General features: G+C 37.3%; 6 protein-coding genes and 1 long non-coding RNA gene across 10 annotated transcripts; 5 read left to right on the top strand and 2 right to left on the bottom strand.

The window, feature by feature from the left end:
* Positions 1-26111: 26111 nt before the first annotated feature.
* On the top strand, positions 26112-35686 carry LOC137726233 (pentatricopeptide repeat-containing protein At1g77360, mitochondrial). The gene is made up of 4 exons (XM_068465125.2): positions 26112-26159; positions 26241-26493; positions 27644-29249; positions 35295-35686. Exon 3 carries the CDS (start codon positions 27677-27679, stop codon positions 29120-29122), a length of 1446 nt encoding a protein of 481 aa, XP_068321226.2. The 5' UTR covers positions 26112-26159; positions 26241-26493; positions 27644-27676; the 3' UTR covers positions 29123-29249; positions 35295-35686.
* Positions 35687-37645: 1959 nt separating this feature from the next.
* Positions 37646-40566, top strand: LOC137726791 (uncharacterized). The gene is made up of 7 exons (XM_068465751.2): positions 37646-38368; positions 38900-38979; positions 39217-39315; positions 39409-39507; positions 39591-39689; positions 39795-39893; positions 40003-40566. The coding sequence occupies exons 1-7, from the start codon at positions 37954-37956 to the stop codon at positions 40105-40107; spliced, it is 996 nt and encodes a 331-aa protein (XP_068321852.2). The 5' UTR covers positions 37646-37953; the 3' UTR covers positions 40108-40566.
* Positions 40567-42199: 1633 nt separating this feature from the next.
* LOC137726427 (uncharacterized) lies at positions 42200-49187 on the top strand. 4 transcript variants are annotated; one of them, XR_015963159.1, is made up of 14 exons: positions 42200-42422; positions 42536-42601; positions 43015-43080; positions 43168-43243; positions 43846-43923; positions 44963-45054; positions 45808-45881; positions 46606-46693; positions 46800-46957; positions 47191-47233; positions 47504-47569; positions 48045-48122; positions 48459-48604; positions 48846-49187. XR_015963159.1 is itself a non-coding variant. In XM_068465355.2 (13 exons), the coding sequence occupies exons 1-13, from the start codon at positions 42324-42326 to the stop codon at positions 48537-48539; spliced, it is 1065 nt and encodes a 354-aa protein (XP_068321456.2). In that variant the 5' UTR covers positions 42200-42323; the 3' UTR covers positions 48540-48812. The 4 variants fall into 4 exon arrangements, 1 of the variants encoding a protein (XP_068321456.2); XR_015963158.1 differs by having other exon boundaries at positions 48459-48739; XR_015963160.1 differs by lacking the exon at positions 48846-49187 and having other exon boundaries at positions 47504-47555; positions 48459-48812.
* A 12161-nt stretch (positions 49188-61348) lies between these two features.
* On the top strand, positions 61349-63063 carry LOC137725678 (protein BYPASS1-LIKE). Its single transcript, XM_068464448.2, has one exon. It carries the CDS (start codon positions 61573-61575, stop codon positions 62764-62766), a length of 1194 nt encoding a protein of 397 aa, XP_068320549.2. The 5' UTR covers positions 61349-61572; the 3' UTR covers positions 62767-63063.
* Positions 63064-63656: 593 nt separating this feature from the next.
* Positions 63657-64690, top strand: LOC148697180 (uncharacterized). The gene is made up of 2 exons (XR_015963157.1): positions 63657-63848; positions 64032-64690. It is a non-coding gene; the product is annotated as an uncharacterized LOC148697180 (long non-coding RNA).
* Positions 64691-65572: 882 nt separating this feature from the next.
* LOC137724255 (uncharacterized) lies at positions 65573-67240 on the bottom strand. The gene is made up of 2 exons (XM_068463032.2): positions 66972-67240; positions 65573-66876 (listed from the first exon to the last, which is right to left on the bottom strand). The coding sequence occupies exons 1-2, from the start codon at positions 67117-67119 to the stop codon at positions 65687-65689; spliced, it is 1338 nt and encodes a 445-aa protein (XP_068319133.2). The 5' UTR covers positions 67120-67240; the 3' UTR covers positions 65573-65686.
* A 1514-nt stretch (positions 67241-68754) lies between these two features.
* On the bottom strand, positions 68755-70604 carry LOC137725090 (uncharacterized). Its single transcript, XM_088693311.1, has 4 exons — positions 70382-70604; positions 70177-70292; positions 69560-69970; positions 68755-68991 (listed from the first exon to the last, which is right to left on the bottom strand). The coding sequence occupies exons 1-4, from the start codon at positions 70563-70565 to the stop codon at positions 68923-68925; spliced, it is 780 nt and encodes a 259-aa protein (XP_088549437.1). The 5' UTR covers positions 70566-70604; the 3' UTR covers positions 68755-68922.
* Between the last annotated feature and the right edge of the window lie 439 nt (positions 70605-71043).

Here is a 71043-nt window from a genome sequence, read left to right as displayed (position 1 = left end):
ATCCTGTAAGCCTTATATGTATATTCTCATCTCTACGTAGCACGAGGCCTTTTGGGAGCTCACTGGTTTCGGGTTCCATTGGAACTCCGAAGTTAAGCGAGTTCACACGAGAGCAATCCCATGATGGGTGACCCATTGAGAAGTTCTCATATGAGTTCCCAGAAACAAAACCATGAGGGCATGGTCGAGACCCAAAGGGAACAATATAGTGTTACGGTAAAGTTGAGCCCGGAATGTGGCCGGGTTGGGATGTGACATTTTAGGTCTTCCTAATCAAAAATTATGCATGCATGCTTAGATTTGTGGAAAATTAAATTTCTAGGACTTGTGTTTTGGTTGATTAGATAGAGATACACTTCTTTATGAAAGATTTTCGTGATATGAAAATTAGTATTCTAAAACTTAGATGAAATCTAGATTATGGACTTTTTCAATGATTGAATTTGAAAATTCATTTGCTTAATGATAGGGTCAGTTTATTGATTTTGTTCTGCAATCCATGTATTTGGAGACAAACTGATTTATTCTTCAACCTAAAAAAGTTGCAAAAGGAAATAAATAAATAAATAAAAGAACCAAACCGAAACCTAACCGGAAAAAACCAAAACTAAAGTTGAACTGAACTGAAAAAAATTGAAAGGAAACTGAACCGAAGAGTAATTTCGGTTTGGTTTCCGATTTCGGCCAAAAACCGAACCAAACAGAACCAAACCCATCCCTACCCAAATCTACCTACTTCGCATTTTTAGTACAATTTATAACCCTTTAGAATGAAATATAGTTCTATAAAATTACAAGAAATCAATATTAAAAACTAGAAATGAAATGATTATCAACGAATATCAATTTAGTTATTAGATTAAACTTTTTGATACTATCAAATTATTTTAGGGTTAAGTCCTTAGGTTTTTCCCCATTCACTAATTTAGTCTATGTAATCATTTTTTTTTTTTTTTGAAAAGACTATGCAATCATATTTTAACAAATTCATCTTTAATTTTCTTTGTTACCATTAATGGTTTTTAGCCGTACATTATGGACATATTTTTGTTTAGGACCAAAGTGATTAATGACTCTTTTGAAAATGTATTTAAAATGATTGAAAGTGTTTATAGAGAAATTGTTTTTTTATTTCAAAAACATTTGAAGTGCCTCTTGCATCACTAAACCGTAATACTAAGTGGCTATAAATGACGTATATTAGCAAGAAGATAAGCATATATATAACGGGTTAATTACACTAACACCTCTTGAAGTTTATCGAGTTTTCACAAAACCCCCGCATATTTGAAGCATTACACTAACACCCCCTCACGTTTTAATTCCCTTTCACATAACCCCTTCAGTCAAAATTTTGCTAATAAATGGACAACTTTACCCTTGTAGCTAATTAATTAAATAATAAAAAAATATATTAGAAAAAATAAATTAAAAATAAATTAAAATGAAATAAAACAAATGCAAACCTTTATCAAGTTACTGTTAGTAAAAACATCAGACTGGCATTGCGAGAGTCTTCATCAAGTTAAGAATAGAAAATGCCTCACAGTCAAATTGTTTAGACAAAGATGAAAATTTTCTTAATTTTTCTTCAGATTAAGGACAAAAACCTCAAGAGCATAAAGACACTGCTTCTTCTCAATGGCGTCGGACAAGGCCTCGGCGACAGTGTTGACCTAGGCCTTGGCATTGTTCTTCTGATCCACCTTATTCTTCACATTTTTCAAAGAGGAACGAGTGGAGATCAAGTGGAAATAGCGAAGGTTTTTCTGTAAGTCATCAGAATTGATGTATCTGAGACGCCTGGGAACTCACCTCTCTCCCAGTGGAGTTTTTGTTGAGAGGAAGAAGATGCAGGATGAGAAAGGAAGAAAATGAGAGAAAGATTGAAGAAGTCATGGATGGCTTTGGCCTGTAAAATTGTTAAAGCAATGACGGGGTAGTGAGTAGTGAGGGTGGGGCAAGGGAGAGGAAAAGGGTGAAGGTGGCAATGGTGGGACAACGAGAAAGGAAAACGTCGGGGAGTGGAATTGGGGAAGGGGTTTAGGTTTACTCTTTTTTTTTTTTTCCTTTTCTATTTTTAAGTTTTTAAATTATTCTTTTAATGTTTAATTAAATTTTTCAATGTTTAATTCATTTTTAATGTTTTTTTACTAACATATTTCTATTTAATTAATTAGTTATAAGGGTAAAGTTGTCAATTTATTAGTAGAACTTTGACTGAAGGGGTTATTTGAAAGTGAATTAAAATGTGACGAGGTGTTAGTGTAATGTCTCAAATGTGAGGGGGTTTTGTGAAAACTCGATAAACCTCAGGGGGTGTTAATGTAATTAACCCACATATAACCTGAAAAGCTATTTTACTTAATTACATACAGAACTATATTTTTCCTTCTTTAGATCATTACATATATACCCCTATTTCCATTTTAGCATAAAACCAATGAAAAAGTACTGATACATGAATTAAAAACGATAACCAGAAAAAATAAAAAATAACGATAACAACAAACAGCACTAGAAAACTGGGGAAGTACAATTTATTTCTGATTTTTTTTTTTTAAATTGAGAAAGATTATGCAAGATTAACTCTTCGACAATGGTTGTGTACGAAGCACCTACACTCCCCCGAAATGGTGAGAACCATCACACCCAGAAATCTCCCGCCAGTCACTTCTCTTCAAGTTTAGTTTTTTCTTCCTCAAGGTCAGTGATCTCTTCCATGTTCTGAACACTGGTGAGCAATTCTTCCGTCACTTGACCGGAATGCCACGTTGTCGGCTTGTTGTCGTGCAGACCACGGAAAATGACGACAGCATTGACACCGGACAAGGTGGTCAGCTCTCTCACTTTCTTCAGTAACCTTCTTTTCCTCTTTTGGATAGTCCTGTCATTTTCTACCCATGCTACTTTCACTTTCTGCCTAAACATTGTTATTTTCTGGTTCAAGAATTGAGCTGCCTATATACACTTGTTTTTATAGGCTTAAGTGTTAACCCAAGTCAATCTGCCGTTTCATCCACTCCATGATTTGATGCTCCACATGCAGTGCAGAATCCTAGTCGGCAAGCATGGGTGTATGTACCTGCCATCATTACAACTATAGTCATCATTGCCATAAAGGAAAGACAGCAAGGAGGACATATGATTGCTGACTCATGGACAGCAGGGAAGACATTTTATTATTGTTGTGTTGTTGCATCCGATTGCTGCATGTGTGCTGTTGCTGTGCTATTGCACCTGGACAGCAGGGAATGTTGCTGTGCTGTTGCACCTGTGTAAAGTGTTGTTGCACCTGTGTAAAGCTTTCTTTTATTGTGTATAAGTATGTCTTCCCATAAGACTTTTAGTAAGATGAAAATGTATTACAATTCAAATCAGAAAATACAATATGGTATCTAGAGCCTTTTTTGTCTAACGACAAAGATCCTAACCTGTTATTCTGTCCATCATCGCTTCCATGGCTGGAAACAATGTCCCTGCTATCAACCCTAACCCCCAAACCACCACCTTTCAACCTTTTTCCGTTATCGTCAATATCAAACTTGATAGAACCAACTACCCACTGTGGTTGGCTCAAATTCTCCTTATTTTAAAAAGCCGGGACTTGATGGGGTATGTTGATGGCACCTTGGTGTGTCCCCCAAAACATGTTGTTGGTTTGACAACCGTGAATCCTGCGTACACAACGTGGGTGCAACAGGATCAAATGATCCTTAGCTGGATTAATGGATCTCTGACTGCGTCTATCTTGTTTGTGGTGGCAAGCAAAAGAACTGCTCGAGCTACTTGGGAAGCTCTGGAGCAAAGGTATGCATCCACGTCTCAGAATCGTATTTTGTTTCTAAGGAATGAATTGTTGCAGACCAAAAAAGGTGATCTCTCTATGGCGGATTACCTTGATCGCATGAATGCGATTGCTGACAATCTTGCTCTTGCTGGGCAACCTGTGAGTGATGATGAACTGGTCCAGATTGTGTTGAATAATCTTGGACCAGCGTATGAGATGACTGTGAGCGCATCACAAGCTCGTGACAACCCTATCACTTATCCTGCCCTTGAATCCTTGCTGCTGACAACAGAAAGGAGAATGGTGGAACACAATGTTCCGTTGGTTGAAGGAGCCACTGTTAATGCCTTCGTGGCTTCTCAAGGACGTGGGGGTGGTCGTTCTCGTGGTGGTGGACGCGGGAACTACTCACATCGTGGTGGTGCTCAACGAGGTCCCAATCCTCGCCATTACAATGCTTCGCAGAATAATCAAGGTACTGGCGAAAGGTTTGTTTCTTGTGGTGATAGAATTGTGTGTCAGATATGTGGTAAACCAGGTCATCCTGCGTTGGATTGCTACCAGCGCATGAACACTGCCTTTGAAGGACGAATTCCGGCCAAACGACTCTCGGCCATGACTTCTTCACCAATTACTCTTAATAAACAGCAGAATGGTTCTTGGCTCCTAGACACAGGAGCCAATGCACACATTACTCCTGACATTCAGAATCTGGCTAATCCCAAAGAGTATCACGGGAATGAAGGAGTAGGAGGTGTAGGTAATCACACGGGCATCTCAATTGCACATTATGGTTCCAGTAAACTTCAAACTAAATCTTGCTCATTTGTTTTACGTGACATTCTTCATTGCCCAACTGCCTCCACTAATATCCTTTCTGCTAATCAGTTTACCCTAGATAATGATTGTTACTTACTTATTTTTCCCCATGTTTTCCTTGTAAAGGACCTCAAGACACGGAAGACGCTTTTCCGAGGGAGATGTGAGAATGGGTTGTACCCATTTCCAAATGGCAGTGGCTGTCTCAAGCATTCTGTTACTGCATGTGTGGGAGTTCGAGTGTCGGTTCAAAAGTGGCATGCACGTCTTGGCCATCCTGCAAAACCAATAATCAAGTTTTTAATTTCAAATAAATTGGTACCAATTCATGGTACCTCTGATGTACGCTTTTGTGAGTCATGTCCTCTAGGTAAAAGTACTAAATTACCTTTCAAATTGTCCGAGTCTAGGTCTCAATTTCCTTTGCAACTTATTCATTCAGATGTGTGGTGTTCTCCAATTCCTTCTAACGAAGGTTTTCGTTATTATTTGTTGTTTGTGGATGATTATTCGCGATATTCATGGATTTTTCCCATGAAACAAAAATCTGAAGTTTTTGCGATATTTGTGAAGTTTAAAGCCAAAGTTGAAAATACGTTTAACCAATCCATAAAAACTCTTCAATGTGATGAAGGTGGTGAATATAAGAATCATTCTTTTCAAAGGTTTCTTGATATTCATGGTATTTCTCAACGTTTTTCTTGCCCTAAACATCCTGAACAAAATGGTTTAGCTGAACGAAAACATCGACATATTGTCGAAACTGCCATGGTTATGCTTGCTCAGTCTTTCATGTCAACTACGTTTTGGTTTGATGCATGCTCAACTGCCACATATCTAATAAACCGATTACCTACTCGTGTATTATTTGATACATCTCCGTTTGAGAAATTATTTCAAAGAAAACCCAATTATGAGTTTTTGAAGGTTTTTGGTTGCCGTTGCTTTCCATGGCTAACACCATACACGCAAAACAAGTTACAACCAAAATCAAAGTCCTGTGTTTTTCTTGGATATTCTTTGAACCATCAAGGATACAGATGCTTGGACATGACCACAAGACGAGTTTATTTGTCTCGCCATGTTCTATTCGACGAGGACTCATTCCCTTTTAAAGGACTCACATCTCCTTCTGATAGTGTCGACGAACAAGGTAACAATTTTTCCCCCATATCTTACCTAACTTTCCATTACCCACTACTCCACCATCCATGGTTGAACCTGTATCCCAGCTCAACCCACCTTTAGACCCTAACCTATCTATAGGACCCTCACTATCATCAAATGAGCAAGTTTTAGTAACTGAACATCGTGTGCAACCCACTGTCCCTAGTGATACTGGACATTCTATGACTACACGGTCTAAATTAGGGGTTCTCAAACCAAATCCAAAATATGCTATGCATGTTGCACTTGATAACTCTCTTGTTGAGCCTACCTGTTTCAGTCAGGCAGTCAAACATCAGGCGTGGAGAGAAGCTATGGCGCAGGAGTTTAATGCACTACAAAGAAATGGAACTTGGAGCTTAGTTCCGTACAATTCTACAATGAATGTGCTACCCAACAAATGGGTGTTTAAAATTAAACGTCACGCTGATGGCACTCTTGAGCGTCATAAAGCTCGATTAGTTGCCAATGGTTTTCATCAGAAAGCTGGTGTGGATTACACCGAAACTTTCAGCCCTGTGGTAAAGCATAGCACCATTCGACTCGTGTTGAGTCTTGCTGTGTCAAAGAAGTGGCCTGTACGCCAACTTGATGTGCAGAATGCGTTTTTGCATGGATACTTAAATGAACATGTTTACATGAGACAACCATCAGGCTTCATTGACAATCAGTTTCCTCATCATGTATGTAAGCTACATCGATCTCTTTATGGTCTCAAACAAGCGCCTAGGGCTTGGTTTCAACGGTTCTCTGATTTCTTGTTTCAACTAGGGTTTGAGGAATCTACGTGTGATTACAGCCTTTTTGTGTTTGACAGGCAGGGTGTATATATTATTCTGTTAATTTATGTCGACGACATTCTTATAACAGGGAACAATCCACGCCAGGTGGCTCATTTGATTCAGAAACTTGGTAGTTTGTTTCTAATGAAAGATTTGGGACCGCTCAGTTATTTCTTAGGCATTGAAGTGAAGTATTGATAGGAGCATATTCATGCAACTTAACTAGCTTGTTCTCGTGCATTTATGTTGTGTTTACTTAGCTATTTTAGTGTTTAAGGCCACTTTTGTGTATTTTCAGATTATAAGGCCAAAGTGTGCAAGAAGATGCAAATTGGAGTATTTTGGAGCGAAAGAGGAATGAATGAGTTGAAGACTTGAAGAAACGACGAATTCCTACTCCAACGATGAATTCTTACCAAAACGAGGAATCCTACTCAAACAAGGTTTCCTACTTGAAGTAGGAAAGTTAACCCTAAGTTTCCCATTTTGGTAACCTTTCCTAAACTTAAACGTCCGTATTTTCTAGCCACTTTGACGGCCTTGTATGCATTTTAGGACACAAAACCATGGCCCTAGCCCACTTTAAAGCCCAAGCCGTGCCCTTGCACTTTCTTTTCCTTCCCTTGCCGTGCAAGGGGGGGTATTTAAGTCCATTGTCATTCACTTAAACCCTATTTCCCTCTCCTAACCTAACCCTAGCCGCACCTTGCCCTTTTATTTCTAAATTAAACCTATTTCTCTCCCAAATTCAATCCTAGCCGCACCTTTATATTTCTTATTTAATTTCCTAATTTTTGTAAGCCTTTGATTTAATAAGCTAGGGTTTTATTTTTCTAAACCATATATAATTCCTAAGCTAGTCGTCACACCCTAATAACCCTATTTACCATGCAGCCACCATCGCATTTTATTTTTATCTAAGCCGTGCCCCCCATTTGATGATTAACCTAAGAAACCAAAAAGAAAATCTAAAGCCGCAGCCACCATATAGGATTAGGCTTCTTTGCCATGCATTTTGGCACACCATTCACCCTAATATTCTATACCATATTCCTTATTCTAATCAGCCATGATCCCATTCATTTTAACCAAGCCGCAAATCTGCCATTCACTTTTTCTCTCCATCACAGCCGCAACCAATTCACCCTAATTATCAAAAAAAAAACCTAATTGAATCCGCAACCACCCTAACACACCATTCTTCCATCCCGCAGCCACCATCACAGATTCTCTTCCATTTTTTCCTTCCATAATCCGTGCATATTCCTTCCATCCAAGCCAATCTCCCAGTTTTCTTCTCTGCCGTGGCCACCTAATCTAATAATTCCATTCCAGCCGTGCAGCCCACCATTCCAGTCCAGCAGCCTTCCTCCACCTTCCAGCCACCATACCAACCTTCCTCCATCACTCCACAATCTTGCCGCACATCTTTACCACCCTAAACCCATTCCCAAACTAAAACAACATCCAGAAATTCCCAAAAACCTCACTGCCGCAGCAAGGAGAAGAGGAAAGAGGAGCTTCGACGCGCAGAAATTCAAGTGGATTCGTTGGGCGTTCTAGGTGTAATCAATCCTTTGTTCATTATGTTTAAATTAAATTTTATTTTTCTTGTTGTGAACATGAGAGGCTAAATCCCTATTTAGTTAGGGGGTGATTCGAAACCATGTTTATGCTTGCAATATGATTTGATTACTTTTGGTTGGAATTTCATGTATTGTGGATTCAATTTGTTTAACTGCTTGATTGATAACTTATTTGTGTATGTTTATTGAGAGTGCACGCTTAATTTTCATGCATGAATATGACGCTAGAATATAAGTGAATTTCACCTAATAGTTATGAACTTATATTCACAAGTAGTGGAGGTTGCTTATAAACAATCGCGTTAAATAAATTCTTGGCATAAGTTTCATGCAATCATAGTAACGAATGCCTCGTCAACACTTATAGTTTTCATGATGCTTAATGATTCTTGCTTGTATCTCTATTATGCAATTCATGTAGGGAACTTGTGGGGAATGCTTTGGGTTGTCGCATGCAATCATCCAATTCATTAACTTAAGGAAAACTTGACGGTTAATTTAAGCGGACCTAATTAACCCGGGGTGTTGAGTTTCATAATTCATCGAAAGACCAACCGAAAATCATCTTGTATGCAAGTGTGACATGTGTGGAGAAGAACCTTCTAGCTAGCATTCCATCCATATTTTCGTCACATTCATTTTTACATTCTGCCTTTAAATTACAATCTGTGCATTTAGTTTAATTTCGTCAAAACCTCAATCCCCCTTTACTTTAGTGTCTAATTTAGTTAGAAAGTGTCTTAGTTTGTGTTTATAAGTGTTTTGTATTCTTTGAGTCTTTTGATTTGTTTTAGTGTTTTATTGTTTAGTTTTGCATTCTTTGAGTCTAGTTTAGTGTTTCTAACGTTTGTTTTACGTTTTTGAGTCAGTTTCCAAGTGATTTAGTAATCCCTCCTAATCCCCGGTCTAGAACGATCCCTACTTGCATCTTTACTACAATTGTCACAAGAGGGTTTTAATTTGTGTGCTTAATTAGTTCGCATCAAATTTTTGGCGCCGTTGCCGGGGATTAGCAACTTTGCTAATCCCTTGGGTTGTTATTTTTTTTGTTTAATTTAGTTTTTGTTAAAGATTCTGACCTTGTTTTGTTTTCCTTGTTTTAGGTACTAGTGTATGACTCGGAGTTCTCAACCGATTCGTGAGCATATTTCGGACTTTGACAACGATTTTGAGAGGACTTTGAGACGGACGAGGAAGCAACACGAACCAAATCCACCAAGCCCGGAATCTGACCTCGAGGAACAAGTCCTAGAGGAGGAGGAGGAACCCACGGCAGGGATTTTTGAGGAACCACAAGTCATGGCCGTGGACACCCGGACACTCAAGCAGCTTGCGGCTTCGGGGTTGGGTAATGCAGCACCTTTGTGTATCCAATATCCCCCACCTGCCGAAGGGAAGACAGAGGAGTTCGAGTTGAAGTCAAGCTTGCTTCACCATATTCCGAAATACCATGGGTTGGCCATGGAGGATCCGAACAAGCACCTGAAGGAATTTGAGGTGGTGTGTTCAAGCATGACTCCCGTCAACGTCGACGGAAGCATTTTGAAGATGAAGGCTTTTCCATTCTCTTTAATGGACAAAGCCAAGGATTGGTTGTATGATTTAGCTCCCGGAACCGTCACATCATGGGAGAGCATGAAGAGGGCATTTCTGGAGAAGTTTTTCCCAACTTCTCGAATCATCCTTTTGCGTAAAAGGATAAGTGGCATTCAGCAAGAAGATGGTGAGTCTTTTCCTACGTATTACGAACGTTTTAAATCTCTTGTTGCTTTTTGTCCACAGCATCAGATGAAGGAGGAATTACTTCTGCAATACTTCTATGAGGGGCTCCTACCAATCGAACGTCAAATGCTCGATGCCTCGGCGGGTGGAGCATTGGTGGACAAGACGCCCATGGATGCCAAGGTCTTGATCGCTAACCGAGCGTTGAACGCTCAACAATACGAAGGAGTAGGCCAAAGAGGACCCCTACGGCAGCAAGTGCATGAGGTAAGTTCCACACCCGATATTCATTCACAGTTAGTTAATCTTACTTCCATTGTGTCTCAGATGGCCGAAGGAATGAGGGTGCAAGGACCGATTGTATGCGGGGTGTGTTCAATCCAAGGACATGCTTCTGAGAAGTGCCCACAACTCATAGGAAATGGTGGATGGGAAAGCGCCAATGCAATTGGATTTCAGGGCCAAAACCAACCAAGGAATGATCCGTACTCGAACACTTATAATCCAGGTTGGAGAGACCACCCGAACTTCAAATGGAGGGAGCCCCAACAACCACCACAACAAGGAGGCTTTAGGCAACAACCCCCGGGCTTCTTCACCAAGCCATTCGCACCCACACAAGCACCTCCACAATCTGCCCAAACAAGTTCAGGTAACACCTTAGATAATGATACACTTCTTAAGTTACTAACTAATTTGTCTCAGGGGCAAGAAAACCAAGCCAAAGCCATGCAAAACCAAGATAAGATGGTGGATCAATTGGAGAAGCAAATTGGGCAGATTGCGGAGTTTGTAGGGCAATTCCGAGACCAAGGCAAGCTCCCGAGCTCAACCATTCCAAACCCGAAGGGAGGCTTTGAAACCGCCAACGTAATTACCTTGAGAAGTGGCAAGGAAGTTGGAACCACCCCACAACCACCAAAATCAAGCGAAGAAGAGGATGAAAAGCTGCAACATGAAGAGGAGGAGGCAAGCAAGCCCACGGCAAGGGTACAAACACCCTTGCCGCAACTACCTAGGGACATTAATGCACCCAACTCATCCCATTCGGCCACCAAAGGTAAGTTGGGTTCAAAATTGATTAATTATAACTTTGTTCCACCCGATGTTCCTTTTCCTAGCAGGTTTATGCAAACAAAGAAGGAGGAGCAGGAAAAAGACATTCTGGAGACGTTTCGGAAAGTCCAAGTAAACATTCCTTTACTTGATGCCATTAAGCAAGTCCCGAGGTATGCAAAGTTTTTAAAAGAGTTATGCACAACTAGGAAAAGAATTGCAAACAAAGAAGTTGTGAAAGTAAGTGAAAATGTATCCGCGGTTTTGCAACGAAAATTACCTCCAAAATGTAAGGATCCAGGGAGCTTTACTATCCCATGCATAATTGGAAAAATTAAATTTGAACAATGCATGTTAGATTTAGGTGCGTCTATTAATATCATGCCATATTCCATTTATGCATCTATGAACCTTAGTGAGTTGAAACAAGATGGCATTGTAATTCAATTGGCCGATCGTTCTAATGTTTATCCCAAGGGAGTCCTTGAGGATGTTTTAGTGCAGGTTAATCATCTCATCTTTCCTGCAGATTTCTATGTCTTAGAAATGGAGGATTCGAGCGATGCTCCATCATTGCCACTCTTGCTAGGCCGTCCGTTCATGAAAACGGCCCAAACAAAGATTGATGTGGCCAAAGGAGCACTAACAATGGAGTTTGGTGGTGATGTAATTAAATTTAATGTTTATGACTCTATTAAGAATCCTAACGATAGCCGTTCTTGTTTTGTCGTAGATGTGCATAAGGACAAAGGGCCGAAAGGATCCACACTTACCACGAAGGATGTATCAAGCACCACCATTGGAGAAGAACTTGGAGTGATTGGTCTACAACCACCCAATATGGCCGAAACTTCAAATGGGGACATTGTTGATAGGGCTGCCGATTTTGAGCCTTCAATACAATATGTTTGTAAGTCACCAAGCCCAATTCCAATTCCCATTTCAACTAATAGGTTGTTACCTTCTTTGGTGCAGGTACCCAATCAATTTCTAGGTGGTGGGAGCATTTATATGGATTTTAGGAACCCAACCACCAAAATCAGGGAGGATCACTATCCCCTCCCATTCATCGAGCCATACTACGAGAAATTCATGGAGCATGTTGTGGAGGAGATCCCATGGCATGCCGTGGGTCCTAAGTGAGAAAAGAAGGACTCGTCTGGCTGGAAGACGTTAAAGCAAGCGCTACTTGGGAGGCAACCCATGCAATCAACAAAGGAAAAACTTGGGAATCGCTCCACACTCAGATTTGCGTCCCTAAACCCTTTCCTTTGTTGCTTACTTTATGTTATGTGTAATGGGTTTAATTGTGTCTAAAACATTGAGGACAATGTTTAGTTTAAGTGTGGGGGGGGGGTAACATTCTGTTTTGAGATATTTTTGCATGAAATTCGTAGGGTATTACCACCTAACATGTCTAAACTTGTTTCCCACTGTTTTTAAGTGTTTTTAAGCTATTTTAGAGTGTTTTAGAGTGTGTTGACTTAAAAATCCGAAAATACCATAAAAATTTGAAAAATTGTTTTGAAAAACCCAAAAAGAGTTGTGTTTGTATGTTTGTTTGTGTCGTAGGGTAGCTTCCAACACAATGATGAGGATTTGGTTTTTAATTGCATGATGGTTAAAGAAAGTTACAAACATGGATGGACGTTTGATATAATCTTTGGTTTATGCTTGTTTGTAGTTATAGTTTACGAATTCATATGTAATCACAAAAGAAAAAAATTAGTTTTTGTAACATGCTTGAAGGAAGGAACTTAACAAACGCTACATCCCTGTGAGACTTGAGCCTAAACGTTATTTGGAGAGTTAAAATCTATGCATTATTGTTTTCTAAAATCGTTGCATGATCTCATTATTCTTTGCTTGGTTACTACTTAGAAGGCGTTTCATCACTTAGTTCCAAATGCTAGAACTCATGCCCATTTCATTCAAAGCATGTCATTGATTTGCATAACACATATTCAAGATGAAGTTGTGTAGTGACCACCATCAAAGCCAAACAGCCATGTGCCCTTCACTCATTTTGTGTTTAAGTTTAACCCCATTGAGCCGTGTTAGCCCATGTTCTTTGTTAACCCACATTATCTTCACCTAGCCTAGAATAGGACCATCCGTACCCTTGTTCTTGAAGCATAGTAAGCATGAATGAATTCCCTTTGATTAATGTGTTGCAGAAAATAAGTGTGGGGGAAGGATTATTGATATGAGTTTATGTGCCATAGGCATGGTTAAAAAAAAAACAAAAAAAAAAAAAAAAAAAAGAAAAGAAGAAAGAAAGAAAAGAAAAGAAAAGAACAAAAGTGAAAAAAGAGTTGAAAATAGTTGAAAAGTATTGTTTGTTGAAGTAAGGGCCCAAAACAATGAATTAGGCCCTAAGAGTTGTTTGAATCTTCCCTATTTGTCTAAAAGTTGATTTCTGCATTCTAAAGGAATTCTAGGACTTAATTTCAATACTTTGCTTGCTATTGCGTAAAGAACTTTTGTTTATCCCTATCTTTCCTTGTTAGCCAACACCCCAAGCCCCGTTACAACCCTTGACTTCTATCTTGAGTGTTGTGCATTTCAATTGTGGAGTTTGAATTTGGTATGAGCATATGGTGTCACTGGTTCTCGCATCTAAGTAGTAGCATTCCATTCATGAGATCATATCTAAACACGTTTAATTACTCCAGAAATTGCGTTCTTTGTTATAACATATGTGAGTACTAGTTTTTCATGTTTACATCAATCTTCTCACATATAACTAGTGTAGGGTGTGTAGTCAGAAAATCTAAGTGAAAATTGAGTGCATAACTAGTGAGGAATTGAGGGAGTTCTCTAAGGCATGTTACTACATTCAAAATGTGTTTTAATTGATTAAATGCGAACTAGTGAATGGTGACTATGATTAAGTATATGCTTGAGGGGAGGGAAGACTAAAAGCTATGTGAGTAATGATCTTTGACATGTCATGTTTTATTGGAAATCCCTGAGGCAAACGTTGGAAGGTTTAGGTTATGTTTTGTTTGTTTTGTTTCGTTTTGTTTAGTTAGTTTTGTTTTGCTCGAGGACTAGCAAAAGTTAAGTGTGGGGGAATTTGATAGGAGCATATTCATGCGACTTAACTAGCTTGTTCTCGTGCATTTATGTTGTGTTTACTTAGCTATTTTAGTGTTTAAGGCCACTTTTGTGTATTTTCAGATTATAAGGCCAAAGTGTGCAAGAAGATGCAAATTAGAGTATTTTGGAGCGAAAGAGGAATGAATGAGTTGAAGACTTGAAGAAACGACGAATTCCTACTCCAACGATGAATTCTTACCAAAACGAGGAATCCTACTCAAACAAGGTTTCCTACTTGAAGTAGGAAAGTTAACCCTAAGTTTCCCATTTTGGTAACCTTTCCTAAACTTAAACGTCCGTATTTTCTAGCCACTTTGACGGCCTTGTATGCATTTTAGGACACAAAACCATGGCCCTAGCCCACTTTAAAGCCCAAGCCGTGCCCTTGCACTTTCTTTTCCTTCCCTTGCCGTGCAAGGGGGGGTATTTAAGTCCATTGTCATTCACTTAAACCCTATTTCCCTCTCCTAACCTAACCCTAGCCGCACCTTGCCCTTTTATTTCTGAATTAAACCTATTTCTCTCCCAAATTCAATCCTAGCCGCACCTTTATATTTCTTATTTAATTTCCTAATTTTTGTAAGCCTTTGATTTAATAAGCTAGGGTTTTATTTTTCTAAACCATATATAATTCCTAAGCTAGTCGTCACACCCTAATAACCCTATTTACCATGCAGCCACCATCGCATTTTATTTTTATCTAAGCCGTGCCCCCCATTTGATGATTAACCTAAGAAACCAAAAAGAAAATCTAAAGCCGCAGCCACCATATAGGATTAGGCTTCTTTGCCATGCATTTTGGCACACCATTCACCCTAATATTCTATACCATATTCCTTATTCTAATCAGCCATGATCCCATTCATTTTAACCAAGCCGCAAATCTGCCATTCACTTTTTCTCTCCATCACAGCCGCAACCAATTCACCCTAATTATCAAAAAAAAAACCTAATTGAATCCGCAACCACCCTAACACACCATTCTTCCATCCCGCAGCCACCATCACAGATTCTCTTCCATTTTTTCCTTCCATAATCCGTGCATATTCCTTCCATCCAAGCCAATCTCCCAGTTTTCTTCTCTGCCGTGGCCACCTAATCTAATAATTCCATTCCAGCCGTGCAGCCCACCATTCCAGTCCAGCAGCCTTCCTCCACCTTCCAGCCACCATACCAACCTTCCTCCATCACTCCACAATCTTGCCGCACATCTTTACCACCCTAAACCCATTCCCAAACTAAAACAACATCCAGAAATTCCCAAAAACCTCACTGCCGCAGCAAGGAGAAGAGGAAAGAGGAGCTTCGACGCGCAGAAATTCAAGTGGATTCGTTGGGCGTTCTAGGTGTAATCAATCCTTTGTTCATTATGTTTAAATTAAATTTTATTTTTCTTGTTGTGAACATGAGAGGCTAAATCCCTATTTAGTTAGGGGGTGATTCGAAACCATGTTTATGCTTGCAATATGATTTGATTACTTTTGGTTGGAATTTCATGTATTGTGGATTCAATTTGTTTAACTACTTGATTGATAACTTATTTGTGTATGTTTATTGAGAGTGCACGCTTAATTTTCATGCATGAATATGACGCTAGAATATAAGTGAATTTCACCTAATAGTTATGAACTTATATTCACAAGTAGTGGAGGTTGCTTATAAACAATCGCGTTAAATAAATTCTTGGCATAAGTTTCATGCAATCATAGTAACGAATGCCTCGTCAACACTTATAGTTTTCATGATGCTTAATGATTCTTGCTTGTATCTCTATTATGCAATTCATGTAGGGAACTTGTGGGGAATGCTTTGGGTTGTCGCATGCAATCATCCAATTCATTAACTTAAGGAAAACTTGACGGTTAATTTAAGCGGACCTAATTAACCCGGGGTGTTGAGTTTCATAATTCATCGAAAGACCAACCGAAAATCATCTTGTATGCAAGTGTGACATGTGTGGAGAAGAACCTTCTAGCTAGCATTCCATCCATATTTTCGTCACATTCATTTTTACATTCTGCCTTTAAATTACAATCTGTGCATTTAGTTTAATTTCGTCAAAACCTCAATCCCCCTTTACTTTAGTGTCTAATTTAGTTAGAAAGTGTCTTAGTTTGTGTTTATAAGTGTTTTGTATTCTTTGAGTCTTTTGATTTGTTTTAGTGTTTTATTGTTTAGTTTTGCATTCTTTGAGTCTAGTTTAGTGTTTCTAACGTTTGTTTTACGTTTTTGAGTCAGTTTCCAAGTGATTTAGTAATCCCTCCTAATCCCCGGTCTAGAACGATCCCTACTTGCATCTTTACTACAATTGTCACAAGAGGGTTTTAATTTGTGTGCTTAATTAGTTCGCATCAAGTATAATGGTGATGCCATGCATCTTTGTCAGTCTAAATATGCACTGGATCTCCTCACTCGCACAAAATTCACAGATGCCAAACCTATTTCTACTCCTGTGTCGTCTGGTCAGAAACTGAGTGCTCATATTGGCGATCCTTACGTCAAACCAGAGATGTATCGCAGTGTTGTGGGGGCGCTCCAGTACCTCACCATCACACGACCTGATCTGTCCTACGCTGTGAATCAAGTGTGCCAGTTTATGCATTCCCCGAAAAACACACACTGGATGGCAGTCAAGAGAATTCTTCGGTATCTAAAGGCTACATATAATCATGGCTTACTGTATCAACCAGGAATTGCTACGTTGACAGCTTATTCGGATGCAGATTACGCTGGGAACCCTGATACTCGTCATTCTACGGGTGGTTTTTGTGTTTATTTGGGTTCTAATCTTGTCTCTTGGAGTTCAAAGAAGCAGAAGACCGTTTCACGTTCGAGTGCAGAAGCGGAGTATCGCCAGTTAGCTTATACTGCTGCAGAATTATCATGGTTAAGGTCTCTCTACAAAGATCTTCATTTAAATTTGGTTCCACCAACCATTTGGTGTGACAACATTTCCTCAATTGCCCTGGCGTCCAATCCAGTCTTCCACTCGCGCACTAAGCATCTGGAGGTCAACTACCATTATGTTTGTGAAAAGGTGGTTCGAAAACATCTCGTAGTAAGTTATGTGTGTTCTCAAGACCAGCTTGCTGACATTTTTACTAAAGGCCTCTCTTCTTCACGATTTATGTTTCTTGTCTCCAAGCTTCCAGTTGTTCCCCCACCTGTTCGCTTGCGGGGGGCTGTTAACCCAAGTCAATCTGCCGTTTCATCCACTCCATGATTTGATGCTCCACATGCAGTGCAGAATCCTAGTCGGCAAGCATGGGTGTATGTACCTGCCATCATTACAACTATAGTCATCCTTGCCATAAAGGAAAGACAGCAAGGAGGACATGTGATTACTGACTCATGGACAGCAGGGAGGACATTTTATTATTGCTGTGTTGTTGCATCCGATTGCTGCATGTGTGCTGTTGCTGTGCTGTTGCACCTGGACAGCAGGGAATGTTGTTGTGCTGTTGCACCTGTGTAAAGTGTTGTTGCACCTGTGTAAAGCTTTCTTTTATTGTGTATAAGTATGCCTTCCCATAAGACTTTTAGTAAGATGAAAATGTATTACAATTCAAATCAGAAAATACAATATTAAGCTCTATGTACTCTAAATTGTACCACTCAAGGTAATATATATAGCACAACAGAGATAAGACTCTTTCACAAATTTGGAAATTAAATCAACGCATTCAAGGGACATACCAATTTTTGTTTTAAATTTGTTTTTTCTTCGATGAACGGGGGAAGGGGATTCAAACTTAGACCTGTTCCAAATACTACAAACAACTTTGTTCATTAAAATTGCTTGATTTATTTCGGTTTCAATCAACCGTGGGATGGGAGCCTCGGACCTCTTCCCTTAATGGAAAGAAAAATACGAACAACTTTCCAACTTGGACGGTAACTTTTTTGTTATATTCCCGTTTAAAAAAAAAAAAAAACAGTTGAACTTAGACCTATTTTAACATTGTACAGATAAATACTACTAGCTTCTCGTAGCTTGCAGAATTTTATTACTTAGAAAGCATAATGTTTATACCTCATTTCATGGAATTTACACGTTGATATCAATTTTATAAAATGTGGGATAAATTTATGCCACATCAACACGCAATGTCTAATAAGATTATGAAATTGACGGAGAGAATAAAATGGTATAATTCTAAAATCATATGGTGTAAAATGCAAAAGTTGAAACCTCGTGGCGGATTTTGCTAATGATTCCCAAACCTTGTGGTGTAAAATGCATTTAACTCTAAAAACTAACTGCATGTGGAGCAAAAAATAAATCAGAAAATCATGGAGTTGACATGTAGACTTTTATTTGTAATTGACGAGAATGCCCTTATTCATTTGGTGAGGCCCGTGTTCGCTCCACACCAATTCAACCATCAAGAAGACCTAAGTTTTAATGACTACAACTTTTTCAAGCTCCACTGCTCATGACAAGGAGATAATACAAGGGAATTAAAGGTATACTTAATAACTAATTCCTATCTTTAATCTTTCCTCAGTGTAGATTTATTGTTTTAACTAAGGAAGCCTAATCATATCATACCAAAGATAATCTTAGGATATTATTAATTAAATTTAATAATATCTACAAGGATTATCCTCAATACTATCATGGCATAAGTACAATTTAATCGATCTAATAACACACCTTGATCAACAAGATGTCATTTAATCGATCTAATAACACACCTTGATCAACAAGATGTCATCACATGTTATGAAAACCCTACACATGTGACCATCCATGCTCCTATAAATACTCAATCCACACACTTCTCAAGTACGTTGAAGTACAACTCAACCCTAATCTCACTCTCTTTTAAGATAAATTGACTTAGCAAATGTTCATTGGTCAAACCCCTTCTCTCAGGTTGCATGGTTCTAGCGTCAACCAAATGTGTTTAATTTGTTTTGTAATAAGAATTTTGTCAAAGACATAATTTTTGCTACCACAAATTTGGTGCTTTCATTGAGAGGTTGATTTAATTCTCAAAGAAGCTCTCACAATTCTTTTCTAAATTTCTACCTTTATAGAGTTTTTCTAGCGCACCCAATCTTCAAATCCTTTAAAAAATTTATTCGTGCGCTCTAGACAAAGGAAGAATTGTTGGAAATTCTGAAATCATGACAAACAGTACTCCCTATGTACCAGGACATGAACTAAAGAACATAGCCAACGAAGCGGCCCCAACCCCAGCCCCGTTTCACCATCTACACGATAGGACATGAAGGATGGGTAGTTACCACCTCCGCTAGCCACATTCAATGTCGTTGCAGTAACAACAACAGGTTCTACAACAGCTGCCTTAGGCTCGCATGCCTAGGTTGAGCAAGCTAGACCATGAGAACAGCATCAACAAGAGCTGCATCCCAGGACCAGGACCTTCCCACACTGGTCCAACCTAGAGAGCCCATGCCTCCTAAGCCCAAACCACGCGAGCTAGTCGGCTGATGAGTAGATTTTATATTATATATTTAACCCTATTCTTAGTATATTTTGGTTAATATTTTGGAAGAATTTTGATACTTTGAATTGTATTTCCAATATAGAACTTTTGAATTCCTCTGGAGCAAAATGTGGTCAAATGGACGAATTTTGGAGTAATTCCAGTTGGAAGACATTCGTGGGTCACTTGGCTTGATTGTATATATCAGATTTTTCCACCAAGAGATTATTTTCTGGCAATAAAATAAAGGAGCGATGTGCAGTGCTGAAATAGTGACGTTTTGAGCTTGAATTGCGTTTTTGGAGCCCAAGATGACTTCAAATAGGTTCATGGCCTTCTGAAGATGTGTTCAGAATGTCCTGATCTTCAAAACAAGCTATTATGGGCCGGATTTGAAGGATATCTGAGACTAAAACGTGGCTGTACAGTTACCTGACAGATTCTCCTATAGGACTTTATTTTCTAAACTATTTTATTATTATTTAGTTTCCTAATTGGAAGAAGAGACCTATGTTTTAGAGGTTGTACGAGCATCTATACAACAACATTCTTATATTCTTGCAAGTATTTTGAATGTTTTTATTCCTACTTTTGTAGGTAGTAAAAATCATATCTTAGGCCTCGTAGTTAAGCCCGCGGCCAAGACTTGACCCGCGCCCTCGCACCGATATCCGACTCGGCCAAGTCTCCAAACTGATCTTAGACGTATTCAGCCAAACCGACTGTTGATCCCCATACCAAATATGATGATGTGATGGGTGATATAAAGAAATTTTGCACTATCTTTACTCCTCTACTTAAACAGACTCACAAGTTGTTGGTAAGGAATTTTGTTTGGAAGCTTTAATGCTCAAGCTTGAGGTTTTCCCTATTAGGATGCCGTGTCGGCATCATATTAATAGTATATGTTGTATAAATAGGCAGGCAGCTTAGAGAGAAAAAGAGTAGTTGATGTTGTAATAGTCGTAATAGTCTTCTCTGTAATACAAGTTCATGTACAATTGAGAAAGAAGTGGAGTTGGATTCTAACATTCCTCAACTGTTGTGCTTGACCTACTCCATTGCATTGCGTAGTAATATAAGCACCACACAGATAAGACTGACAAACTTAAAGATTAAGGCTTGCATAAAGCAATCTAAAGACAGAAATTTATATGCAATTGTTAGAAAATATGTATTGAAAGATTATGGGATGTAAGACGTATATGCAGTATACGTAAAACAGTGAAGAGAAAAAGAAAAAAAATCGTCAAACAAGTTGGAGATCTTCAAATCATTGTACATGATGATCGTTATGAAAGTATGACCTTTCGTTGTATTTCATGGTAGCGTAAATGAAAGATTGCCACATTTTTAAGCACTAATGATTGACAAAAGATATCTAATTGTGAGACTTCATATATATATATATATATATATATATATATATATATTGATGAAGATAAAAGTAAAAATAGAATGGATATTTTTGGATTTTGATTCATGCCTTTTGGATTGAATGATTTGATTCAAACAAAGGAGGTGTCTCAACATCTTTTTTGGCGTCCTTGAAAATTTGACACTTCACTCCATAAGAGGTACGTGTAGAATTGTCCATGAATTGTTAATTGACTTGGCATGCATATACATAGGCCACGAGAATCATGCATTATAATCTAGGATTATAAAGTTATAATTTATGCATTAATCTAGAACAAGTCTGATTCTAGGATACATGCATGTTTTTTGTGAAATATATGTCGATCAGTTATACATATATGCAGTTTAATTTAAAAAACGAATTATCGGTGTTTCCAATTCCTTCTTCTGGAAAGAGAGACATCGCTATTAAAATGTGGATAAGAACCTATGGTTTTCTAAATTAGTTTACTATCCGTATGATCTATAAATGAGAAGTTCCTATAAATATTTATATGTCAGACATATTTGCGTTGATGAAGGACCTTAGAAACTGCTCAGGGTTCTTGATGGGTTTGCAAGTTGCTTGCCAAGGTCAAAACCTGGGAATTGCTTAGGTGTTTTGGACAAGAATTCCATGCCAAACAATTACCAATAGTAGTTGGTAAAATGAAGAGACATGAACAAATTAAAGCAACTACAATATTGTTTGAAGCGGTGTTTTGATTTAGTGTTCCATTTGCACAAAATGGATATAATTAATGTTGTCATCTAAATGATGCTATTACAAGAAGATAATATTGTCTATTAGAGATTTGTGTTACACTAAAAAGAAACAATTTCAGGCTGTTAATTGGTACTAGCAAAGAAGGCAATTGATTACTATTATGACAAGCATCATACAGAATCTTGCGCGCAGTGATCGTGTTAGCCATGGATGAAGCCAATTGCCAATTCATTTGAAAAGAATAAGACACTGAGAGTGTGGGGGTCTTCTACATGTCTTTTGTACATTTGCAGAAGACGCGACGTTGCTTATTTGGTAAGCAAGGACTACCAATGAGTTTGTTATATCATGGTTGTTCATGGTAAGAACGCGTTTGTGATAACAATACACAATATCATGGAGCTTGAACTCATTATGGATGAGTTACTTTCGTCTTAATAAAATGACAATTGAATTAATAAATAGAAGAGGCTAAGGTCCAAAGAAGTGCTTTAACAACCTTAAAGCAATCACAATTATGAGAGAATTGTGGGGTTGTTTAAATATCATTAAGATATAATGGTATTTACTTAATAAGAAAGAATAAAAGAATTTGCCACCTAAACGTGATAATATACAATTTTAAGGTGCTGAAAGCTTTAGAGATCTTTCTTTAAATACCTTAAATATGGAGGAAGTCTACTTCCTAGTGTTAGTAAATTACTTTCAAAAGTCCCAACATGTATATACTTTTGAGGACTTGAAATTGAGAAACAACTTCTCTCATATGAAATATAATTTCATTAGATAGATTGTGCACGCCATTAAGAAAAATGGAGTTTTAACGAAAATCTTTTGATACTATTCACTTTTAACGAAAATGACATTTTTACTCTAAAAAGTCACTCTTGGTACTATTCACTTACAACACATTTTTGTCATTTTGATTAAAACTCAAAGTTTTCAAACCCTTTTCATTAGTTTTCCTTTAAAAGTCAACCTAGTAGTGGATCCAATTATTAAAGGTTAGATTAGAGAGTAAATTGATCATCGAGGGGAATGAGGCTAAAGCCAACATAACTAATGAATCAGCTGAGCGGAAACCTAACTTAGTTGATTGGAGATCTCATGGTCTGAGTTCAATAGGCAAACTGGTTGGGCATGATTCAAAAAAGTTAACACACTATATACCTCATTCCTATGATGGAAGAAGTGTGTTGTCTGCAGAAGTTTAAAGGTTTTAAACTTATACTTAATGACAGTGATATCTTATAAATAAGAGGAATATAGCAAACTATTCTTAATCAGTGATCACCTATGTGAGAGTAGAAGTAGGTCGCTTCTATGAGAATGAGATGGCTAAATTCTCTAAAGCTCTCAAGAATCCAAGATTTGTTCAAGACCAAAATGAACACAACCGTATGAACCGTAATATATTAGGATTAGTGATATGTGTTGCTTATTGTCTTGATTTACTGCTATGGTGAAAAATTCAAGATTTTCCACATCCACTGCGTCACCAAGTACATCCACTGCGTCACCAAGTAAACCCGATAAGAATTCACTAGGGTAGGTTCAAGTTCAAAAGACACCTCTTCCGATGCATCTCTTGTCCGCCTGTACTCTCAAATTCTTCCTGATTTTCATTCATGTGGGGGGTTATTGGAAATTATATATTATAATATAAAATATTGTAATATATAATTTTAATAATTGAATGAAAAATAGTGTTAACCATATTTCTTAGAAAGGTTATGTTATTTAGGTGCATTCCCTTAGCAAATGATGTATACTTATAGATGAAAAATTACATCTATTTAACAAGAAGTACTTGGGTGCTATATAAACTCATGAAACCATCATCATTAAGATAGAAAATTAGAGTTAATTTTTACTCTTGAGAAATAGGGTTTCCTCACTTTGTTTCTCTCATGTTTTGAGTGTCAAATTCTAAGTCGTGTCTTGAGACTACGGAATATATAAAGTTCGTTAGAGTTTGAAGATTGAAGTGCTTTGACTTCAGATTATAAATTGTTGAATCCTGGGAAATGGACACCTATCGAACTACAAGCACAAGAGTAGGGGCAAAATTCTATCTTTAGGACATTGCATTTATGCAAGCCTCAATCTCCAAGTTTGTCAGTTTTTTTCTAACTTTATCTCCAGTTGTTTATATTAATCATGTAGACTATTTATGTTGTGATTTTCTTTATGATTATTATCATTAGAATTCTTGTGTTATTTTCATATTTTCTAATAATGCTCCAACAATGGAGAGACTTGTGATTCAGTTGCATTGCTTGCCATTTCCCTCCCATGAATCTCCCTTTGACCTAATCCTTCGACTTGAAGCATGAAAACATCAGTAGGCTGACAATTGTAGAGAATATGATCGAATGCTAATGTTGAATTGTTGTTTTTGTTTCATTTTTTCAGGCCTCATACGACAACCGAACTATAGAAGAGAATCTCGATGATGTTGGATTTACATCTTGCTCCCTCTGTTTTTTCGTTTTCTTCCTCTCCCAAGCTTGTTATTCTTTGATCATTTTTGTTCCAGTTTATCTGAGGAATAGACACCAAGAATTTAAGTTAGAGATCAATAATGAGAAAATGGTGGAGACACAAAATTCTAAGTGATATTGCAACTTCTTATTTGACGTGAATAAAATAAGATTCAGAATGTGCCCAAATATGAATAAATGAAAAACTATTATATCATTATCAAAAAAAAAAAAAAAAAAAAAAAAAAAACCACGATTATATCAATTTGAATCTCTTTTTTTAGTACTATCGTTTGGAGAGGGGGATTTCTTCAACTAGATGGGGAAGTTGAGCATCACACGACTTGGGCACTATATCAATATGAATCTTATAAATTGGGATAAGAAGTTTGGCACTGGTACTAGTATTTAAAGAGGAAAAGAAAGATGATGCATTGTGAATGTCATAAGCTTATAACCACCATTAAGACAAAAAATTGTGGACTAGAAGCCACAAGGCATCAAGAACTCACAAGCTATACACAATGGGGAGTTTATTGTGCGAGGAAATTCGATAAAAATAAGAGTTCACATGTTTCGGGCTAAACTATCGCCTAGCTTACAACGCGGCCAACTCTTGAGCAACCGGACATGAAACCTTTGTCAATTCAACTTGGGACGTCAGGTTTTAACTGTCACAGTATTGAATGGTGTTTGGGACATTGGCTATGAAGTACGTATTGAATGGTGTTTGGGACATTAGCGATGAAGTACGTAGTCGCGTTAACAAGTCACAACGTGACCATGGACTACCTAGCCACTCCATCAGGGGTCCGAGACCGTTTGAGACCGTCCGAGACACTTCCTATTTCAGTTGAAATGGAACTTGACATGTTTTGGTATGGACATTGTGCGCATTTGGCATATTTGCGGTGCTATCATGACATGTCATAAGAAGGTTTGAACGCGTTGTGACATGTCATTGACAAGGTGCATAAGCAGTCTTATATAGCCTCGCCTATTGTCGACATAAAGCAAAGCTTGGATGCTTTTTGACATGTCATAATGCAACTCATGAGCCGTACTAATATGGTTTGATGTCAACAGTAGGCGAGGCTCCAGTGGTGACAACCTACCCCACAGATACATTAGGGCAGTGGCAGAAGCATCAACGATAATCAACTCTTCACAGGGCAAACAAAGAAGGAAATTGGAGGAGGGGAACAATTTCCTCTAATTTTCTCTCTTTCTTGTTTGAAAAATAATTGTTCTCCAAGTTTGTTTAATCATATTTTTAAGTTAGAGTTAAATAATTTTGAAAGGCAGTTGGACTCTATCTCCTAGAAGAATTTCACTACAAATCAGAGCGTAGAATCTAATACAGTCAAGGAATCAACTTTTGGCTACACCACTAACTTAGGATTCTTATATTTCATGCACCTTATAAGCGTGGTACAAGTGTTGAGCATTTGTGGAACAAAAAATAATTCTAAAAATGCTAACATGTACATTTTTGTTTGCAATTGACAAGAATGCCCTTATTCAATTGGTTAGGCCCGCATTCCCTCTACACGTGTCAACCATCAAGAAAACTTGAGTTTCTGACTACACCTTCTTTTCAAGTTTTTCTGCTCAAGGCAAGGAGACAAGGCAATGAAATTAAATGTACAATTACTAACTAATTTCTATCTTTAAACTTTTCTATCATTTGAAATCTTATTCCTTTAAACAAAAAAAAAAAACCCTAATAACATGCTACCAAAAGCCTAATAAGGAACGTTAGAAAGACAAATAATATCATACCAAAGATTTTCCAAAATAATTCTTAAAAATCATGCCACTTAGTAATACGGTCGAGTAATATTTCTATTCACTTGTAAATGAGAGGTCTTAGGTTCGATTCTCGTCAAATGCGAGTTTGAATCATATCATTATTAGCTCATTGTAAGGCCAAACCTACCCCCTCTTCTAGTGAAGATAATATCATTTGTTAAAAAAAAAATCTTAGAATATTATAATATTAATTTTGATACCAACAAGGATTCTCCATGATAATTCTACGAAGGATTGTCCAAGATAAATGAAGAAGAAAGTGATATTTTTACACCTATTTTTCTCTGCACATGTCTTTGTTAATTTTTTTTGTTATTAAATTTCTTTAATTTGTTGACAGACAAAATTGAAAGGGGGTGTGACAAAAAAAAATTTTGTTATCAAAGATAGTCCGTTTCTGGGGAATTCTAGGATTATTTTGGGCTCCCTGGCCTACGCACCACTGTCCAGACCTCTCTCCCTCTCTCCCTCCAGTTCTCGACAGCTCCGTGAAGACCAAGGCTAACCCTAAGCCGAGGGAGGACGACGACGAGCTCGAATAAGGAGAGATGGTCGCCGTTCTACACCTTCCCTACCCGCGAGGAGTTCTGGAGGTTAATTCCCTTTCGTTTCCTCCATTTTTTTGGGTTTAATTTTGTTTGGTTGGTAGGAGAACTAAGAAAAGATGGAATTTTTTGCGTTTGTTATGTGCTTGCTGTAGTTTGTGATAAAACAAATTTGGCAATTTTTGGTAAAGGAAATAGATATTGGTTTCGTACCAATTGCAAACATAGAAATTGGAAACTAGGGATTTTCGTTAAAGTTCGATATTTTGGTCTCTATTGTTTTCCTGCATTTTCTTAGTGACTGCAATGTTTTCCTATATCTTCTGTAATTCTGTTTGTAATGAATGTTTTGGGGTGTTTGCGTCGATTTCGGTTACTTGCGTCTCTTATGTAGGCTGTAGCCACCTTGATTGATTTAGCAATGAGGAATGCTGCCAGGATTAGTGAGATTTCCAAGTAGTTAGCCTTGAAAATCTTGTGTTCAATCTGGCGTGGCATTTGTTTCTTAATTTCCTGTTGTCCTATTAGTCTTTTCGTGTTACTGGGATTTTGGAGGTTCCCCAATTATTCCTGATTATTATGAGTCATATTTCATTGGGTTCCCTCCAAGTTGATTAGGAGAATTGTTTGTGTCCATTTCTACATACATGTGTTAATTTAACACCCAACATTGAATAATTGCTAGAAGGGGTTTCCTTAGATCTTTGGGATGCTTTGATATGTATCAGTGTGGATGTTTGCGGTCCAAGTAATGTTATTTAAGCAAGCATGGTAGTATTTCTGTTATAGAATTTGGCTGTCAATGAATAGAATTGGTTGGTGGGTATTGGTATGAGTACATTTGCTTCACCTCTCTCTCTCTAGAATTTCTGTTTCCTTTGGTTAATTTATTGGAAGATATTAGAACACATCAAATTGCAGGAAATTTCAAAAAGTCTTATTATTTTTCTTAATTTATTTTCAATCTTCAAAAATTAAATTTGTTGGTCCTAATTTGTTAATGTATTCCCACTATTTGATGGGAATTGTTATTAGCACTCCAAAAATCTCATTTTGCTCTCCAAATTTTCTATAATTATGAAGAATGAAGACACTTAAAGGAGTGTAGAATGAGATTTTTGGAGTGCTAATAATAGTTCCCTATTTGATTGGTTAAATGATGTTTGATTTCACTAACTTTAGATTTCAAATGATCCAGGTGACTTGATTTTTCAATCGGATTCCCAAAAACATGGCCATAAAATTACAAAAATGTGGGGAAAGATTAGGTGTTGGGTTGATGAAATTGACCCGGAATTACTGTTCAACAGAACCCATGAGGCAATTTTCCGACCCAACAAAAAGAATTTGCAAAATCATGATGTCCTGCCCAACACTTGCTCTTGATACCGCCCTTGACCAAACCGGGATTCGAATTTCACCCGAAATGGTAGAGGAAGTTCTCATGAGATTCAACAATGCCGGTATGGTTGCATACCGATTCTTTGAGTGGGCGGCAAAGCAGCGAAATTATTCGCATAGTGTTAAGGCCTACCATGCTATGATTGAATCTTTGGCCAAGATCAGGCAGTACCAGATCATGTGGGATCTTGTGAACTCGATGAGGGCGAAGAGGATTCAGAATATGGAGACGTTTGGAATCATTATGAGGAAGTATGCCAGGGCACAGAAGGTTGAGGAAGCGCTTTATACATTTAATGTTATGGAGAAGTATGATTGTGCTCCGAATTTAGCAGCGTTCAATGGCCTGCTGAGTGCTCTGTGTAAGTCCAAGAATGTGAGGAAGGCTCAGGAGGTTTTTGATAAAATGAAGGATCGGTTTGAGCCAGACTCAAAGACCTATAGTATATTGATCGGCGGATGGGAGAAGGATCCGAATTTGCCTAAAGCGAGGGAGGTGTTCAGAGAAATGATTGATGCGGGTTGCAATCCTGATATAGTGACTTATGGTATCATGGTTGATGTTCTTTGCAAGGCAGGGAGGGTGGATGAAGCTATTGATATTGTTCGGGGCATGGATGATGGTGGTTGTACACCGACATCTTTTATTTATAGTGTTTTGGTGCATACGTATGGGGTTGAAAACAGGATTGAAGATGCTGTTGCTGCATTCTTGGAGATGGAAAGGAATGGAATAAGGGCTGATGTGGTTGTGTACAATGCCTTGGTCGGCGCTTTTTGTAAGGCTAACAAGTTCAAGAACGTCTATAGGGTCTTAAACGATATGAATTCCAAAGGCGTTACTCCCAATTCGAGGACTTGCAATATCATTTTAAATAGTTTGATTGACCGTGAAGAAACTGAGGAGGCATTTAGTGTCTTCCGCAAAATGATCAAAGTATGTGAGCCAGATGCAGATACGTATACAATGATGATAAAGATGTTTTGTGAGAGAGATGAGTTGAAGATGGCTCATAAAGTCTGGAAGTACATGAAGTTGAAGCAGTTTGTCCCAAGCATGCACACATATTCAGTCCTTATAAATGGATTTTGTGAGAAGGGAAATGCTTCAAAGGCTTGTGTCTTACTGGAAGAGATGATAGAGAAGGGGATTCGGCCAGCAGGTGTGACTTTTGGGAGATTAAGGCAGTTGCTGATAAAAGAAGGAAGAGAAGATGTACTCAAATTTTTAAACGAAAAAGTTAATCTTCTTGTCAAGGAGCCTTTATTCGATTGAAGACTCAACACCATCAACTAAGAAAACTTGGACTGTTTGGTATTCTTAGTCCAACAGAACGAGTCCTGGAGTTCAAGTCCTATTGTTACTGCATGCTAATTAGAGAAAGAAAAATCAACTTTTGCAGGTGAGGTTCTTTCTTTTACACCAAAGTGTTGGTGAATTTTCATGTTGCAAATGTTTGTTGTTTGTTGTTGAGAAACTATGGTCTTAGGTTTTCACGCAATTTCACAATTGTAAGATAATTAAAACATCATTACAGACAACACATGCTTGTCTGGAAAATTTTATTTGACAACATGCAAACAGTAAAACTACAAGAATTTGTACCTTCCACACAGCTGTTGTTAATTTCTGTCATTTGATCTTCTACAATTCATTTGTTTTGATGGCCAGAAATTGAGAGGTGTGTGTTAGAGGTAAAAAGGGGTGTGTGGATGGCACCACCCTTTATATATATGGAACACTAGCTTATGTAATTCGTGAATAAACAGTGATGCACTGAAAACAGATGATTTCAAGCTCGATTGTTTGTTTCTAAACGAGTCAGATAAAATACTAACCATATTCTCGAAAGTCTATATTCAGTTTCTGTGGACTGTAATTAGGAGCCTTTTCAATCATTTTTGCTGTACTAGTCATCAAATACTAACCATATTCTCAATAAGTCTATGTTCAGTCTCTGTGGATTGTAATTAGGAGCCTTTTCTATCATTTTTGCTGGACTAGTTGTCGACATCATCAACACAACCATCCTCTCTCTCTCTCTCTCTCTCTCTCTCTCTCTCTCTAGTTATTTCTATAGATATCTTTTCTCGGAGAAATTTTTATTGAATTTTTAGTTGTTTTTGTTCGATAGTGATTGCTAATAATGTATTTTTTTTTCTGTTGTATTGTTTTCAATTTATCTTTCTTTCACATGCACATATACGTGCATATATATGATGTATATGCATTTACTTATTACATTCACCATCTGATGTTCAGATATGCAACCAAATAGAATTTGACCCTAAATGTGATTCAAATTTGCGCAATCAGTTCGAGCCTTGCATATTCATTTGGGTCTCAGCTTTCGTTACATTCATTGTTATGCTATATGTTTTCGACTGATTGGCTTATAGAAACAGAAAACTTCCTCTGTAAGTTTTCTGATTGTATTGAATAGAATAATCAGTTACACAGATGTGAATATATATAGCCTTAGCTGCCTTAGTCTAATTACAAGAATACCCTCAACTATCTTAACTAATTACAGTGACTAACATAACTAATTACATTTAGCTTTATCATACTACTTAACAGTATCTACAGTAGATGACTTGTCATTTGCCCTATTACACCCCCTCAAGCTAAAAGAGGAATCAGGGAGGATTCCAATTGGAAGCTTGGAACAGAGAAAAGAGAACCTGTTCTTGGACAAAGATTTGGTGTGAAGATCAGCCAATTGGTCTTCACTACAAACATATTGAACTTTGATGAGATTTGCAAGAACCAACTCTCGGATATAGTGACAGTCAATCTCAACATGCTTGGTTCGAGCATGAAAAATAGGATTAGAGGCTAAAGAGATTGCAGAAATATTATCACACCATAGGGTAGGTAGAGTAGGAAGAGGGAAATGAAGATCTTTGAGAATTTTGCAAACCCAAGTGAGTTCTGCTGCAGTATGAGCTAAAGAACGATATTCAGCTTCTGTAGAGGAACGAGCAACAGTGCTTTGTTTCTTTGCACTCCAGCTGATGAGATTAGGGCCAAGAAAAACACAATATCCACTGGTAGACCGCCTGTCAAAAGTGCAGCCAGCCCAATCAGCATCAGAGTAAGCTGAAAGGGCGAGGGTACCTTTAGTAAACCATAACCCATGAGACAGAGAACCTTTAAGAAATCTGAGAACCCTTTTTGCTGCTTGAAGGTGTTGTTCTCGTGGAGCATGCATAAACTGACAGATCTGATTAACAGCAAATGCAAGATCCGGGCGAGTCCAAGTGAGATATTGTAGGCCACCAACTATGGAACGATATTCAGTGGGATTGGATAAGAGAGGCCCACTGTGGTCCAGCTTTTGAGACCCGAGAGGAGTGCAACAAGGTTTGGCACCTTCCATATTTGTTTTCTTGAGGAGGTCAAGTAAGTACTTAGTTTGATGAAGAAAGAGGCCATTGGAAGACCTGTGAACTTCCAATCCCAAGAAATAGTGTAAAGGGCCAAGATCTTTCACTGGAAACTGATTACTAAGTTGCTGGATAAAATGTTGACAGAGTTGAGAATCAGGGCCAGTGACTAGGATATCATCCACATAAACAAGAACAATGACTTGCTGAGGACCAGGAAGGACAAACAAGGAAGCATCAGATTGGGATTGGTGAAACCCAAGAGTATGAAGGGCATGAAACAACTTATCAAACCAAGCTCGAGGAGCTTGTTTAAGACCATATAAGGATTTCTTTAGCTTGCAAACAAAATGGGAAGAATTGGAATCAATAAAACCTGGGGGCTGTTGCATGTAAACATCATCCTTTAAGTCACCATGAAGAAAGGCATTGCTAATGTCTAACTGATTCAAGAACCAATTAAATTGGACAGCAAGTGCAAGAAGAATTCGAATGGTAACTGGTTTTGCAACAGGACTGAAGGTTTCTTGAAAATCAACCCCTTCTTGCTGATGAAATCCTTTTGCCACCAAGCGGACTTTGTGTTTGTCAAGAGTGCCATCAGGATTTTTCTTAACCCGGAAAACCCATTTACAACCAACTACATTTTGAGAAGGATGAGGAGGAACAAGAGACCATGTTCCTGTGGAGATTAAAGCATTATATTCAGCTTGCATGGCAGCTCTCCAGTGAGCATGCTTTGATGCTTGCAGATAGGTACTAGGAACAAGGTCAAGATCAACAGGGAGTGGATGTTTGGTTGCTGAATAAGCGCGAGACATGTTTATTCCAGCCTTAGATCTTGTAATCATAGGATGTGTATTCACAGAAAGTGGTAGATGACTTGTCGGAAGAGGCACAAGAGAGGAATTACTGAGAGAGACAGAACTGGATGAACTAGAAGAAGGATCCACTGACTGAGTGCATGAAGGAACTGCAGGGGGAGGTGGAGGTGGAGGGGCAGAAGGACATGATGAGTCTGAAGAGGTACTAGGTGTAGAAGAACTTGAGACATAGTGGCGGAAGTGAAGATCCAAGGATGGAGAATAGGCTGAAGAAGAAGTCTCTGAAGTTGAACTGTTACTCAGCAGGGACTTGAATGGATAAGAGTGTTCATCAAACACAACATGTCGAGAGATGTAGATCCTGTTGGTCACGGGATCAAGACACCTATAGCCTTTATGTTGGAGACTATACCCCAAAAACACACAACTTTTGCTTTTAGCATCCAGTTTGCTAGGAATGTAAGGCTTAAGCCAAGGATAACATTGACAGCCAAAAACTTTCAGTTTAGAGTAATCTGGATGTTGCTTGAAGAGAAGTTCCCAAGGAGACTGTGTAAGACCAGAAATAGGAAGCCTATTAATAAGATAGATGGCAGTGGAGAAGGCTTCAACCCAAAACACTTGAGGAACATGAGAGGCAACAAGTAATGTTCGAGCTGTCTCAACAAGATGGCGATGCTTCCTCTCTGCACAACCATTTTGTTCAGGAGTATGTGGACAGCTAAATTGATGTAAGATGCCATGTGCTCGAAGAAAAGAAGCAAGGGAGTGACTGGTGAATTCACCCCCTGAATCTGAGCGCAGAATCTTGATTTTATTGCCACTGAAATTTTCTACATAGCTTTTGAAAGTAACAAATGTAGAAAATACATCAGATTTGGACTTCAATGGAAAAAACCAACTATATTTGCTAAAGTCATCAACAAGAAGTAGGTAATACTTGAAACCACTATTAGATGTAACAGAGGCAGGGCCCCATAGATCACAATGCAGAAGTTGGAGACTTTGAGTTGTTGATGAAGAAGCCACTCCAAAAGGAAGCTTGTGATTCTTGGCAAGTGCACAGTCTGAGCAGAAAAAATCAACACTCTTCTTGCCTTGTAGGGCAAGATTATTAGTAGATATAACCCTTCGAAAAATGGAGGAGGAAGGATGGCCAAGGCGCTTGTGCCATAGTGTGACAGGTGCTTTGATGCTGAGAAGAGCTGAGGGAGATGAATGAAGACTGGTGGAACCTTGGAGAGGATAGAAACCATCCCTAACAGGGCCGTGCAAAAGCATCTTCCCCGAAATGCGATCCTTGACAGTGGATCCATAAGGGTCAAGAGTCAATGAACAGTTATTATCCTTAAGAAACTGATATGCAGATAGGAGATTGTGTTTCATAAAAGGAACATGCAAAACATTGCTCAGTTTAAAGGAATTATGGGGAGTGTGCAGAGATGATGAACCAATGTGATGAATAGACAATCCTTTACCATCGCCAATGTAGACATTGTCCTCTCCAGTGTAGGGAGTAGGAGAAGAAATATTGGCTACATCATTGGTGATGTGGGAAGTGGCACCAGAGTCAATTAACCAAGGCTGAGATGGTTTGACTGAATTGTGCGCACACATAGCAGCAAGTTTGGCTGGAGGGATTCGACCACAGATGTCCGGATTCATACGATCAAAACAGTCAAGAGCCTCATGACTTGTAGAACCACAGATCTGACACGGAACTTTGAAGGTGGAAGAACCTTGAAATTGGCGAGATCCTTGATAATTGCGATTGCCACGATTTGGAGAAAAGGTACCACGAGAATTGTGAAAATTGCGACTGTTGCGATTAGAAGAGAAGGAACCTCGAGATGGCTTACCACGGTTGGAGTTAAACCTAGAAGCAGAGTGAAGAGGTTGATGTTGAGCAGCAAAGGCAGATGGAGTAGGAAGCAGGGGAGGTTGAGAGTGGACAGAAAAAGCTTGAAACGGCTCAGTAGCAGAAGAAGGAATAATAGGACGGCGACGAGCCATAGATAACTCTTTGGTGAGTAAAAGACCATGGAGCTCATCAAGGGAGGTAGAAGATAACCGCAACATAATGGAATCAATAAAGGATTCGAAATCATCAGGCAATCCATGAAGTGTAGCAGCAATTAGGTCACGATCGGACACTGAGGCACCAGCAGCTTGCAAGGAATCAGCAATTTCCTTGATTTGTTGCAGATAATCAGAGATGGATTGAGAGCCTTTCTGAATTGACTGGAGCCGCGATCGCAATTGGTGAATATGAGCCTCCGAAACACCACCAAAGCGCTGTTCAAGCTTTACCCAGAGCTCGCGAGAAGAAGAAACACCAACTGTGAACGGAATGATTTCTTCGGAGAGGGTAGAATTAAGCCAAATCAAAAGATTTTGATCCTTTTCATACCAATCGTCAAAGGCAGGGTTCATCGAGCGATCTGGCAGGAAGGGCGAAGGACAGATCTCAGTGCCATCAATGATACCAAGAAGTTTGTAGCGGCGGAGAATGGGAGCAAACAGTGCTCGCCATGGCAGATAGTTAGATCGTTTCAGCTTGATCGGCACCATACTGCCAATGTTGTGAATCGTAAGAGAGGTATACGAGTTCAAAGGACTGGGATTAGAGGAAGAATTAGGGTTTTGGATCGAAGGAGAGATGATCGGAGAAGACGATCCAGTGGGTGGTGAGTCAAATTGAGCAGCCATATCTTGAAGAGATCAAGATTCAAGAGAGATCGAAGACAAAAAAAAGCAAAGAATCAGAGAGAAACGATCAAGAAACGATCGATTTGTCGAGCGGAAGAGAAGATCAGTGCTGGGAAGCAGAATGGCGTGATACCATATAGAAACAGAAAACTTCCTCTGTAAGTTTTCTGATTGTATTGAATAGAATAATCAGTTACACAGATGTGAATATATATAGCCTTAGCTGCCTTAGTCTAATTACAAGAATACCCTCAACTATCTTAACTAATTACAGTGACTAACATAACTGATTACATTTAGCTTTATCATACTACTTAACAGTATCTACAGTAGATGACTTGTCATTTGCCCTATTATGGCTATCCTACTTTATGTCTTAAATGTTTTTTCATGAACACCTCTATTTTTCTTTACTGGGTGTTTGGCATTTGATGTCAAATTGGTCTGATGATGGTATGGTATGTATTTGTGGCCAGTTGTTTAGAGTGCCATAGTTCTGAGTGTAATATTTTTTTTCATTTGCAGTGGATGTGTGGTGTTCATTGCTACGTGGTTGTGGGGAGTAATGATTTAAGCACCGGGCTCTGAGATGTTGATGGAAATGCATTCTTGAAGCTATATATTACCACAGCTGTAATCCCTTTGCATTAGATTTCATACAATTATACTGTGCTTCAGGTACATTTCATGTTTTTATTATCTTTATTCATTGAAATAATCTTCATCATAATGCAAATGTGTAGTCAAGTTATTTTTCAAGATGTGAGCATCTGAGACTTTGAATTAGCAATGGTGTGCTAAGGATGAGATCTGCTCTGTCTTTTGTGTGTGCTTCTTTCTTAGATTTTTCTTTTTCTGGGATTTACCATGTTTTCTAATCTAGCTTATTTGCCTAATATGGAAAACTCAATTTTGTAGTGGTTCGGTGGATTATTGTTAGATGTTTTACCCATATAATGATACAATCCATTGCTCTCTAAGGTGCCCTTGCAATGCTAATTCAATAATCATTGTGAGACCTCAGTCAACTGAAAATAGTTACGTTGTCAGTGATGCGGTTATCTTTACAATGACAATCTCAGAGTATTTGTGGGTTTGTTTTTCTTTTCACTTGGTTTGTGCAACAAGTGGGAAATTATTCAGTGGTTCTTCTTGCATATATGCCGTAGTACAGCCTTTCGCATTTTGCCCAATGATTCAGAATCATGTTCTTGGGCGTTCTTTTGATTTTCATTATGAGCATCTTCACTTCCTATAATTCTATCGTTAAGAGTAGCCATCTGCTCTTTATGGTGGTGGGGTTTGTTGTTGTTGTTGTTGTTGTTGCTGCTGCTGCTGCTGCTGCTGCTGCTATTCAGGATGTGCCTGTAAATGAAAATGAAAGCTCAGCATCCTTGAATTTGGATTCAGGATATAATAAGATCCGAGGGCTATTTTTCGTCTACTTTTACTACCCAAGCGGTGTTGTGTAAATGACTGTTTATTAGTTTTCATGCTTGAGGTATGTTGCCAAATGGTTCGTCTCTTTCTATCAGTATTCATATATATAAATAAATATTGTCTACCTTTAATTTTCCTTCGGCCTTAATATTGATAGGGGCGCAAGGGAAAGGTTGCTCCTTTGTGACCAAAGGTCACGGGTTGTGGAAACAACCTATCCACAACCTATTTGCAGATGCGCCCCACACCCCCCCCCCCCCTCCGACCCTCACAAAGCGGGAAACCTTGTTTACTTGGGGTATGATTTGTGAGAATTATCAGTATTTTTTTGTGATAGAAAGTAATCAGTAATGTTGTGCTTTATCTCATTGTTTGCTTCTTTTGTATAATACGATAATTTCTCTACCTGCTGCGCGTGTGGTCTGAGGGCTCAAAACATCATTTTTGTTTTGTTCTGGTTGACTATCGTATGAGTGATTGCCTCGTTCGTTTGTTGTTCTGGTTGACTATCGTTTGAGTGATTGTCTTTGTTCGTTTGTTGTATGCATATCTGCAGCTGGGCCACATACTTCGACGATTTTAAGAAAGACACAAAATGCCTCCTCAGTTTCTTATTGTACTCGTTGATACGTGGGCGCAAGCAGAACAAAATTTGGAGTACAAATAAAATTCCTAAGGAAATTTAAAGACATTAGGTTCTAAGACCTACTCCAAACATGCATATCTGCAGCTAGGTCACGTACCTTGACGATTTTAAGAAAGACACAAAATGCCTCCTCAGTTTCTTATTGTACTTGTTGATACGTGGGCGTAAGCAAAACAAAATTTGGAGTACAAATAAAATTCCTAAGGAAATTTAAAGACTTTAGGTTCTAAGACCTACTCCAAACCTGAGGCTCAACTTTTAGGTTTTAAGCCTTATCTTTTAAATTATAACTTATTTTCAGGCTAAATTTAGCTCAGCTAATGAGTTGGTTCATCGTATATGTGTATTTTTTTATATATATTTATAAATTTATTGAATCCAATGGTTAAGATCTAAGATGATCAAATCTGTCCAAATTTAAAGATAACGGCTAAAATAATTATTAAAAAAATTTCATGAGTTTCATATTCTTTCGTAGTGTTTTATGAGTTTTATGATGTCAATTTAATGATTTTTCAATATTTATCTGAATTTAAATATTTTTAGGTTAAATTAATTTATGATAGTTTACTTAATTTATTTTTAAAAAATAAGTTACTTTAAAAATTAATTTTAAATTCATTTTTTAATAATTTTGAATTAAAAAATTAAAGTAGAAAAACTATTTATGAGTTAAAATTTTAATTTTTTAAGCTAAAAATTTAGATTTTGATCAAAGGTTGGTGACTGTGTAAGAGTATTTCATATTTCACAATTTTGGGAGATTATATTGGATTATTTTGGGTTCGCTGGGACCCACAAGGAATTTTATCTTCCCTGCATTCAATCTCCCTCTACTCGCCCCTCTCCGGAACTCTCTCTCTCCCGCCCGTTATCGACAGCACTGTGAAGAACGTGGCGAACCCTGCGCCGAGGGAGGACGACGACGAGCTCGAAGAAGGAGTGATCGTAGGCGACCAAGATTCCGTGTTGGCGAAGCCGCCAAAAGGAATAGCGCTGCAGTCGCATTCCTGGACCTTCTGGTTCGATTACCCGGCCGCCAAGTTCAAGCAGAAGGATTTTGTGAAATTTTGAAGAACCCGCCAAGTCCAAGTCCAAATGGGCACGGTTTCAATTTCCGCATTGTCGGGTCTAAATTCAATTTCCATCCCCAGAGATTACAACCCTTTTGCAATTTTTAATAAAGCCGGCGTCTTGACAGCGTGTAGTACAAGGAGTGGAAGCTTTAGGTTCCATGGCGCTCAGAGGCACTCAAAGCTGAGGACTTTTTCGGTCAGGTCGTTGAGCCCGACTGCTTCGTTTCGGACCCAGGTGGGAACTTGGGAAGCACCCGACGATGGCAGCGGCAGCGAAGACGAGGAGGATGAAGAAGAAGAAGAAGAAGAATTGGGTTTCCAAAGTGAATGGGAGGAAGAAGAGGGAAAAGGTGTTCCAGCTACTGCTACTGATGCTGCTGCTGCTGCTGCTGTTGATAAGTCCACAACAAACAAGTATGAAGAGGATCTTGTAAAAGGTTATATGCTCTGGTGCCCCTAATTTTCTATGTTCATATTTATTTGTTCACTTCAATGGATGTTCTAAAAGTTTAAAACAAGCACTTTTGCTTCATAAGCGCTGTTATTAGAAACACATTTGGAATTGCTTTGCACTTCTATGACCCTCGAAGCGCATCGTCAAGTGCACTTTTGGTTGTCATCAAGTGCTTTTAGGCCATCTAGAATCAATCCCAAACGGCAAGCAGGCCCTTAATGGGGAATGTTCTATTTGTAGAGAGTGACATGATGTGTTCCAATTGATGTTTTGACAAAAATGGCATGCCCAACTGTCTCACAAGAGAACGTTTAACTTCTAACATGTTAGCTTGCAATATTTGCAAACCTGTTGCTTTATTAAAGATTACTCAACTCTTCTGGCTGTTATAATTTCCCGGCCATGTAGATCTTCAAAGACCAGTTTAGCTGTTTTCTTCTTCAATGTAATGTAATACCACTTTTTGGGATCTCATTTCCTGGTAAACATCTAATATCTGTTATTCGTGTTGCAGAAGTTGAACAGCTCTTGGAGCAAGAAGAAATAGCAATTTTGCAAAAGCATGCGGCTCCCAACATCAAGAAAATATCGACGGTAATTCTTTCTTCTTATGTATAAATGTCCTGAAGTTAGTTTATAGAAGTCTGGTCCTGCTATTACCTATCTCCTATAGTACAATTTACTACTAAAATCTAGATGGAGCAACTGAACTATTTCTTAGTCTCTATAGCATTACGAGCTCACAACTGTAAATAGGAAGTCGTATTTGCAATAAGAGACTGGCCTGTCTTTCTACATTCATTTATTGTGTTTCGTACTTTCATTACTCAGGAAAAATGGAACCCGATACATACTCTTGCACTGTCAGGGATGGTAACTTTCATGGACAAGCTACTTGAAGATGGTTTAGATATTGACGTTGTTGATAAGGCGAGTTTTATCTGTAATTGAATCACCATATCTGTCTCCAACTTGGTGGCACTATACCTGGATTATTAAACCTCCAATAATTTGGTGAAACAGGATGGTACAACTGCTCTTCATACTGCAATCATAGCCAAAAAGGAAGCTGTAATTAGTCATCTGCTAAGAAAAGGTGCAAGTCCTCATGTCAGAGACAGGGTAAGGATAAGATTTTCTTTAATATCTCTCCCAATCCATTTTTCTTTATGGGAACAATGAGTTTTTGTGTTTATCATCTATAGGATGGTGCTACGCCGCTTCATTATGCAGTACATGTAGGTACCAAGCGGATTGTCAAGTTATTGATCAAATATAAAGTTGATGTCAATATTGCAGATAATGTGAGTTTTGTTTTTTATTGTTTAAATTCCCCAATGCCTATACCCAGTTAATCCTTTTTATTTTCGTTTCTCAGCTTGTTAACAACATCGTATAATGTATTTCAGGATGGATGGACTCCGTTGCATGTTGCTGTTCAAAGTAGAAACAGAGACATTGTGAAAATTTTGTTAGTCAATGGTGCAGATAAGAGCAGAAGAAATAAGGTATCGTTTACCATATACAAAGCAGGGATCCATAGTAGAGACAAAGCAAGGATTTTTTTACTTTCTGTTGTTTCTGTCAAAGTGATTAACGCTGCTCCGTGTGTTTCAGGACGGCAGAACTCCGCTAGATCTGGGTTTATGTTATGGGAAAGATTTCAAGTCCTATGACCTCACCAAGCTACTGAAGACGGTGCCTATGGACAGAGAGTTTTAGAAGTCTATGTTCCGACTTCATCTCCTTGCATGGATGGAATATTTGAGGACGGAGACGGGGAGTATCTGAAGAAGCAAATTAGTTGGATGAAGGATAAACAGAGGCATGTATGTATTTCACTGTAGGGTGTAGAGGTAATGGATGCATCCTGGATGAGCTGTTTTGCATCCCATGATTTCAAGGTTGGTCTGTTGTATAAGGGTACAGGAGCCGTTGGATAGATGACTTCCTGGATTTTGTTAGGGGAAAGGTTCTTAAATTTATTTTCTTAAGTTTGTTGGTAAATCAAAATATGAGTGTAAATGAGGAGGATGGACATGGAACGAGTTGACTGTCATTGTAATGTCTCGGTCTAGTAATACTAGGCTATGAGTAAATATTTCTTTATACGGCATTGTATTATTGGACCGAGACATCACTTAAAGATGAACCTGTTTTATGCAAGTTGTTTTTGTAAAAGAGCCGGTCAAGTTGAATGCTAAGGTGCACATGCTTGCTTAGAGATTATTATTCAAACTTAAACTCAACCAAAGCTAACCGTCGATAATTTATAATACCTGCTAAACTAATTACCTCGGCTAAATAATATTTTTTGTCAGCCCGACTTGGAAATAACGTGCCAATTAACACATCATTAAATTTTGAAGTTAATACATTATAAAAAAAAAAATTATATAAGTCTCACGTAATACATAAATTAATAATTTTCTGATACATAGTGATTATGATTCGATTACGAAGCCTTTCTAAAATATGACACAAACATTATTTACTCCTTGAAATCAATATCACTTTGGGTGGTATCTAACTTTTCTTTAACATGGTAAGAAGTTATGGTGTAGCTGCAACAAAAAAATACTCAATGTCATCACCTTGAGAGCTTCTTTTCGTGAAACGGACTCCATGAATTTTTTTTGTTTAAATAGAGTTTTTGCGGTTCGAGCTCATACCCCGCGTTTAAATAGAATTTCTTTTTGTTTGAAAATAGCAAAGCAACTTTACTAGTACATGTATGGCATGTGCGCTATCCCAAACGACATCGAAGTACAAGTCGTTCATGGTCCGGTTCATACCCCGCGTTTCAAAGGTGGAGAAGCCGAGAACGAAGACACGCACAACACACCCTCTGCATCTAAAAAACATTACGCACTAATCAGGTAGAGGTTGAGACCTAGTGTTTAGACGGATTTAATTCAATTTCTTATATAAACATATAAATAAGTACTTACTTACATTTTAAAAAATAACTACACTTGAATTGAGAATTTAGGAAAGCTAAAACTTAAAACTTAAATCATCATGGCGTTGCCATCATCACAAACTAACGTAGCAAAGATAAATTAAAAAAAAAAAAAAAACAACAGAATCAAATTCGAAAATTCACTAACTCAAAATCTCGATTATTTTTTAGTGAAGTTACCTATAAAACCCTTTAACTTAATTTAAAAAAAATTAAACAAAAAAAATATATGTACAAATTAAATAAAAAATGGGTACATATTAAAATTCAAAATTATGGTTACAAATTAAAACTAAAAAGAATATTGGTGCAAATTACAAAAAGGGTACAAATTAGAAATAGATTAATAAATTTTTCATTTTTAAAATTGACAAATGATGACTTGTAAATAATTTTAATATTCAAATAATGACATGAAAATTAGTCAAAGGACCTTGATTAAAAATAAAAAAAGAAATAAGGTTTCAATTAATGAGAAGGAAAAATGAGGGACGAGAACCTAATTTATCCTAAAAAAAATTAAACAATGAAACCGCATAGCCACCCGTCTAGCCAATGCCCGGTTTTAGAACAGTGGTCTACTGCACTGAACTCACAATGCCTGGAGTTGTCTCACCAAAACAATGACGTTGACACACAATACATTCTTTTATTATTTATGTTTTTATGTCTTTATATATGGATTAAATAATAATTTGGTATGAAATTCATCATTCATGTGAATCGATTAAATTGTGAGTGAGTGAAAAAAAGTATTATTAAACCGTAATATTTTTTTTTTGAAAGGAAGACAATATCATTAACTTGGGAAAATAGACATTACACTTTGATATAAAGCCACCCCGCTAAACGTTGAGACCCTCCCTCTTTCGCAATTTCTGTAGCCGTTAACAGAATTCGCGCCATCTTATTAAATTCCGAAAAACCCTAAACCCCAAAATCCAAAACCCTATCTTCTCAATTTGATCGAGGAAAGATGCTAGTGGCGAAGAGTCTGAGCAAGGCAGTAGTGCCGTCCTCTCTCATAGAGAATCCTTCTCCTGGTAGCCTCCAGTCCACTCGCCTCGCTCTCCATGTGCGTACTCTCCCAAACCCTAACCCTAACCCTACCTCTTTCCGATGTCCTCTCTTTTTCTCTCCCTTTGTATTTATTTATTTATTTATTATAATTGTTCTAATTTCTGTCAGGTTGCCGAGGACTGCTCCTCGTGTTGGGTCTACATCGCCTCCGGCTGCCAAATTTATAAGCTTCAGGTATTATATCTCACAAGCCATAATTTGACTATTTTTTAACCTTCTAATTTCTAGTATCTTTGAAAGTTTGGTAAATGTATGCCAATTTGCGGGACTGTGATTTCGGTACTTTTGATTGTTTCTAGATACTAAATCTGAAAGGCATGCCTAAAGTTAGATATGTAAATTTGTAAAATTTCGAAGAACCGTGAGTGTGATATCCCAGTTCAACTGCGAAATGTTTGTTTGAGATCAGTCGGGGTTGGAACTTGCCATGGTAGAGAAACAAAATTGCTGATAAAAACACTAACAAATATTAATACAACGTGTTCCGAATTTTAGGTATGACATAATTTGATCATATGTTACTAGTCAAAGTGTATGGTGGTTAAGCTAGAAGCTTTCTTAATATTCTTCTTTTTGTTTCATTTAAGATTCCATTGGAAGAGTCTCTGGTCGGTGAAGGGAAAGAAGGCCTTCTGATTCCTGTACTCAGGGAGGTATGCAATTTCATGAATTGAAGCATGGCTATTCAGTAATCAGTATATTCTGTGTTAGTTATGTAATAATTCCTCTGATCCTTGAAGGTTATGGATTCCTTTATGGTTAACCGTTGCCCTCATCGTTCAGAAATTCAGAGTATGGTACTTGCTGAAACAGAGAGTAAGTGATTGTTGCACTGAGGTATATTTTTTTTCTTGTTAGGTTAGGCTCACGTTCTGTATTGATTGCCCATACCATCATTGTTAGATTTTGGATAAGCTGGGGAAAATAGAGGGTGCATAGTGCTGTTGCTTATACCTCTTCTTTGACCTCCATTTTTTAAGGATATTGTATACTTTTTGTTGTTCCAATTGAAGAGTAGGAGTAACATTTTGTTTTATTATTTTAGGATTTAGACCCTTTTCATGAAAAAGCAGGAATGATGTGTACCTTTTTCTAAAATTGAATATCAAACTTAGATCAGGAGTTAGCTTCAGATTAGGAAAATGCTAGGGAGACCACCTTTTTATACCACATTTGTGTACCATCTGTTGTGGCAAGTTATGTGTGCATGTCACGTCAATTAATGAACTTATCTTATTGGATGTTGGTTGTATGCATCACTTGCCACATGAGATGGTGCACTAATGTGGTATAAATGTGCTGTATCTTGCATTATTCTTCAGATAATGTATTCTAGAAAATGTGCAAATATCATTTCAGAATATGGGTTTTGGAAATTTCCCTAATTTCTTATCATTTGTTATCTTGTCAAAATGCAGGCAATGAATATTCAATGTTGGGAACTGTGGATTCTTATGGTCACCTTATTGTATCAAAACTAGATACTACTGGTGAAGGTACAATTTCTCATTTAGTTTTGATTTGTGGTTCTACCCTTGTTGTGGGGATTTGGGAATATATGCTTTTAAAGAGAGAAAAGTGAAGTTGATGGCCTTCCTGGGAGATGATTTAACGTGCCATGTAGAGGTTCCTTTTTCTTTTCATTTTGTGTGTGTGTGTGTGTGTGTGTGTGTGTGTGTGGAGAGAGAGAGAAAGAGAGAACGTGCTATGTAGAGGTTCCTTTTTCTTTTCATTTTGTGTACACAGCTTTGGGTAATGGAGAGAAACACAATCATAGTGGCTTTACAATTGAGAGAAGAGCGCCTCCAACCTTAATTGGATCAAAATGTTTAGTTCCTGTAGTGGTTTGGTCTGCATTAAGGCCCAGAAAGGAGCTTTCTTTATATTCAATCCTTGCACTGCAGTGTCCTTGCAAGTTCCCGATTGCCCCATGCCAATTCATGTTTTCCCTCAACCAATTGGATCAAAAGATAGAGGCATAAAGCTTCTTTTTCATGAAGACTAACTGAACTTTCCTAATTTGAGCAACCGCCTAATCTACTCTTTAAGAATATTAGCAATGGAAAAGAACTTGCGATGAATAACCACGGTTGAGCAACTAATGCATAATTTAAGGGAAGAAGGACCTGCCATGAAAATTTTAATCTCCTTTTCCCACTCATGAGTAAATGAATGCTTAATATGTGTAACGAAAATAAGAAAAAAAGAGTCACTTCCCATTTATATGTTTTATGATCTTGAGATCGAGATAGCCCTGCAATCATAGAGCGTGTGCAAGAAGCTAGTATACAAAATGCCCAAGGTCATTACAAAGTTATTAACAATCAAAATTTGCCAAATTAATCAGTTTTTTTCTCTCTTTGTATCTTGATTCAATGCATTTGCAGCATCATTTTAATATGAAAGTGAGGTAGAATATTACATCACCAATTGAATTATGTGAAGGGTTTCAACTATGTGCATATTATGGTTTTTGTTTCATTTTGTGTTTGGCTTACTAATTGTAGAATTAACCTATTAAATTCTCACATGTAGAGCGGCTTACTTATTCAGTATTGCCTCGTGATTGTGGCATTGGAGAAAGTGGTTGGGCAGGGCTTTCCTTCAGTCCAGCACAATGGTCTACGGTACTGAGTGATTACTTTTACTTTTGACACTTAATCTGAATTTTTGCGTTGTGTTTCAAAACGCCGTTTCATTTGTGATTAATCAGCCAAAAATACCAAAGCTGAACCATGTTATGAATAGTATTAAGTTTTCTGGATTCATTATTGACAATTAGTTTAGTTATCTTCAACTCTGCTTCTGTTAATTCTATATTCTTGTGTTTTATTTGTTTCACATTTATAATCAACAGATAATAGATAATTGAGATTTAAGAGTAATTTTTAAACGATGCCTTGTTTTCTAGTATGTACTGGTTTCTCATCTGTCAGTAAAAAAAACCTTTCATTTTCTTAAACTTTTCCATTGGGACTTTTTTTTTTTTTATCTCTTTTATCTAATTTCTTTTTGTCAGACTTCCAGTATCTTTAATATCTTAGAATTACATATTGAAATCATTACAGTATTGAAGTAAAATTAAATAAACACATTTAGCCTTGTAGGCCAAAGTGTTATTCAGAGAAGCTGAGTTTATAAGATACAATTAAGTTCACACGACTAAAATTTTTACATGATCAATAAAAGGTGCAAGGAAAATTTGTAAGTCACACGGAGACGTCTTTCCTGTTAATAAGAATGAAAAATAGGACAGATGTGCTTGCTGTATCCTTTCCTTTGTAAACATTTAACCCAAATAGTTGGGAGACTATGATTTGTTCTCTGATTAGTTTTTCCTAATTATATTTCTCTATATATATGCCTCATCTCTTTTCCAGGCAGCCATTGCGCGTAGCTTCTGCAAAACCATTGATGTTTATGACCAGGATATTCATGTCAGGACATTGTGTACGTAAGTGTTACATGTGGTTCCTGAATAGTTATTTATTATTTCTAGTTGAAATCCATCACTGTCTATATTTGAAAGAAATTAAATTCCATATAATTGTGATACTTGTGTTTAGAACAAATCGATTCAACTGGGACATTCAAAACACCATGTTCTGGCATGTGTGCGTTTGTTTTTTCATTTGTGCTTTTCATCAATCTTTAATTCTCAGTATCCGTTGAGATGGTTATACTAAATGCTGAAATTGCTTTCATTGATATCTCTAAGTTCCATTCCTGTGGAATGTTTTGAAATGTAAAATGTTGTCACCTCTGGTTGTTTCTGGAACCACCACGTTCCTTCAATTTACTACTGCATATTATTCCAGGATGAACAAAAGAAAATAGAGAATCAAAGGACAAGCCTCTCTTTTAGTCAATATTTATTTTCTATTATAGTTTGTTTAAATGCTTTGTGATGAAAAGAGCTATCAATTGTATATGACTAGTTCATGAGATATGTGTTCAGAGTGCGTATGTGATTTTCTTTGTGCACTTTGCCTATGATTTTCATTTCACTGTAATGGCTGACTGATCACCAATATATTCAACCTAGGTTATGCAGCTACACAGAAAACTTATATCCATTACCGAAGATCCTTATAGAGCTTTCAGTCAACTTTGTTACATTAATTTTATGTTAAAAAAAAATATTTCCAGACCTTTATGTTAACATAGCCATTTTACAGACTTTGGTATCCGTCATCATTGAACTTCATAACAAGTTCGCATTATGGAAATGAGGGTTCTATATTAGCAATCACAGAAGGTTCCCAGGTAAAACTTTTGTGTTTTTATACCTTTTAGGTTTTCGAATGGTTTCATGGACTTTATTATTCAGTATGCTTGAATTGCTTAGCTGCATCTATTGGGATAACTGTAGCTGACTATATGGGACTTGAGAATGAAAGAAAATGGTGGCTGTCTACAACGAATATGTGGTTCCCTTGGTGATGCCTTTTATGCTGTGTGCTGTTCTTCAACTGGGAATGTTGCAGTCGGCGGAGCTGATCGTACAGTGACAATCTACGATCCTCGCAGGTGGGTACCATTTGGTTCAATAATATCCAGGTTGTTCTAGTTATCTTTGGTTGTCCATGATTCTTGTTGATTTGCAATTTATGCTTTCCTTAGGCTCCAGTAGGTATTCAGAAGCTAAGGAAAATAATTGAAACTTTAGTTTTTCGTTTCGACTCTTCTTTTACACTCTGCAAAACTGAGAACTCAGAGTCTGAACTGAAACCGGATATATGGTATGTGTTAATTTCATGTAGATGGTCATCATTATCAAGATGGGTGCACTGCTCCAAATATGAGGTCAGTTATGTGTTTTAACATATGATGCATTGTCTTTGTGTATGAGCCCACAGTGCATTTATTTGTTTTTAACTTTTTCCCTCAACTTTTGCGACCTATTGTATGGATTGTGCAACAATAGAAATCTGTGCTTCGTTCTTTCTTTTAGTCTTAATTTGCTAATCGTTTGTCCTTTATTTTAATAGTGGACTTTCAGTTTTAAATATAACGAACTTGCACTTTGTTCAAAAGCGACCAAATTTCTGTTGTTTTATTAATTTTTTTTTGCAGATAACTGGGCTTGCTTTCTCTTCAGTTGACTCCAACTACATCTACGTACAAGGTGTTGACTATGAGGTTATTGCAATTTCTTTTTAACGTTCCTTTGTTTACATGGTAACTTCATTTTCAGGTGAATGATTTTTGCTAAGCTTTGGTAATTTAATGATCACCCTAAACCGTCTGACGAGACTGACATGAAAGTTTAATTTATTTTTTTTAGAATTGGTTGGAGGCATTTATGTTGTTTTGAAAGGCAAACTTAGTTTTATACGTACTGATATACTAATATCCCGAAAGCAAAGACAACTAAGATCGAAGTCCTCATTGTTGCTTTCTAAGATGACCCATAAAACACTCCGAGGGTTCAGAATTTGAGAAGCTTTATTTTCATCTGTCCCAATTGCTTATAAATTTTTAAAAGAAGCGTGACATAAGTTACTTTGGCCCTCTTCTGCACCTGGTTTTCTTTTATCCATCATTTGGAAATCTTTCTAATAGCTGACTTGTTACTCTGAATTCTCATTGCGGCAACCTACGACTTTGTTTGCAGGTCTTATGTGGACAGTGGAAAGATAGCAGAAAGTTATCTTCATTTAGAGGAGACTCAAACTGGCTTGGTTTTAGCAAGGTATTACTTTCTAATGATTTGCACGCCTTGAATACATTTTTTCCTCACACATAGAATTTTAATTGTGTTCCTTGAATCAAAACCGGAAATTTGTTCTATTGAAAACTCCTTACAAATGTAAAGGTTCGGAGGTTTCTGGGATTTCTGGAAATTTGTTCTATTGAAAGCTAAGTACGAATGTCGAGTTAATCTACGATTATCTTTCTTCTACAATAGGAAGCCAAGGATGATTTTATCCAACTGACCTAGGAGTGATAGGATCCGAGCAATTAAACAAAAAAACAGCTTTGCCTATAATTTCCAATAAAATTCTCAAACTTTGATGTGCTATTGCAGTGCCAAAATAGGGATCTTCTAGGTGGATGGTGTGACTCTGGTAGTATCTTTGTAGCCGATGTTGTAGCTAAAGAGAACTAAACAAACTCGCCGACATGTTCTTCCAATGGATCTCCCGGTGCTCGTTCAACTTGATTCTCATCTGCGTAAGAGAACTTTCACTTCCGTGCTGTATCGCTCTGCAAAAGAGTCGCAGGCAGTCATTTTGAGTAGCTACCAATGCCGTCCCCCAGTGAATTCTAATGTATTAGTTCTGCAATTTAGAATTGTGCACATGAAATGTAGGGTTACCGTGATATGAACTGTTTCTAACTTTCTGATTTGGAATTAATGTGATTATAGATTCTGAACTTATCTTCCTATTTTTTTGTTTTCGGTTTCCAATAGGCGTCCACATGTGTGAGTAACAATCAGTTGTTGATGGCTATGGATTCTGCAATAGCATTTAGGTTCCTGAACCCTTCTGCAATAGAGTCCACACATATCTACAGCTAGTGGCGGAGCCACATAGAGACCAGTGACGACCCAGGCCTATTCTGAAATTTCAACCTTTTGTATGTACTCTCTGTAAGCTTTTACAAAAATGAGCCTGTGGCTCATTAGCGTATACAGCCTAGAGCAAGATGTAATTTTAAGTCATGATTTTAAATTTTAAAGCTGCACCATTTTTGTTTGATTAAAACTTTCCATGCCAATACAAAAACAACACCTTTAATTTTCTTCCATTAATTATATTTTAAAGACTAATTTCTTTATATGGCTTAAATGCTCCTTCTAATCTGATTTTTTGACTTCGGCACTGACTAGAGTTGATAGTCACTCATGTGCATGGACAATTATCAAAGTTCACCCCATATACAACTTGGATCTAGTTAGGTATTCGGATGTATTTATTGGTGGTTGAGGGTTTAAGAATGCGTCAAAAGTCAAGGGTCAAGATGCCTGGCTTGGTTGACCGATAGGGGTTATATTGGCTGTGGCTGCTGTCCGGTTTTTTTAGGGCGAGGTGTGTGTGTTAGGGCATGTATGGTTTTGGACCACGTTAATAGCAGACCCTAAAATAAGAAAAAGGGCCCCCACCCTAACTGTCATTTCTCATGCTCGAGAGCAAGTTTTATGGCACGGATATACTATAATGGTAATATTTTATGTCAGTGATATAATGATATGTACAAAGAAAATAACACATGTTCTTGTATTATTGATACAAAACATCATCGTGACGGTATACTTGTGTCATACAAGTTATTTTCCATCTCAGTAAAACAGTTAACTATTACTAGTTCCAAATTATTATCATATGTTATTATTGACTTTGGGTTCTTGCTTTATTTTGTTTTCCTCTATAAAATCTGCCTCCTACTTCATTTAATTCACGAGGATTCGCACAAAGATGGTTGCCATAAATCAATTTGTTGAAAATAATTTATTAAGCTGCTATCGATCTAATAGTATTTTTCTTCTTCGTGTCTGAAAAAGATTTTTAGTTTGAATATTTCATTCCTATTTATTTATTTAAATTGTTAAAATATTTATTCTTCATTGCTTCTGTAAAAATCACTTTTGCTCTAAAGAGATTTTAACAAAGTACTTATATTAGAAACATATAGAAATTTCTGTTAAAAATCTAACTGCTTGAAAAAGGAAGCGTCCGCCAAGTGTTTTGCCAAATATATATTAAAAAATTAATTTTAGTCATTTCAGAAGTAATTTTTATCAAACTTTCTATCATTCGATCTAAGTGAATGGTACGTGAATAACATCATGAAGAATATAATTAAGTAAATGGCATCATCAAAAATTTAAAATAAAAATCATTTTGAAAGAATAACGACACCAGAAGACTGATTCAATCACATATATTATTGAATGGAATGAAGCATATCGTAATTTTGACCATCCTCCATCAAAGCGACAGTGCTACACACGTCCCACTCCATCCATCCATGCATCAACTCAAGGAGAGATTTTATAGTGTATCGGAAACACAGTTCCGTACACTAAATGTCACAAAAAAATTGGCTAAAGGTTTTTTTTTTTTTTTTCCAGTACTCATCCTTTGTTTTATAACACTTATTATACCTAGTCGTGCATCCGGTACATTGAAAAATTTCTTCAACTCAGGAAGAAGAAGCGCAAATCATTTAATAAATTTCAAAAGACCAATTCCAAAATATAATCAAAGCTTATTATCCTCTCGAAGCTCTTGATTCTTCTTCATCTTCAACCAGGAAACTACTTTTTCTTGTGGTCCAAGAAAGAACCCATATCAAATGGAAAAGAAAGTCGCAATTTGTTTCTTTTTGTTATATTTTTCCTTTTTTTAATTATGTGCTTAATTGTTTCAAATGATAAAAATTAATTATAATATTTGGTAGAGTGAAAGATGGATTTCTTTCTTTGTTTAGGAAACGAGGAAAAGAGAGTTTTTTTTTTTTTTTTTCACGCCCTAAACGTTTGGAGGGATTTTTATCATGAGTCATGAAATTTAAAAATTTTTCATTTTACATTAGAAAGCATTTAAATTATACTAATTTATGTCTCCGCTCAAATAGAATATTTAAATTTCATTAAACAAAAAACATGATGAGCGTACAACTTGTATTTTGGTTGATACATAAGCCACATTTGCATCACATTGACAGAAATAATTATCAATTTAATAAAAAATTAGATGTTCAAACAAACAAAGGGAGATAATTCAAAAGTGTCAGATTTAATGTGAGACAATTAAAACCTAAAAATTATTATTTTAAGTCACTTAGTACTACGGTCTAATAGTATTTCTCTTCATTTGTAAGTAAGAGGTCTTATGTTTAATTCTCGTTAAAAGCGAATTTTAACCACATTATTACTAGCCTATTGCAAGGCTAAACTCACCCTCTCCTCTTTAATATAGATAACATAATATTGTTTGTTAAAAAAAAATTATTATTTTAAAAGAGTAAATGTGACATCCCACATCGCCTAGGGGAGTGATCCTTAAATGTATATTCTCATCTTTACCTAGCACGAGGCCTTTTGGGAGCTCACTGGCTTCGGGTTCCGTAGGAACTCCGAAGTTAAGCGAGAAGGGGGCTTGAGCAACTTCCCACATCCCGCCCCGGGGCGAATCACTTCTCGGGCTCACTCCACCACCGTAGCACGATATTGTCCGCTTTCGGCTTACCATTCCCTCACGGTTTTGTTTTTGGGAACTCACGAGCAACTTCCCAGTGGGTCACCCACATCCCGCCCCGGGGCGGATCACTTCCCCGGCTCACTCCACCACCGTAGCACGATATTGTCCGCTTTCAGCTTACCATTCCCTCACGGTTTTGTTTTTGGGAACTCACGAGCAACTTCCCAGTGGGTCACCCATCATGGGATTGCTCAAGCCCCCTTCTCGCTTAACTTCGGAGTTCCTACGGAACCCGAAGCCAGTGAGCTCCCAAAAGTCCTCGTGCTAGGTAAGGATGAGAATATACATTTAAGGATCACTCCCCTAGGCAATGTGGGATGTCACAATCCACCCCCCTTAGGGGCCCGACGTCCTCGTCGGCACACACGCCACCAGGGTTAGGCTCTGATACCAAATTGTCACATCCCCGCCCGGGACGGATCACTTCCCGGGCTCGCTCCACCAGCGTAGCACGATATTGTCCGCTTTGGGCTTACCATTCCCTCACGGTTTTGTTTTTGGGAACTCATGAGCAACTTCCCAATGCATCCATCATGGGATTGCTCAAGCCCCCTTCTCGCTTAACTTCGGAGTTCCGTAGGAACCCGAAGCCAGTGAGCTCCCAAAAGGCCTCGTGCTAGGTAAGGATGAGAATATACATTTAAGGATCATTCCCCTAGGCGATGTGGGATGTCACAGTAAAACGTAGTTAGCCTAAAAAGAAAATAAATAAATAAAATATTGGTGTCTTGGTTTATTAGACCATGTGCAATGGTGTGGGCTAAAATTTTAATTTGTAATCTAAAAAATTTAGAAAATTTAGGTCCTAATCCAGAGACAACTTTTCTCTTCTAATAGTTTTGGCTTAAATTTTAGGACAAGATTAATAAAGAATGATTTTAGCCTAAATTTTTTTAATAATTTAAAAAAAAAAATCAATTTCTGTAAATTATCTAATTTATTTTTATGAATATTTTAACATAAAAATATCAAACTTTAATAAATAATAAAAAAAATCACTGAACATATCCAGGAATCATGAAAGTCTAGGAACAACAATTACGATTTACAAATATAAAGATTTAAATTTTGAAACTTTAAATAGTTCTACATAAATGCTTCAATTTCACAACAATTACCAATACAAATGATAACTAAAACACTAATTAAAGATTGAAAACGATAATTATAATACTACATAAAAATTACAACTACTAATACTAATAATGTTCCTCATGACTTGGTTCTTGACTCGGTGATGGATTTTATGGTGAACTTGAGTAATAGACATTAGATGGATCATCATCCTCAAAGATATGTATTCAAAATTTAGCTCGACGACTGGAAAAAACTCGAGGGTTTAAAACTCAAAAATTTGAGCGAGGACCACCGCTATTCTTGGTTCATTTTCTGAAGGGAATTTAACCCAAAAATATGTTTCCACATTTATTCAAAATTTAGTCCAGTAATTAAAGAGGCTCGGGGGTGAGATTTACCCGTATCATTGCACACAGTATTAGGGCAGAGAGTGAGATATATCCCAGATTTGTTGCGAGGGAAGGGAGGTTGATAAACTTTTTACTGTGACCGGAACACGAGTAGTGTATCATTTGTTTTTATATAAGTGATGAGAAATTTTAATATTTAAATTATTAATTTTTTAACACACATATTTTACTATTTGTATAACAACACGTGTTGTATCATTCTATATTTTTATCACACTGTAAAATCTCTCTGAGAAGTGGGAAAACATTGGAAAAGAAAAGAGGCGTGAAAACAATGGAAAAGGATCCTCTATCCTTTTCTTAGGGATCCTAGGATTCAATGATCGTGACTATTCATCATATATCGTGCAATTAAAAATCATTAAGTACTATTTATATTTAATTTTAAATTTTAAATTTTGAAATAACTTATGACCGCACGATGTACAATAAACAGTCACGATCATTGAATTGCCTAATCCTTTTCCGAAAGGACTTGGATTGTCTGTCCTCCCCATCTCGAACCTTTCCTATCCCCTTCTATATTATGTGGTCACGATTACGCCACGTAAACATTTTATATTCTCATTGTTTTTTGTTTTATTATTTCTATAAAAAATCAATATAAAATATTAACGTATCTTAATCGTGATCATAAAAATAAAAAAAGATTAAAAATAATATAGGATGAGGAAGACAGACAATCCAAATCATTTTCGAAATCCATGACAATAAAAGTAAAAAGTGTGAAAAGAGCCAAGACACGTAGCTTTCGCACTAGCCCCCACGTAGTGGGCCATGCATGTATATTATATTCTGTTCATCATATGTCAGAAAGATATAGTGGGACGACAACTTGGGCATTAGCAATTTAATAAGACGGACCCATGACTTGTGGCTGCGTCAGATCATAGGTCCACCACCCCACATACCTCCACGTATATGAGAATTTATATATGTGGAAATTCTTTTATGTTGCTTGTTTGGTCTCGTTAAGTTTTTCGAACAAGATAAGTTTATTAATCCATGTTTGTTGCGAGGAGAGACCCTTCTATATAGAAATATTTGGGTTCAAAATAATCCCATTTTATATTGTAAAATTATGTTTTTTTTAATACAATTGATATTAACCATTTGAGTACAAACAATATTACGATTTTAAATTATACTAATAAGGAGGGTTTGAATCGGTTAAGTAATAAATATAAGAGGAGTACTCTAAACACCAAAACAATTCACTTGCAAAAACTTGATTCTTATACTAGCTGATGTATAAGAATTAGCGACATATTTACTTACCAGCAATACAAATATAAAGTATGTGTATCATTCTAATTCATCCTTTATTTATTGACATACAAGGAATGAAAAAAAATAAGAGTCTTAAGTTAAAACATATTTATTTCATTCTCAATTTCAACAAAATAATATTTTTATCTCACCTAAAATCTGTTAAGATAGCTAGTCCAAAATTGAAAATATATACTCATTAGTCTTAATTCAAGCAAAAACCTCTCCGTCATCTTATAATTTTGGTGTAATATTTTATAAAGATGGCGCGAAAATTATGTCAAAACGTGAGATCACAAAAACTTCATGCGAAGTCTTACTTTTAAGTGAGTCTTTTTATCATTTATCTCTTCAAGTTTTGGAAGCTGTAACAAGTGGACACTCAACAATTTAATATTAGTTAATTTGGAATATGCATGGCTGGCTTTTTCTCAGGACGAGTATAAACACTATCCACGATGTCTGTAATTGCATCATGTGAAGAGCAAAAGTGAATTATTCCAAGAACCAGGTCGGACGATTTAACTTTTCTTTCTTTTCACAGAATTTTGAGATTCGAAATTAAAGGAAAAGGATCTTGCCGGATCTTTTTTTTGGGGATTTTAGAGATCTCGTGATCATGATAGTTTATTGTACATCGTACGGTCAGTTTTTGTTAGGTACTATTTATATTTAATTTTAAATTTTAAATTTTGAAATGATTTCTAACAGCACGATGTACGATAAAAGATCATGATCATGGAATCCTTAGATCTTTAGAAAAAAAATCTGACGATGATCCTTTTCTAAAATTAAACTTTTCAGAAATTAAGTAATGGTATCATATTATTGCACTTTTCATTTCTCTAGAAAGAGTAGACAAACGTGCAATTAAGCGCTTGTCCTTTTTTTTCTTTCTTTTTTGAAAGAAAAGTAATTCCAACACCTAGATGGGGAAAAACGCACTAGTCATTGACAAAAAATGCTGACATGATTGCGAGTATAGCTACATGATTGCGAGTATGGCTAAAGCTAGGGTTGTGTCAAATTAGATTGATCGATTTGGTTCGGCTAGGTTTGATTTTTTTACATGGTGAAGAAAACTGAACTACAGTAATTAATTGGTTTCAAATTCATTCATGAGGAGAAACCCTAGATCTTAGGAAGTGTTAACACTGGGCGCTTTTAAACCTAAATAATGGTGCAAGCCGAGAAGTGAGCCTCAGAAGGCTCAAGAGCTGTCGAGAAGCCCAAGGCCCAAGGGGCTTGTAGAAGAGGATACGACTGAGCGAAATAGCCGACTACTCATAAACCCTGACTAGAGCGCACAAGAAGGATCATGACCTCATGGGCATGTGAGCAGACTGACAACTTTATGGCACTAGTTCCCAAAAACAGGTTTATCCAAATGTCAATCATGTTGCATGATAACCACCATTCAATGACAAAGAGGCCTAGGACAAGACGTAAAGGCAATCGGAACGATGCTTAGAAGGTGGGGTTGGATAATCGAGGGCAAGCAGAGTTCTCGGCTCATATTGATTTGTCAAGACGTGTTATTCAAGTTAAGCACCTGTTACTTCATCACCGAATGTTAGGATGAAAGATGAAAAGATGCCAGCACTCTAGGCTACATAAGTGGCACATTAAATGCCAAGTGGTGGCGACTTAAGGCCGAGGGGTTCATTGAGGGCCTATATAAAGGGGTGAAGACTTCTTGAATAGGGGTCGGATGACAAGAGAGAGGATATTCCTGTATTACCGAAGCGCTATTGTAGTCTTGATATCAATATTAATCCAACTACCACAATGTATGTAGCTCAGTTTTAAGGACAAAACCACTTATATCTTTGAGTTCTGTCCGTTTCACTTCATACTCAAAGCCCTCCAATGATTTATTATTATAATTTGTTAACCTACAAATTTTGGGTGTTAACATGAAGAAGATTGCAAATGGTACAATTGGTTGAGGGAAAGAAAAGTATATAGTTAATGTTAGTTTATGTATTTGATTAGCACTTTCAATATTTCAACAGAGATTGTGCAAAGTTAGTTAACATTTGCAAATTAATGTTATTATTTTGTCAAAGTGCCCTTTCAAAGCTATGGTCAAATCTCACAAACAATGCCCAATTAAAAGCGACTTACATTACTCTTTCAATAATATTTCGTGTCTCACTTTGCACAATTTCAATTACAATACTGGCGTGACACTGACACGATTGGAACTCATTATTTGTTGAATATTGGTAAGGTGAGTGCCATGCATGAAAGAAGTAATCAATTAATTTTTTTATAAGAAGTTGTTTAATACTTCACCATACTGATGTGCATGTTATTTTAATTTTTTTTAGCACACAGGATTGAATTATAGAGGGTTTGACTTCAACTGTCGTTGTCCAAAAGAAAGGACCGGAATAATAGAAAACTAGTTGTAAGAGAAAAAAGAAAATGAATATAAATGTCAGGCTAGCTTGAGCCAAATTATCAGTTTCCAATTTCCAATATGTAATAAAAAAAATAAAAATTCTCGTGAATTACACAATGATAATTAAAGAGATATTGAAATTGTAATGTTTTTATGAATCTTTTTTATGTTCTTAATGATCGATAATTATGATAAAGTTATCAACTAATCATTAAAAAAAAAAATGATAACGAATTTCGTGTCAATAATTGAATTAAATAGAAATAAGTAAATAGATTTTCTTTGTCTCCCATCAATAAGTTTCCCTTCAGTTTTGGAAAATAACATTCTTATCCAGTAGGATTGATCAATTTGATCTCCCAGTCCTCGGGGAATGGGGAGCACCAACCCACACGTGAACTCGTTTTCTTAATCAAGCATGCCTAAACTGATTCTCTTATAAAAGTAGTGGCATATTGTTAGGGATTTTATATGGTATAGGCAAACATAATCAATAAAATTGTACTATAGTAGCTGACGTGACAAATTATTTACTCAATTATTTTATAAAAAATATATCACTTTAATAGAAATAAGCAAACTAAGTTGACAAAATTTTACTTTATTATTTTGTTTCAATTTGATATTTAATTATAGTAATGCTAGGTAGGCTAATTTTTTAAACCAAATTTTGCAAATTATGTGATGTGAGAAAACAAGCACATTAATCAATACGTAAGTAATAATCCAATCACCAACAATTACGTTATATAGTTTATAAATTTGGTTTAAATAGTTGGTCATCATGGCATTACGCATTGACTTATTTTTTATTTTTGTCTTCTTGCCCTCACTTGAAATACTTTATTATAAAGAGAGATGTGGGGGTCTAGTTTTGCCTACACATGTGGAAGTAGGAAATTAGAGCTTGATTTTCTCTATATGGCTCATCAAAAGGAATTTGACTACTCATTTGATTACTCCATTGAAGATACTCTTGTCATCTTAGTTATTGATATTTCTTAAAAGTAATATTGTTATTTAAGAACTACTTCTAGCAAGCAGTCATACTACTTAGCTCTTCATATGTAATGAACTATTTCTCTTTATCTTCACATCTTCACATGACACTATTTCAACGTACGAACTTATAATCTAAATTGTTTATTCTCTTCATCATCGTTTAAAGGTCATCTCTAGAAGTTTTGATTCAATTGGAAGACTGTTTAGATCTCATATGTATTGAATAAATTGACGATTATTGTAATAAGTAATATCTTTATGATCAACCAATTCATACATTGTCAAACAAATAGACAATTATACTTATAAGTAATATCTTTATGATCAATTGATCTGTATGTGTCTAACAAATCGACAGTTACAATACTAACAAGTAATATCCTAATGATCAAGCATCTACTTATTTAATTCATATAAATGATTAAACGGTTTTTCATATCGAAATAAATATTCTAGAGATGATCTTTAGGTAACAATAAAGAGAAATGAACAATTCAAATTATAAAGTTCGTACAATGAAATGATGTTATGACGTCATGTAACGAGAAATAATTATTTACATGTAAATAACCAAATAGCATCCTTAATAAAAAAAACATGCTCGAATTTCAGATGCACTTTTCTTCTTGTAGCATGCTAAAATTCAGCAAGGTTGTTGGAAAATTTAATAATAATAATATTATATTAAATTTATTAATTGAAATTAGAAGTGGAGCCTTCTGGTAGAAAGATATGTCTACTTAAATGAAGTGTTGCAACTTTTGACTATTCATGAATAGTCACATGCTTTCTAAAGAGGTATCTCACATTCTATAAATAGAGAAGCCCCTATAATCACCAAGAGGACTTTTCATTCGTTTACATAATCATACATAGAGTGCACTAAATATTAGATAGTCTCATTGAGTCCATATGAGAAAGTTTTCAACACAATCATGGTTCATGGAGCTTTGTGATTTGGAGTGCTACTATTACAAGGACGTGGTCGGTGTATCTTGGGAGATATGCGCCGATCAACCAAGAGCACCGTAGTGGGGCGTAAACTTGTTTTAAGGACAAAGTGTCCAACACTTGCCTCGACCGTATTTTCTTGGTTTTTCTAATCCATTATGTCATGTTCATTTAACATTGGTTACTCATGTACATGCATTATTGTGATATATAATTGCATGAATTATTTCTTGATTTTATATGTGACTTAATATAGCAAGTAGACCCTAATTTTTCCAACAAAGGTTTGTTTAGAGGTGCACTCTTTGTTATTAATCTAAAGTGTTTATTCTCTTAATCATCATTTAAAGGTCGTCTCTAGAAGTTTTGGTTCAATTGGAAGGCTGTTATTCATATGTATCAAACAAATTGACAATTATTGTAATAAGTAGTATCTTTATGATCAACCAATTCATAAGTGTTAAACAAATAGAAGATTATGTTTATAAGTAATATCTTTATGATCAACCGATCTATATGTGTCTAACAAATCAACGGTTATGGAACTAACAAGTAATATCCCAATGATCAACTATCAACTTGTTTAATTCATATAATTGATTAAACGGTTTTCATATCAAAATAAATATTCTAGAGATGATCTTTAGATAACAATAAAAAAAATGGACAATTCAAATTATAAAATTCGTGCAATGAAATGATGTAAGGAGAAATAATTCTTTACATGTAAATAACAAAATTGTATCCTTTATAAAAAGCATGCTCGAATTTCAGACGCACTTTTTTCCTTGTACCGTGCTGAAATTCCGACAAGGTTTGTTTAGAGGTGCATTCTTTGTTATTAATATAAACTTTTTATTCTCTTAATCATCATTCAAGGGTTCTCTAGAAGTTTTGATTCAATTAGAACGTTGTTTAGTTATTTATATGTATCAAACAAATTGACAATTATTGTAATAAGTAAAATCTTTATGATCAACCAATTCTTACATTGTCAAACAAGTAGACGATTATGTTTATAAGTAATATGTTTTTGATCAACCAATTCATATGTGTCAAACAAATAGATGCTTATGTTTATAAGTAATATCTTTATGATTAACCGATCTATATGTGTCTAACAAATTGACGATTTATAGTACTAACAAGTAATATCCCAATGATCAAGCGTCAACTTGTTTAATTTATATAAATGATCAAACAGTTTTCACATTAAAATAAATATTTATGAGATGATCTATAGATTCAATAAAGACAAATCACCCTGTTCGTAGTGCTTACCATGTAGCAAAGGAGTTGGAAAATCACACTGGAAGGCATTAAAATACAATTATGTAAATGTATATGGGGGTCATGCATTCCAAGAAAGGTGAAGGTTTTCACATTAAGATCATGTTATGATATATTGACACCAAAGTTACACTCTCTCACAACAGATTAAGTTACTTACGTAGCAAAAACTTTGTTATAGAATTGGTGCGCTTGCAGACGATGTGGGATTCAAATGCATTTGCTTACAGATTTGCTCCAACGGGGTTATCGACAGATTGTAAGCATGAGATGTTAATTTTTAAGAATTACCCGATGTAATCTATCATTTACTTAGCTCTCATTTTAATTTACTTGAGTAGGGTTGAAAGCTTCGACAAGATCTTTTTACAGTGGGTTTAGGTTTAAAGTCATATGATTGTTATTAGTATTTCTATAAAATTATTTGCACATCAACTTTATATCTGCAAGAGCCAAACATGTGTATCCTAATCCCAAAAATAAAAACTAAAACTTGTGTTTTATTTTGGTTTTGAATAGAAAAATTAACGAAAAAAAAACTTTAATTTTAATAAAAAAATAACAAATAAATATGTAAAAAATAATGTCAGAAAAAGATAAAAATATAATTTTTTTCATTAAAAATAAACAATACGGAAAATATTTTATTAAAACTTGCTCATTTAAACTCAAGTTGAAAGTTAAAAGAAAACGAATCCGGAGGAGAGGGCGTGGGGCCCACCCAGTGACCAGCATGCAGACAGGAATTTGACGTTTTCTTCAACGAACCAGTGGCAACTCCATCAAAATAAAGAAAACGACACACGTCATCCATCTTTTCCTCCCTGGGCCCCACATAACACTCGGTCCCGCCCTCTCCCTCTCACCCACTTTCTATTCTAGAAGGACCAGGACGCAGTCAGTCAATCATATCCATCCGTCCCCCTCCCTCTCCTCTCCTCTCCCCTCCCCTCCCCTCCCCTCCCCTCCAATTTACGCGCCAACAAAGACCCAGCTCTACCGTCCAAGTGTACACCCCTCGGCGCAACGACTCCGTCCTCGTCCCCCACGTGGCACCACGCCCCCACCCTCGGCGATCCAAAAGTAAACACATAAAAATCAACGGCCCAGATGCAGTTCGTTCTCTCGTTTATCCGCGGTTAAATCTTAAATAAAGGAAAAAGTTAGAAAAGCAAGATTAAAAAGTGTGTGGAGCTCCAAATATTCACATCCACCGTGTCCGCCCCGTGTACGCTTCGCGTGCCCCGTTAGCAAACCACAAAAGTTAATTAGCGCAAAGTAAAGTAACTAAGAGAGTGATTAAAGTCTCACTAATTATGGTTAAACTCTTAATCTCATTTCTATCCCGAACCCCCCTCCCTTCCCCTCCATAAAACGCAGACTCTCTCCGCCTTCTGTCCCTCCAACTCTCTCACCTCTCTCTCCTCCCAACACACTCCTCTTTCTCTCTCTACTTGTTTATAATCCTATTGAATTTGAATTGAATTTGGATTGGGTTGGGTTGGATTGGATTGGACTGTGAGAGAAATGCCAGCGACGGAATACTCGTCAGCTGGTTCCAATCAAGTCGGAAGGTCAATCTTCAGTCTCAGACGCGATCAGTTGAATTCAATGGAAAGTCACGGCCTTTCAGGTGGCAGCGGTAGTGGCGGATTGGACCTCGATTCCTTCCAAACCCACGTCGCCAATTGCTTCCACAACCTCTCCTCCTCCGCCCACGACCTCCTCTCCCTCCCATGGCTCCGAGACCTCCTCGAATCCTTCATCCGCATACACCAGGAGTTCAAAACCCTCCTCATCCTCTCCTCCACCAAAACCCACATCTCCAAACCCACCGTCGACCGCTACATCTCCGACTATTTCGAGCGCCACGTCAAGGCCCTCGACGTCTGCAACGCCATCCGCGACGGAATGGAGCAGATGCGCCAGTGGCTCAAGCTGCTCGACATCGTCCTCGTCGCGCTAGACCGGGACAGGACGCTCGGCGAGGGCCAATTTCGCCGGGCGAAGAAGGCCCTCGTCGACCTAGCCATCGCAATGCTCGACGACAAGGACTCCTCCAACACCACCATAGCCCACCGGAACCGCTCCTTCGGCCGAAACAACAACACAAAGGATCATCAGCACCAGCAGCACCGGTCGTTCGGCCACTTCCGATCTCTGTCCTGGAGCGTCTCACGGTCGTGGTCGGCCGCCAGGCAGCTCCAAGCAATCGGGAACAATCTATACGCCCCGAGGCCCAATGAAAATTTGGCCTCCAGTGGGCTGGCCCCGGCGGTTTTCACAATCAATTCGGTTTTGCTGTTCGTAATGTGGGCACTGGTGGCGGCGATACCCTGCCAGGACAGGGGATTGCAGGTGCATTTCAACGTGCCGAGGAGCTTCGCGTGGGCGGGGTCAATGCTGTCTCTGCACGAGCGGATTATGGACGAGTCGAAGCGGCGGGACAGGAGGAATGCCTGCGCATTGTTGAAGGAGATTCATCAGATCGAACGGTGCTCTCGGGTGATTGGCGATCTGGCTGACTCCGCGCACTTCCCGCTTGCGGAGGAGAAGGAGAGGGAGGTGAGGCAGAGAGTGCAGGAACTGTCGAGCCTGTGCCAGGGGATTAAGGAGGGGTTGGATCCTCTAGAGCGGCAGGTCAGGGAGGTGTTCCATGGAATTGTAAAAAGCCGAACGGAGGGGATGGACTCGTTCGGAAGAACGAATAACCCTGAATGATCATCGAAATCAATTGCCAATTGAAGAAGAAGACGATGATGAGATCAATTTTGGCGCCAATAAAAATTGGGTAAGGAGGAGATATGACTTTTTTCTTTCTTTGTATTTAGTCATCACTCAATGGATTAGTAATCACCATATATATTGTGTATAGAAATTAGGATTATGCAAATGGACCGGCTTCCGTGGAGGTCCTTTTTTTCCTTCTACTTGCCCTTTAATTTGTGTTGTTGCTGATTTAATTTGCCTTTGTGTAATGGAATTCCTGAGCATGCTTCTGGCTGCTGCTCTTTCTCATTTTTGGTTCAATTGTTACATCAAATTTTCTTTTGTTCTCTGAGCATGCTTCTGGCTGCTGCTGCACATGAGATACTGGAGGGTTTGTAGGATGAATTTCTCGCTCATTGATTTGAGCGATATTCTAATCTAATCTTGAACTACGGGGAGGGGAATTCGAACATAGGTGCAGAGGGGGCAACAAACTGCTTGTAATGAACTCGACTATTTGAGTTAGCAAACGAAATCATTTGATTCAATTACACAATGCGCATCAAAGATTCCGAATTTAGTCTCTTTGCAGCAGTTGTGTATAAGGATTACACCTTTTGTTTTTCTTCAAAATTGGATTATAATAAGTAGTTATATTTTCACTGGTCAATGCTTAGTGAACAGACAGAAGAAATAAAACAAATCTGCTGTTCGATTGTTGTTGGAATTTTCTGCTTGCATTATTTGAATATGCAGCTTTAAGCACAGATCGAAGCTCCAACTTTCCCCAAATGATAGCGATTGCTGTCGTTTCTGCTGACTTCCATATGCAATTAGGTTAGGCTTTTATGTATTTCTGACTATTTTGGTGAAGCTGAGATTGATTGGTTGGTGTTATTCAGGCATATGTTCCCACTTTTTACTGCAGGAATTTGACTATTATTCGGTCATGTGAAGACGTCTGCAAATTTCTTTTGGTTGACTTTGTAGGGTTTGATTTATTCATTCCCTTGGCTGAGTACCAATTCTTGCAAAGACAATTCCATCGCTTTTGGCGTCATGGTTTCCCTTCTTCCCTTCTAATGGAAAGAAAGGTACGTGACCAAAGTTATTCAAGATGCTTCTTGTTTCATCAGCAAAATCCCGTTGCTACTAAAGTCCTGAGCGTATATGTTATTCTTAACTGAATTCTCTGAGTCGTCTGCTCTATGATCCTTGCCTCCTTTTGGTATACCACGAAAATACTAGTATTCCTACCGATGCTACTTGGTGTACAGGGTTCTACTTGATCGCCACCTACGGATGTAATCACTGCAAGCAGTCTAGCGAAATGCGAGCTTTAATACATTGAAGCAGTCCCATCCTGTAGCAGTTCGCAAGGATAGCAGGTACTGCTGATAACCGGCACTGTATGTTGTTATCAATCGCCTGTACACGCGGGAGCATACTTTGACTTTGCACGAGATACGCATAACTAATCGTGTGCATCGAATTGAGCCGATTCTAATCGGTCTTGTGATGATTTCCTCTAGCTATTATTTAGATAAAAATAAAATTTTCCGGTAATCCGTCACTGTCTTATCCTGAAGTCGAAAGGGGAGGATTAATAATGCAGTTGGTCGCCTATAAACATCAGGCGACGGCAGAGTGCATACCTACCTCGTCGAAATGAGAGGCTGCCAGAGGAGAGGAGCTGACCCTAATTTTCCAAATTGCGAATTTGTAAAAAAGGGTAGCTATCTATGAGCTGTTGCTAAATGCAGGGTTTGAGTGCTAAAAGCTAGTTTTTGTCTTTTGTATTGATTTGATGGAGTTCATATGGCATGTATTTGGTAGGTGGGTTTATGAATTTATGGTGTTTTGGACATGCATCCTACATGGGTTCCTTTTTAGGTGTTGAGCCATAAATGCCAATAGCCAGCTCTTGTGCCTTTAATTGGTTGCCACTAACGACTAAGGTCATCTTCGATGTACTGAAAATTTAATTTGGACTCAAATCTTATAATTTGGACTCAAATCTTATAAGGTAGCGGTATCTACATACTTATTTTTACCTTTTACACACTTTTTATAAGTTTCTGTTCTTTGATCTCTTCAATTCATGCAATTCAACGGTTGCAAATTGAGAAGCGTGTGTCGAAGGTAAATAGAGGTGTGTGAATAGTATCACTTATTTTATATTTGAGTCTAAGTCTGAATCTATCTAATGCATTGGAGACTTGAAACTTATATACAAGTTCTCGTTTAAAGTACAGTTCAAACGAGATAAAATGTTATTCAACTAAAAATAAATAAATCACATTTGAGTTTTGATTCCGAATATGTGTAATGCACAGATTGTTTTCTCTTCTAATACATAGACTCAACTTTTAAAACTCAAACCCACCAATCGTTTTGGACAAAAATGTAATAACGTAGGTGGGGTTTATTCAATTATCACTTTGTGGAATTGTAAAAGCTTTCATGAAATTTCTGTATTCCATTATGATGAGACGTTATGATTAGATAATTTAATACTAAATTATTATGACTTGTTGACTATTTGATAAATGTCTATCTAATTACGATTACAGTAAATTTATACCAAGCCACACAAGTGGTCAACAATAACAGTTTAATGTCTAACTTGACATTCATAGAAGTTCTTTTAACTTACCACTTATAAGTGGGGGAAACAAAAAAAAAAAAAAACTCTACTAAACCGTATAACTTTCAGCTTTCAAAGATTTTTTTTTATTTTTTTATTTTTTTTTAACAAACGGTATTATTTACACTAATGAGGAGGGAGATGTGCTTAGAATATCGTTGGACACGGATATTTACCCAATCTCAAATGCATGAGTTATAATTCAAAATAAGTGAAAAATTGAACATTAAATGTAACAAGGAAGTGAGAGTCTGAGCTCTCTTAACTCTACACACAGATTAGAAGCTATCTTTTTCTAGTTCTAATCTTGTTGATTGCTAGCATCACCAGGGACACAATAAGTGCTGAACCTGCAATTATAAAAGGAGAGCACAGCAGATTGGACTTTTCCCTTCCATCCTTCTTCTCTTGATCATCACTTGATTTCTTATCATCCACATCACTTTGTTCCTCCATTTCGGAAGATTCATCCTCTTCCTTCTCTTTGATGTGTTCTTCGTTCTTCGCTCTTTCTTGAACTCCGCTTCCCTGACCTTCTTTGATGGATTCTTGCTTTGGTAGCTGAGCATCGCCTTCTCTACGAATTCCATCCGCATTCTTTTCGCGTTGAACTTGTGCTTCTTGTTGTGTAGCTGTTGTATCTTCTGCTTGCTTTGATGATTCGCCGCTTTCTTGTCCGCTTCGAACGTGCTCCTCAATCCCTGCCTTTGGCGCTTCCAGTTTTGGGAGCTCAGAAGAGTTTTCTTCTGTTGTGTCATGCTTAGCAGTGACCTGGTTTTCTTGTGAAGGCTTGTTAACTTCACGTGTTACTTCAGCATTCTCTCTCTTCGGAACCCTATTCGCTACAGTTTGATCTGTTTCCAATTCCTTTCTTCCAACTTTCTCTTTCAAAAGCACATCAGCTTCTTCTACCTTTGCAACTTTTGACTCTTCATTGTTTTCGGAAACAGATTTTGTTTTGTGTTGCGTACTTTGAGCCTTTGAATGTTTAGCTTCTTCCTTAACTGTGCTTCCTCTCGTGTCCTTTCCGATGACTTCATCAACCCCTTTTGCATCAGTTCGACGATTTTCTTCTACTTTCGTTTTCTCGGTCTCACCAATTTCTCCCTCAATTTTCCCCCTAAAACCATCTTTTTCAGGGACTTCTTCAGCTGTGGGAGGCTGTGTGAGCTGCCGTTTCCCTGTATCCACTTCATCTTCCTTCACTTCCTCGATCCCAACCCCGCGAATTCCTTTCACTGATTTTGGCATGACGATCGTGAGGCTTGATTCGTGTACATTAAACTTGGCCTTGATTCGATCCAAAACCACTCCATCCGGAATTCGAAAGACTTTTCTGAAACCCCTCATCTCCACCTCTTTCTTGTGCATTATCCATCCTGACATCACCTTCTCTTGAACTGGCTTCTCCCCACTGATGCCTATCTGCGTCCCATCTTCATTTATGTCAATACACACACGCTCTTTTCTATAACCTGCATTTATCCAAAAATTAGTTTCTTAAGCAAAAACACACACTTGCAAATACTACGCGAACACAGATTAATAAGATAAATGAAAAGGTACCGACCTTTAAGATGGCCGGTGAGGATGAACATGCTTTCGGTTTCCTTAGACACGAAAAGAGGACCGGATCTATCCTTGGCAATCCGAAAGTTGGCAGAGGAGACATGATCGTCTACGGTATGGGTGATCTTGAGTCCTAATTCTAGATCCATTGGCGGTTTTTCGCGTTAGAAATCAATTTCGGAAACTCTTAAATCTTAGTTAATAAAAAGGGGTAGGAGAATGTGGCTATTGAATGGGTGAGGGGCATGTTAATAGAGCACATAAAACATAATAAAAATGGTTTTTTAGGGTGAGCAGATGAACAAAGTAAGCACATATTCATTGCTTGTTGATAAGGGCGGCTGCGACAGTTTAAATCCCTTGCTTTCCATTTTATTGTTGTTTGCCTCGGCGGGAAGCTAACGGTTGCTTTTTATGCCAAAACATGCAACTGCCAAGATAGCCCTTGGGCCTAATCAAATTTGGGGTTATTCTTGAAGCTTGATAAATATCAAATTTAATTAATTGTTGACCAGATGATATTTAATTTTAAACTAGTCACAAGCCCCTTGCTCAGAACACGTGGTTGTTCGGTCAAGACTCATCGAGTGTGTGGAGAAATTTTTTTCAAATGCCAGATATTTAAGCGATATTTCACATGTCATAATACAAGTGGAGGAAAATATATATATTTTTTGTGTCTCTCAATTTATATTATAATAAGTGAAGTACTTGCTTAAATACTGAAAAATTTGAAAAATTTCTCCATTGAGTAAAAATAAAGAAGGGTGAGTGGAACTAGTAGGGGTGTGTGAGAGCCTGAATATAGGGGGAAGGCCTGGCTTGAATATTTTTTTCTTTGGTCGGAAGATGGGTGGCATGGTCGGTCGTAGAGAGAGTTCCGTTAAACTACATGGAGTCAAACAAATGAAAGAGAACACAGTTTTGGCCAACTAACGTATTATTTACTAATAGACAATACTTGAGTTGGAAAAGATTTCAAGTTTGAACCCTAGCTCCCTCTCTTTTTGATAAAAAAAGAAAGAAAGGGGGTGTGCTATCTATACACCAATTTTACCTCCCACACACCATTTTTAATTTCCGACCATTAGTTCAAGTGAATGGAAAATTTATCGACATTCATCAAATTGCAATTTGTTTGCTAAGAAAAATGACTTTTTTAAGTCAAGTACCTCAACTTGTTTCATTTTTCCATGTTCTATAGTAGTATGCAGATACTATCAATGCCCACCAGCTCCACTCATCCAGCCACATCCGCATAGGGTGGTTCAGATTGTAAACTTGAAATTTATTTGGAAAATGGATCACAGGTCATGAGAGAGTTTTTCAAATGGTGTAGAACATGAATCATTTAATCGGTTGTGCATTTGTGGTTGTGAGGGATCCAAAGTCCTCAATTGATCTGGGATAACTTTGCTCAAACTGGTCATTGGTCTTGTGGCTTTTGAAATTTAAAATAAAATTCCTCCAAAAATAAAAGTGGAGAAAGGAGCATGATAAAACGTGAGGATAAAAAAAAGGAGAGAAATTAGCAATTGATTGCATGCCAAGAACTAAAGCAGCAAAAGTGGTAATGAATTCCAAAGTAGGGACTGTAATCTAGGAGCATCATTGCAAGAGATTTTTAATAGTTTGCAAAAACGGTTTGGTACACTAAATGTTATAATAAAAATAGTTAGATGTTTAAACAAAAATTTTCCAACCATTTGTATTAAACATTTAGTGTACCGGATCATCTTCTCGAAAAAAAAAAATTCCATCATTATATGGTGTATAATCATCACTGTTAAAAAAGCAGGTACTTTAGACTCATCAAACCATCATTACAATACTCTAATAAAAGATTAAACTACCTACCTCAGAATTCAATTTACTATTTTACAAAGTACATACCATCTCTCTCCCCCCCTCTCTCTCTCTCTCTCTCTCCCCCCCCCCCCCCTCCTCTCTCTCTACATCATCAGGAAAACCGCACAAAATAGAGCCAATTCCATTTGAGCAGAAAATAACCCCACCAACACCTGCAACCCACAATCCAAAAGAAACCCAATCAACCTCCCATCAAAATTTAAAGTAAAAAATGTAAAGAAAATTGCATTCACACAACATTTTCATCATACAAAAGCTACATACACATACAATTTCATGTATATAATAACATGTCTTGTAAGAGAGATTTTCTTAAAGTCACCAATTTACCATGTATCAATCGTTTATTAAACAAATTGTTCATTTTTGGAACAATTAAGAATCGTTTATTAAACAATAACTCCACTAAGATGAAATATTAGTTGCATTGCATAAGAGAATCTCTCGACATTTAGGCGTACTTCCCTGGTTACTATTATCTTATGTGCTAAACAACTTTTAATTTTTAAAGATACATGAAGAAATGAGCACAAGTTAATGCTTCAGTCCATGAAGTCAAAAACTACAAACCTACTGATGAATAGTACAAATTTGACTGTTTGACATGAAACCGAAAATTAATTTTATCAACGGCGAAAAAGGTTACACTGCTTAAGTGTTCAACTTAAAATCAATTGACAATTAGTAAAGACGTGGAAGACGCAGTGGTATTATTATTACCTGTCTCTGGTGGCCAGAGGTTGGTACAGGGTGTATTGTAGCAGAATCCACTTCACCAGTAGGCAGAGGAACAGCAGGATTACTGTTAATAAATGGGATTCCGCCTCCACCGCCGCCTTTATCCGTCACCGAAGAATTTACGCTTGGTTGTGGACTGGGAGACAAGGCCACTTGGCGAGGATGGAATGGCCATGGGAATACTGGAGAAGATGCTCCTCCACCACCAGGTTTCGGGGTTGGGGCCGCCGTTGGAGGAAGCTCCGGAGAGATTGTTGAACTTGAACTTGAACTTTGCGGCGGCGGTGCTGAGGAGGAGACTATAATGGCCAGCTTTTGGGTGTTTTGGCATGTTTTGAGCAGAGAGGCATTGTTGAAGGCAAAGTAGAAGAAACCAGTGCGTGATGGGTGCCACTTTGCAATGTAAAAACAAGAATTTCAGTCAGAAAGCTCAAATCTTTGAGAAAATCATGACTGACCCAGATGATAATTTACTTGTTTTGAAGCTAATTTATTGAAAACCCAAGTTCAAACACAGATTTAGTTCAGCTAATTCTCAAGAATCCCACAGAAAAACAGAGCCAGTTTAGAGAGAGAGAGAGAGATAGATATATATATACCGTGAAGGAGGTGGAGTTAGGTTTGGTAAGTAGGGTGGCTTGAATGAAATTGCAGAGATCGAAAGCCCTTTGGTTCTGGAAAATGTAGAGGCTGTACTGATACTTGTGCTTGAAAACTGAAAATGTTCAAGAAAATATTGAATCAAAAACAAAGAAAATAAAGTTGTTGAACTTGTTTGGTTTTTGACAAATACAAACTACTTACTGACGGAGTCTCCCACATGAACAGTTGGGTTTTTCCACTCTGAAACTCCATCAACTAGTATTGTGGTGGAGTGAGAATGCTGGAAGAGGAAAGAGAGCAAGCACAGGAAGACGAGCATGGAGAACTTCATTGAGAGCTTCTCTTTTAAATTTTTCTGTAACCCCAAAGTATAAAGATGGTTCATTATTCAAATTAGTCAGAGGCTTCAGTCCTTTGTACCCATGCCGTTTATCTATGTGTCTCTGGCAAATCAGAGTTAGGAATTTTTCATGGTGAGTTAGGTTAAAGATTTAAATCTTTATCAACAAAGAAATTTGATATTGTATTTTTTAGAGTGTCAGCTTGTTTAAGAAAATTTTCACCAGATAAGACAAGAATTTTCGTTATTAAACAAATACGTGTTAAAATTCAAACAATTCCAAATTTGTACATATACAAGAAATGATAAGAAAAATGATGTAAGAAAAAAAGATAGTTAGCAAATTGTATTATATAATTTTATATAATTCGAGAAAATTTGAATTACTGACTAAATATATAGTGAGTCACATTTGAAAATCAACAAAAATTATATGTAAAATTTTATTTTTCACCAAAAGCTATCTGGACTATAACCCACAGTAGCCCATAACATGGCTCCGCTAGTGCTCCTGGTTGCATAT

Source organism: Pyrus communis, chromosome 5 (assembly GCF_041283825.1).
Source record: "Pyrus communis isolate YQ-2024b chromosome 5, ASM4128382v1, whole genome shotgun sequence".
Taxonomy (NCBI): Eukaryota; Viridiplantae; Streptophyta; class Magnoliopsida; order Rosales; family Rosaceae; genus Pyrus; species Pyrus communis.
Note: the sequence above shows the minus strand (reverse complement) of the source record. Positions and strands in the feature narration are given on the sequence as shown.

Coding starts and splice junctions, on each gene's coding strand:
- LOC137726233 (XM_068465125.2), top strand. CDS start 27,677: ATGGCCATAAAATTACAAAAATGTGGGGAAAGATTAGGTGTTGGGTTG.
- LOC137726791 (XM_068465751.2), top strand. CDS start 37,954: ATGGGCACGGTTTCAATTTCCGCATTGTCGGGTCTAAATTCAATTTCC. Junction 38,980..39,216: donor ACATCAAGAAAATATCGACG/GTAATTCTTTCT, acceptor TTCATTACTCAG/GAAAAATGGAACCCGATACA. Junction 39,316..39,408: donor ATATTGACGTTGTTGATAAG/GCGAGTTTTATC, acceptor TTGGTGAAACAG/GATGGTACAACTGCTCTTCA.
- LOC137726427 (XM_068465355.2), top strand. CDS start 42,324: ATGCTAGTGGCGAAGAGTCTGAGCAAGGCAGTAGTGCCGTCCTCTCTC. Junction 43,244..43,845: donor GGTACTTGCTGAAACAGAGA/GTAAGTGATTGT, acceptor GTCAAAATGCAG/GCAATGAATATTCAATGTTG. Junction 45,055..45,807: donor GTCCAGCACAATGGTCTACG/GTACTGAGTGAT, acceptor TCTCTTTTCCAG/GCAGCCATTGCGCGTAGCTT.
- LOC137725678 (XM_068464448.2), top strand. CDS start 61,573: ATGCCAGCGACGGAATACTCGTCAGCTGGTTCCAATCAAGTCGGAAGG.
- LOC137724255 (XM_068463032.2), bottom strand. CDS start 67,119: ATGGATCTAGAATTAGGACTCAAGATCACCCATACCGTAGACGATCAT. Junction 66,877..66,971: donor CCTCACCGGCCATCTTAAAG/GTCGGTACCTTT, acceptor GGATAAATGCAG/GTTATAGAAAAGAGCGTGTG.
- LOC137725090 (XM_088693311.1), bottom strand. CDS start 70,565: ATGAACCATCTTTATACTTTGGGGTTACAGAAAAATTTAAAAGAGAAG. Junction 70,293..70,381: donor TCATGTGGGAGACTCCGTCA/GTAAGTAGTTTG, acceptor GAACATTTTCAG/TTTTCAAGCACAAGTATCAG. Junction 68,992..69,559: donor CCTCTGGCCACCAGAGACAG/GTAATAATAATA, acceptor TGTGGGTTGCAG/GTGTTGGTGGGGTTATTTTC.